The sequence below is a fragment of the Oryctolagus cuniculus genome, chromosome 12, assembly GCF_964237555.1.
Source record: "Oryctolagus cuniculus chromosome 12, mOryCun1.1, whole genome shotgun sequence".
In the NCBI taxonomy this organism is placed as follows: Eukaryota; Metazoa; Chordata; class Mammalia; order Lagomorpha; family Leporidae; genus Oryctolagus; species Oryctolagus cuniculus.
In genome coordinates, this window is record NC_091443.1 from 115,563,997 (window position 1) to 115,636,085 (window position 72,089).

Here is a 72,089-nt window from a genome sequence, read left to right on the forward strand (position 1 = left end):
CGCTTCCACATGGGCTCATCTCTAGCAGGCAGTGCCCCTCAGAGTGGACCGACCACATGAGCATCCTTTCCACAGAGAGATGCGCTTGTAATTGCCTACAAGGGCCCACTGGCTGGTTGGCCTCCAGAGGCTCTCTCAATGGGTACAAGGTTTTCTAGAGAAAGGTGGTTTGGCCCAGTGGTTAGGATGCCCATGTCCCACCAGGAATACCTGGTTTCAATTCCTGGCTCCAGCTCCCTAATACAGACTCTGGAAGGCAGCGGTGATGGCTCAAGTAACTGGATTCTTACCATCCACATGGGAGACCTTGACTGAAGCTTGGCTCTGGCCTAGCCCAGCTCAGGCCATGGTCGTTGTGGACATTTGGGGGGTGAACCAATGGATGGGAGCTCTTTCAAATTAAAAACAAAACAAAACAAAACAAAAACAAACCAAAAAGTTGTATAATTCCCTTCCTTTCTTGTGTTACATTCTTTAAGCACTACCTCTGCCAACTGGCTATGATTCAAGGTTTAGTGTTTACTCTTGCACAGCCCAAAGTCCCTGCAAGCCTAAGTTCCTTGTACCTATGACATCACCTGCTGGCTCAGGAAACACAAAGTGTTAAAATCCAGGCTTACCTTCAGTTAAGAATTAATACTGCATATTGAATGCTGAGAGATATGCCTATCAGACTTTTTTTAAGACAGCCAAGAATTTATCTAATCAAACGAACACTGATTATGAAGCAGCCAGTTGGAAAGTTCTATTTAGTCCAAAAGTGTTGCCACTGTCCCACACAACACAGGGCAGTCCTGAGACATCCTGGAGTCAGTGGGAGAACACAGTCCTGGATGGCAAAGCACCAATTTTTGTAACTGGTGGAAGGTGTCTGGAGGCAGGTCCGGTGATGATGAGATAGTACCATTTTTGGGCTTCCAGTAGGGGGTGGCAGTCAGCGGTAAGGCTGAAGCTGTCCGTCTGCAGAGAGGCAGCCTTGCCTCCAAGAGCCCAGTTCTGATGGACAGGCTCTCTTCCAGGTACAAGGCTTAGTGCTTTACAGGTCATGCTACACGGATTAGAGTGCTCTGTTGGGTAGAAAATGTTTTACATACACTTGATAAGCAAAGTGCTGCAAGAAAAGCAAGTTTAGAGGCAAGGAGTTTCAATCCATCTACCTGAGGGGATCTCGGAGGATCCCATGACAAACACACGAAAGGACACGATGTGTAAACACTGACAACTTCCCTCCACACAAAACAGGAACAGAAGCTCAAATGTCAGGGGTCACGCCCCCAGACTTCAACCCTCTGGTGTTCTGAGTTCTATAAAAATAGGACACAGGTGATCCAGTTGTGAGATGAATCCAGAAAGTATTTCCTTCTAAGCCATCATGGAATTCCAGTGAAGTCCTATGTCCCAACCATAGGATCCATTGAGGAGCTGGAGGACTAGAGTGACTGGTCCTCTAGGCTGTGTGAAGAACGGGGGTAGGGCTCGGCACAGCCTCCATGACCCAGGCTGTGGAGGGTAGTGAACAGAAGGCACTTTTAGCCAGCTGCCTAAGTAGAGGGCAAAGACTTTTCTCCTTTGAAAGTAGACCTGAGCCCAGGACTGGTAAGTTCAAGGCACTTAACCTGGTGCAGCTTTGCGGGTTTGCAGCACTCTGCTCACTGGCTTTCACAACCAGGCCCCTCGACCTTATCTGCCTCACTCACTGTCCCAGCGTTCCTTGGCGCTGCAGGCTGCAACTCAGCATTCCACGTTCTAATGGCGTAGCTGAAGGAGCCGCCTTGCCCCATTTGGAGGGAGATGATTTTCAGGAGTGCGGGGCACAAACCAACAGTTCTCTTGGGTGTCTTTTAGGAGAAGAACTGCTGCAATAGAACTGCCAGCCTGATCCTGAGACCCTGATGTGGAGAAACCAGGGGGCCAAGGGGCTTTGGTTTCAGGAAGTTCCAGGGCTCACTGGCTCACTTAAGCTGTAAACTTCAAGTCACTGAGGTCACGCCGATTTGCTCACAGATAGACGTGCCTTGGAAACTTTGGCGCACACGATGTCTTGTGGACTTCAGACCTTAGCCTAACCCTGTGGTAGAAAAAAATGTTCCCTCGGGAAGAGCAGCGCTACCCTGGGACTCTTTCAGGACCTCAGTTATACGTACACCAGAGGGCTTCAAGAAGTTCACAGACAATTCAGACTGTCTTTCGATTCCACTTTCCATGAACTTTTTGAAGCTGCCTTATGCATATCCTTGAGATAGCGAGGGAGGAAGCATGGGACAGGACATTGGACAGGGAGAGGGAACAGATAAGGAGAGTTGTGTAGTCCCCCCCCCCACCTTTTTTTTGCAACTAGGGCTCCAAACAGGCAATTATTGTTAATGTTGAGTTTCCCTTTGTACTTATGGTCTAGACTTTTAAGTCACGGTTGGAGAGTTAGTTTCAAGCTTGCTTTGATAATTCTCCATTGGTTGTCCTGAGCAGAGGAGTCTATTCGCAGCTATTTGCAGCTGGAATTCTGCAGCTCCAGGCAGGTTTTGCTGCAAGAAATCCTTGCAGTTTAGCACCAGGATCTTCTTCCTAGGTCTGCTGTCTGACAGTGGTGTGGCGCATGCAAGCAGCTCACAAAAGCATGGGAGGGGAGGGAGACGTGCTTGTGAGTGGGCCTCAGAAATAAAGGTCTCCCACTTTCTTCTGGCCTCAGAATTACTTGGAGAACTTGTTGGAAAGGCAGAGCCTCACAGTCCCCCCCTCCAAGGTCCTGAGCAGCTGCAGGTGCACAGTCCTGTTGAGGGGGTGGGGAGAGAACTGAGAGATTCGACCTGAGGCAGAGAGATGAAGAAAAAGAAAAACAAAGAATAAAGCTAAAAAAAAAAAAAAAAAGAAAAAAAAGTCCAGGGAAACACGGGTGGAAGTGAAGTGAGCACAACACAAAGGAAAGGAACTATGACATAACAGCGCTCACGGAGCTGGGTGGGACACGAAGCAGCCAGGCATGTGACCTCTGAGAATGCAGCATGATGGCGAAAGGCTTCATGGACCCTGGTTCGCCCTCAAGCCTATGCTCCCAGAACACCAAGTCAGCCACACCGAATTCTCAGAGAATTCCAGAATATGAGGCTGGTCAACAGGCCAACCAGTAAACGGTTGTGGGGGACATGGGCCAGGTGGAGTCTTGGAATGACCCTGGGGATGCAGCAGCTCTGGCAGTGTCAAGATCAAACAGTGGTGCAGGTGCCCTCAGGCTACGGCTGAGCTCCCTGGGCAGAATTCTTCCACGGGCAGTGAATCCAGCCTGCAAAGAATGCTTTCAAGTTGGTCAGTGACGGTTCTGGTGCTTTGCAATCTCCTCTTGGATACGCAACTTGAGAGCCTCTCGCATGGGCGGATCCAGAGGCGTGTGGGCAGACACCTCCTCGCTCACCCTTCCTGGGTCATCGTCCTGATACACGATAACTGATGTGACCTCGCCACTGTCCGCCTCGTATTCTAAGCAGAAGAGCTGATGGCCAGAAGGCTCTAGTTCAGAGCCACCACTACTGCTGCTTTCACTGGACTCCTCCAAGTCTGGGTTGCCTGGGCGGGTAGAGCCATCTTCTCCTTGGCCGCCTGCTTCACCTTCTTGTCGTAGTCGTCCCTGCGGGGAGCCGAGCGGGAGTCAGGGACAGCCGGCCGGGCCAGGCCAAGGGTGGTGGTGGCGCGGGGTGGGGAGGTACCGGGCGATCTGGTTCCGTCGGATGTGTGCACGAAGCCGTGGCTCATGTCCAGCCGCCCGCCAGGCTTGCAGCAGAGCCTGGGCCCGGGATCCCGGGCCGCCTCCATCTGGAGCCCTGGGCGCAGAGTCGCCGCCACCTCAACGGCCCCAACGGCCGCCCTCCCGCCGGTGGAGGCCCGAGCCAGCCCGCGCTCAGCTTCCGTTCGGGTTTCCTTTGCTTTTTATAAACATCACAATTTGAATTAACATATCTCAGTCCATTGCTGTGGATAGAAGTTAAACCATGTGTTGTAAAAAATAGGGTGTGGAGGGAGAGTTTCTGGGTGATGTTCCATCTCTGTCTGGCTTCTTGGTGATTTGGACCTGGGTCAGTGATAAATTCATGCTTCTCTCTGGTCTGCTTTGCTTTCTAGGAGTCCAACTATTCTAGCTATTTGTTCCTCCAGGTTATTGCTTTGCAGGTTCCTTTGAATGCCTGTTATAATTCAGGCCTATTTTTGGTTAGGAACGGCAGCAGTGGAGATGAATGTGTGTTACTGTTGTTTCACTAAGCAGCCTGGAGTAGAGCCGATGGGTTTACTTGACAGTGTGAACTTCCCTTCATGTTCCTGGAAGCAGCCTCGACCCCTGCATGCAGGCAACAAGGTAGCAGGACAGTGGCACAGCAAACAATGCCATGGAAATTTACTGTTGCGGGGAGCTAGGCCATGCTGCATTGGCTTCTGCATTGGCAGTGCTTAGCCTCGCCAGCAGGGCCATCTGCTGGGGCTGCCTCCTTCATATGGTCAGCCCTTCTTTCTTAGTGACCATGGCTCCTGTGACAGCAAAGCTACAGGTTTCGATGGTGGAAACCGTGGAGGAGTCAACAGTGTGGAGCAGCTTGAGTAGATTTCTTTGGTGCTTGAATGATCCTGGCCCACCCGTACAGCTTCTGTGTCTAACATCACTGCCTTCTGCTGCATGGTGGCTCTGCTCTGTCGTGTGTCAGAGACCTTTGGATGGCATTTTCATTTATAGAGCATGAGCCTAGAAATGTCACTTCCCCAGTGGTTTTAAGTATTAGTTCTTTGGCCTCAGTTTCTGGAAACTCTTCTGTCTTAATGTCATGGCCCAGCACAGAGATGGTGTTTTTCTGGCACTTGCTGTGTTGAGACGGCTGTGTGGCCTTCCTGCTTTATTCCATAAGTGAATGAAATCCTGTTTCAAAGATCAGAAACATGATTTGTTCATTTCTGAGTCACGGACAGCAGGTTACCTCACTGGCAAGGCATGCATAAATGGTTATCCCGTGATACCTGGTAAAAGCCACTTGGTTCTTCCTTTAGTTCTGAAAAACTAGAGCTTGTAGAGTGTTTTTGTAGGCTACAAGCTGACCATTATTGAAGGTGCTGTGAGCATGTGGTAACCCTGTATTCCTAGTCTTGGTTAGCATGTGAATGGTTGTGTTTAATGTATGAAAAAATATATAGATATATATTTCTAAACCTCCAAGAAATAAATAAAGGAAACAAATTGCTTTCAAATGCTTGTGATTATTTAAATGTTTGGTAAGTAAAATAGTAGTATCATAGGCTTAATAATAGTAGCTCTGTCTCCTCATACATACATGTTATAAAAAGTTACTAGGAAATTACTGAAAACAATGGCTAGCTTTCTTTAATATTATTTCTCTCTAGAGTAGAGTCTAGATCCTTTCTAAGCCAGATAAAGTACTGAAACAGTAATTACTGAACATAAGTTTATGTATTCTATTTGACATCTTGCTTCTGTATGATAAGGAGAAGCAAAATATCTTGGAGTATCTTATTGAATACGAAAAAGATAAGCTGGCGCTGCGGCTCACTAGGCTAATCCTCTGCCTTGTGGCGCTGGCACACCGGATTCTGTCCCGGTTGCCCTTCTTCCAGGCCAGCTCTCTGCTGTGGCCAGGGAGTGCAGTGGAGGATGGCCCAAGTGCTTGGGCCTTGCACCCCATGGGAGACCAGGATAAGTACCTGGCTCCTGCCATCAGATCAGCCAGGTGCGCCGGCCACAGTGTGCTGGCCGCAGCGGCCACGGCGGCCATTGGAGGGTGAACCAACGGCAAAAGGAAGACCTTTCTCTCTGTCTCCCTCTCTTACTGTCCACTCTTCCTGTCAAAAAAAAAAAAAGATATCACATGAGGGGCCTTATTCCTCTAGAAATTACAGATTCACAAATGTATTAGTCTGCTATCAAATGCTGCTCCATGACTGCACTATAGAGTGAATGTTCATGGCTTCCTCAAATATATCTGTTGGTATATTTAGCCTGTTGTGATAGTCTTCAATACTGGGGTTCTTGGTAAGTGATATGGTCACTCTTACAACAGAACCCTATGTTTTTTTTTTGTTTGTTTTTTGATGATTTTTTTTTTTTGACAGGCAGAGTTAGACAGTGAGAGAGAGAGACAGAGAGACAGAGAGACAGAGAAAAAGGTCTTCCTTCCATTGGTTCACTCCCCAAATGGCCACTTCACCTATCTGAAGCCAGGAGCCAGGTGCTTCGTCCTGGTCTCCCATGCGGGTGCAGGGCCCAAGCACTTGGGCCATCTTCCACTGCCTTCCCGGGCCACAGCAGAGAGCTGGCCTGGAAGAGGAGCAACTGGGACAGAATCCAATGCCCCCTCTGGTACTAGAACCCCGGGGTGCCAGCACTGCAGGCGGAGGATTAGCCAAACGAGCCACAGTGCCAGCCTAGAACCCTATGTCTTAAACATTACTTGGCTGTTTCTTCTCTGAACAGCCCTCAGCAATTTTGACAAATTATTTCAACCATAATTGTTTCCATATTTGTCAGCATGTCTTAGGAAAATAATTTATTTGAAATCACAATTAAGAATTACAGAATCAAATTGTTGCAGGAGTTTGAGTCAGTTTTTTATTTCAGGTTGGATAATGAGTGTGAGAAAAAGGAGAAGTAAAGTTTCACTGAGGAGGGGATCCAAGGGAGTGTTCCAGTAAGGTTGTGGACAACACAGCTTATTTAGCAATTGCCTGTTGATTGATCAGTCGCCTATGTTGGGGCCTGCTTTGTTGTTTTGTTTCATGTTTGCATATGTTTTCTTCAGGGGTCTGGTTTCTGGTGAATTGAGAAATGGCTTCCTTACATACATTTCAGGAAGTGGTCATTGTCTCTGACCAGGTTATCTCTCTATTGAGGTCTGATCTGGCTTCCAATACCTAGAACATTCTATACATCAAGAAAGTGGTCCTGGTCTCTGATGAGCTGAGAATGCCATCTTTCTGAGTAGAAAGAGTTGAAAGACGTTACCTCACTGATCACTATAGAAATGCCATAGTTGGAAACTGTTGCTGACAGGTTGAAAATGTGGTGGTCTGGCCGGTGCCGTGGCTCACTAGGCTAATCCTCCACCTTGCGGCACCGGCACACCGGGTTCTAGTCCCAGTTGGGGCGCCGAATTCTGTCCCAGTTGCCCCTCTTCCAGGCCAGCTCTCCGCTGTGGCCCGGGAGTGCAGTGGAGGATGGCCCAAGTCCTTGGGCCCTGCACCCCATGGGAGACCAAGATAAGCACCTGGCTCCTGCCTTCGGATCAGCACAGCGTGCCGGCCGCAGTGGCCATTGGAGGGTGAACCAACAGCAAAAGGAAGACCTTTCTCTCTGTCTCTCTCTCTCTCACTGTCCACTCTGTGAAAAAAAAAAAAAGAAAGAAAAGAAAAAAGAAAATGTGGTGGTCTGCTCCGACACCAGAACCTGGTATCTTGTAGTTATTTAAGAAAAAAGGACACTTCTATATCCCAGAACCCGTAATTTTCCTATCTTTCTGCTGGTATTTCACTTACTGCATTCTCACAAGATAGTTACTCAAGGAGCACCCCCTTGCTACCCTTACAATGCTATAGTTGATCTGCTGACTGATGTGAGATGAGAAGGCCATAGATATCCAACTGCAGCACCAGCAACAATAAGCACAAAGAAACACATAGGAACATCTGACTACAGAATTGCCCACTTTTGGCAACTGAGGTTTATCTTCAGTTATTGAAACTGGAGTTAGAGAAGTATTTAACTTCATAATAGTAAATGAGAAATGGGCATATCTTTCCTATTCATAAGATTCTTTTTTCAGTTGCTGACTGAGTGTGGTGGCTGCAGCTGACCAATTCTACAATAGCTTCTCTGTGCTGAGAACTACAGGTTGCACTGGGAGGCCAAGATGTAGCCCCTCTCCTACCAACACCTCTTTTTCTGTTCTATCCTCCATGGTAGGAAGGTTTGATTGCTTCTACAACACAAAACTCAGAGATCACAACCAGTTAAATTTGTGTTTTAACTCTGGTATACTACACATAAAACATGAATGCCATGGCATTGTTCTTAACCATCGTTTTTGTACTATGTCTATGATGATTAATAATTATTCTGTAAAGAATTTCGATGGTGTTCATGTTTGCAGGGAATTTTTCCCTATATTCATTATCTGGTTTTTGGAGTTCCTTCTCCATAGACTTCTCTTATAATTCTCTTTCTAGAAATCGAAACAGTAATAAAGGCCCTCCCAACAAAGAAAAGCCCAGGACCAGATGGATTCACTGCTGAATTCTACCAGACATTTAAAGAAGAAATAATCCCATTTCTTCTCAAAATATTCAGAACAATCGAAAAAGAGGGAATCCTCCCAAATTCTTTCTATGAAGCCAGCATCACCTTAATCCCTAAGCCAGAGAAAGATGCAGCACTGAAAGAAAATTACAGACCAATATCCCTGATGAGCATAGATGCAAAAATCCTCAATAAAATTCTGGCCAATAGAATACAACAACACATCAGGAAAATCATCCACCCAGACCAAGTGGGATTCATCCCTGGTATGCAGGGATGGTTCAACATTCGCAAATCAATCAATGTGATTCACCACATTAACAGACTGCAGAAGAAAAACCATATGGTTATCTCAATTGATGCAGAGAAAGCATTTGATAAAATTCAACACCCTTTCATGATGAAAACTCTAAGCAAATTGGGTATAGAAGGAACATTCCTCAATATAATCAAAGCAATTTATAAAAAACCCACAGCCAGCATCCTATTGAATGGGGATAAGTTGGAAGCATTTCCACTGAAATCTGGCACCAGGCAGGGATGCCCACTCTCACCACTGCTATTTAACATAGTTCTGGAAGTTTTAGCCAGAGCCATCAGACAAGAAAAAGAAATCAAAGGAATACAAATCAAGAAGGAAGAAGTCAAACAATCCCTTTTTGCAGACGATATGATTCTGTACTTAGAGGATCCAAAGAACTCTACTAAGAGACTATTGGAACTCATAGAGGAGTTTGGCAAAGTGGCAGGATATAAAATCAATGCACAAAAATCAACAGCCTTTGTATACACAAGCAATGCCATGACTGAGAAAGAACTGCTAAGATCAATCCCATTCACAATAGCTACAAAAACAATCAAATACCTTGGAATAAACTTAACCAAGGACGTTAAAGATCTCTACGATGAAAATTACAAAACCTTAAAGAAAGAAATAGAAGAGGATACCAAAAAATGGAAAAATCTTCCATGCTCATGGATTGGAAGAATCAACATCATCAAAATGTCCATTCTCCCAAAAGCAATTTATAGATTCAATGCAATACCAATCAAGATACCAAAGACATTCTTCTCAGATCTGGAAAAAATGATGCTGAAATTCATATGGAGGCACAAGAGACCTCGAATAGCTAAAGCAATCTTGTACAACAAAACAAAGATGGAGGCATCACAATACCAGACTTCAGGACATACTACAAGGCAGTTGTAATCAAAACAGCATGGTACTGGTACAGAAACAGATGGATAGACCAATGGAACAGAATTGAAACACCAGAAATCAATCCAAACATCTACAGCCAACTTATATTTGATCAAGGATCTAAAACTAATTCCTGGAGCAAGGACAGTCTATTCAATAAATGGTGCTGGGATAATTGGATTTCCACGTGCAGAAGCATGAAGCAAGACCCCTCCTTAGCCTCACACAAAAATCCACTCAATGTGGATTAAAGACCTAAATCTACGTCCTGACACCATTAAGTTATTAGAGAACATTGGAGAAACCCTTCAAGATATTGGCACAGGCAAAGAATTTCTGGAAAAGACCCGGGAGGCACAGGCAGTCAAAGCCAAAATCAACTATTGGGATTGCATCAAATTGAGAAGTTTCTGTACTGCAAAAGAAACAGTCAGGAGAGTGAACAGACAACCGACAGAATGGGAAAAAATATTTGCAAACTATGCAACAGATAAAGGGTTAATAACCAGAATCTACAAAGAGATCAAGAAACTCCACAAAAAACAAAACAAACAACCCACTTAAGAGATGGGCCAAGGACTTCAATAGACATTTTTCAAAAGAGGAAATCCAAATGGCCAACAGGCACATGAAAAAATGTTCAAGGTCACTAGCAATCAGGGAAATGCAAATCAAAACCACAATGAGGTTTCACCTCACCCCGGTTAGAATGGCTCACATACAGAAATCTACCAACAACAGATGCTGGCGAGGATGTGGGGAAAAAGGGACACTAACCCACTGTTGGTGGGAATGCAAACTGGTCAAGCCACTATGGAAATCAGTCTGGAGATTCCTCAGAAACCTGAATATAACCCTACCGTTCGACCCAGCCATCCCACTCCTTGGAATTTACCCAAAGGAGTTTAAATTGATAAACAAAAAAGCGGTCTGCACCCTAATGTTTATTGCAGCACAATTCACAATAGCCAAGACCTGGAATCAACCTAAATGCCCATCAACGGTAGACTAGATAAAGAAATTATGGGATATGTATTCTTTAGAATACTATACTGCAGTAAGAAACAACGAAATCCAGTCATTTGCAACAAAATGGAGGAATCTGGAACACATCATGCTGAGTGAAGTAAGCCAGTCCCAAAGGGACAAATACCATATGTTCTCCCTGATCGGTGACAACTGACTGAACACCAAAAAGGAAACCTCCTGAAGTGAAATGGACACTATGAGAAATGGTGACTTGATCAGGATAGCCCTGACTGCTAATGGACAACTTAATACATTATCCCTCATAGTATTTTTTTTTGTCTGTTCTACTTAATATGACTGGTTTAATTCTGTAATTATCACACAGTTATTCTTAAGTGTTGAAAATTAACTGAAATGTGATCCCTGTTAAACATAAGAGTGGGAATAAGAGAGGGAAGAGATGTGTAACTTGGGGCATGCTCGGGCTGACTTGCCCCAAATGGTAGAGTTAGAAACATACCAGGGGATTCCAATTCAATCCCATCAAGGTGGCATGTGCCAATGCCATCTCACTATTCCAAGTGATCAATTTCAGTTCACAATTGATCATCATGAATGGACTAAGAGTCAAAGGGAGCAGATAAACAAGTCTAGTACCTGCTAACACTAACCGATAGAATAAATAAAGGGGAGAGTGATCCAACATGGGAAGTGAGATACTCAGCAGACTCATAGAATGGCGGATGTCCTAAATAGCACTCTGGCCTCAGAATCAGCCCTAAAGGCACTCAGATCTGGCTGAAAAGCCCATGAGAGTATTTCAGGCATGGAAAGCCAAGACACTCTGGCAAAAAGATCTCTGTGAGTGAGATCCCAGTGGAAAGAACAGGTCTTCAAAGAGGGAGGTGCCTTTCTCTGAAGGGAGGAGAGAACCTCCACTTTGACTATGACCATGTATAAACAAGATAAGAGTCGAAGAACTCAAGGGGCTTCCATAGCCTTGGAAACTCATGACTGGTGCATAGGGAGATTACTGATGCCATAAACAGGAGTGTCAATTTGTAAAGTCAACAACAGGAGTCACTGTGCACTTACTCCTCATGTAGGATCTCTGTCCTTAATTTGCTGTACACTGAGGTTTAATGCTATAACGAGTACTCAAACAGTATATTTCACTTTGTGTTTCTATGGGGGTGCAAACAATTGAAATCTCTACTTAATGTACACTAAACTGATCTTCTGTAAAAAAAAAAAAAAAAAGAAAAGAAATTATCAATTCCCAACTTGACTCTCACTGGGATTAAACATGACAATAGGTCTGATCTGATTTCATCATCATTTAAAAAAAATCATCTATTATTTTTCACTTTATGTTTCTCTGTGGGAGCAAACTGTTGAAATCCTTACTTAAGGTATACTAAGCTGATCTTCTGTATATTAAGATAATCGAAAATGAATCTTGATGTGAATGGAAGGGGAGAGGGAGTGGGAAAGGGGAGGGTTGTGGGTGGGAGGGACGGTATGGGGGGGGGAAGCCATTGTAACCCATGAGTCGTACTTTGGAAATTTATATTCATTAAATAAAAGATAAAAAAAAATTCTGTTTCTGTGAATTCGTTGGTAACAGTCTATGTTTCATTTGTGAGTTAAGATTCTGAGTCTCTCCTTTGTAATCAAAGTGTTTGTAATATGTGTTCATTTGTCAAAGAATCAAGTTTGATTCTGGTGATTTTTAAAAAGATGTACTTATTTAAAGGCAAAGATGGAGGGGGGGTAGGGAGGGAAAGAGAGAGATATCTTTGACTTTCTGATTTAATCACCAAATCAGCACAGTAGCCTGGGAATAATCAGGCCAAAGCCAAGAGTACAGAACTCAATCAGGGTCTTCAAAATGGTGGCAAAACCCCAGGTATTTGAACGAATATCTTCTGCTTCCTATTTGCACAGCAGTGAGCTGGATGGGGAGCAAAGCAATGTGATTGTTTACTTCCCACATACTCAATACGGTCAGGTCCAGGTTTGCCGAAAGCCAGAAGCTTGAAACTCTATAGCTATATCCCACATTGGTGGCCAGGACCCAGATTCCTGTGCCATCACATACTTCTCTCTGTGATCTACATTAGCAGAACAGGTACCAGTAGCCATAACTGTGACTAGAAACCAAGTATATGCATATGGCACTTAGGCATCCTAACTGGTTGGTATCTTAACCAATAGGCCAAATGCCTATTCCATATTGTATGTTCTTTTTAAAAACATTTTATTTATTTTATTTGAGAGGCAGAGTTACAGACAGTGAGAAGGAGAATCAGGAAAGAAAGGTCTTCCTTCCATTGGTTCACTCCCCAAATGGCTGCAATGGCCAGAGCTGCGCCAATCTGAAGCCAGGAGCCAGGAGCTTCCTCCAGGTCTCCCACATGGGTGCAGGGGCCCAAGGACTTGGGCCATCTTCCAGTGCTTTCCCAGGCCTGAGAAAGGAGCTAGATTGGCAGTGGAGCAGCCAGGACCAGAACCGGCAACCAGATGGGATGCCAGTGCTGCAGGTGGAAAGATTAACCCACTACACCACAGCACTGGCCCCTCCGTGTTATATGTTCTTAACACAGTAATTTGTATCAATATGTAATGTCCTTTTTGTCTCCTGCAATGATTTTTGTCTCTCATATAATTGTCTGATGGTAGTATAACCACACCAGTTGGATTTTTTACCTATGATACAATTCTACATTTCCTTTTCTGTCCATCACTTTGAACCTCCTTTCTATTGAATCTACAGTGATTTTATGTAGACGGTATACGGTTGGATTTAGTTTTAAAGCATTCTGATATCTGCTTTTTCATTAGAGTGTTGACACTATTTATATTGGAATAATTATGACATTACTTCTGAAATTTTACATTTGCTTTTTGTTCTCTCTTAGACTATTTTTATCTCATTTCAACCCACACAGCATTTTCTTCATTTCCTTGGATTTTGTAGTGAACACTTTTGATTCCCTTCTCATTTTCCTATTTGTACATGTTTAGGATACTTTTGTTCTTATTACCAATACTTACCTTGGCAAGATTAATATGGGAGACAAAGAAGAACATTATTGAGGAAAATTACTGGGTCAAGAAGACAATATGGGGTTTGAATTGGGCCTGAAAGTTAATGCACCAGTAAGGATGCATGCCCCAAATATGTAAAAAGTCTCAAATGTATATTATGTATAACATTCTAAAATACATAGCCACTTAGCCTGAGTTGATGCCACCTGCAATAGCACACAAAGACAATGTTCCTATACGCCTCAGTCCAACCCTTTTTTTTTTCTTGGTCAAAAATAACATTATTATAACTTCTGTGCATGAACATGCTTATTTCTAATTATGTTTATGTATTTCTCTTTTAATTGTAATAAGAAATAAAAGGAAAGTATGGACAACTATAAAACCATCCTCGATTCACCATCCTCTCAAATAGAGCAGGAGCTGAGGAGGGTCGTGGTGTAGTTGGTTTTCATGGTGGCATTAAACTTTGTTCCCTCTCTACATTCAGGAAACACCTTCAGAGCAACAGGTATTTCCCAGAGTTACCTTGATCTTTTGTTTTTGTGCGCAGTCATCTGGATTCTCCAACTTTCCTTCTAACAATAAACACATGGCCACTATGCATGAATGTGCACTGGTCCTGGGGTTCTTCATACATCACACTTTTTTAAAATGCTTTGGGGGGTAGCTAGAGTGCCAATTTCAGGGGTTCCCAATGGCCAGCCCGAATCCCTTCCTCATGCAGAACAATGTGTCATTACAAGCTTCTTCTGAAACTTTTTCTCTGGAACAATGAACAGTCAAGGTGAATCCAGATCATGTACCTGCTTCATGCAACATTTGAGGGAACTACAGGTCAGGGTGGTGAAAGCCATGGCCACAAGTGACACAGCTGGCAGGCAGGCATGGTGTTCTCTAGATGGTCAGATCCTCACAACATTTTGTTTCTCATCTTATAAAATGTGAACCATTGTCTTCTTTCTTCCTTCACCAAAAGTTCATCACACCAGAGTCAGTTGGCATATACACTGGGAGGAAAAATGATCCCAAGAAAGGGTGTGTGTCACATTTGCACATGAGCTGCTGGATAGCCTGAACCACAAGGGCTCAGGCTTTAGGAAACTGCTCTCTTACTCTAGAGTTTTACACTTTCTGCTTGACCCTATGGGACTGTTTGTCTTTGGCTATTCACCTTTCCAGCCTCATCATTTTCCTGCTCCCTAGTAAAATCCATCCCTTGGCTCCCTTGTGAACCTGTTCTCCCCTTCCTAACCCTTCTTCCTCCTCCTGCCTGTCTTTGCTTATCTAGGGTTATGGCTATGAATGCCAAAATCCTGCCTTAATCTTGGAGTTTTATTTTCTGTGTGCTCATAGTATGAACATTAATTTTATATAACTGGCCTGAACCACCAACCGCCCATACATTTGGCTCAGCCTCATTCTCGATGTGTCTATATGGGAATTTCTGAGTAGATTTAACATCTGAACAGCTAGAGTTTGTAAAGGAAATTGCTCTTCCTGGTGAACCTTGAATAGAGCAACAGGACTGAACAGTCTGATCAAGAGGGCACCCCCTCCCTTCATAGAACATGTGAGAGAACTTAGGGGCAGGGAAGTGAAAGACCTCACCCCAGTTGACACAGCTGACAGCCATTGAATTTTCCTGGTGATGGTTCCTCTCAACATTCTGGGTATGAATGTCACAAAATTTGAGCATAGGAACCATTATCTGCTTGCCTTCTTCAACAAAGATTCATTGTAACAGGGCTGGTTGGCATATAACTTAGGGATGACAAATGATTCCAAGAAGCACTGTTTTACATTTGCACATGAGCCATATGATGCCCTGAACCATGAATGCTACTGAAAGAGATACTAGGGATCTCTGGATATGTAGAAATGGGAAATGTCCCAGATGCTCCTGAGGAAGTAGGAGCATTGGATTCCCCCTTCTGGGTGTTTCCTTGGTGGAGAAGCCATTGCAGGTACATGTTTGACATTTTGTTTTTGTTTTGTTTCAGATGAATAATTCCAATTTGTATTTATCTGGAACCCAAGAGAGAAATGAGCAGAGCCAGTGTGTGCTATTGGAAGCAGGCATGAGGTGAGTTTTCCATCATCATCCACACAGCCCCTCACTCCATCCTCAGATCACCCCCAAGGTGCAGGCATCATTATCTTCACTCTGTGGGTGAGAAGCCTGAGGCTCACAGAGGTAAAGGAACTTGTTTTAGCAAAGAAGGACTCAAAACCAGGGACAAAAAATAGCCAACTTGGACTTGATATAGAAAATTTGTAATGCTGCAAATCTGCACCATCCTTTTAGGTTTCTCAACCAGAGAATACCTTGATGAAAACACATGGAAGAGCTGGCTGGTAGCATTTATAAAGGATTTACAGAGGTAGGAAGAAACTGGAGCAGAGAGCAATGGCATAGAAGGCTGTGACTGCAATCCAGACACTGGAGATGGAGCAAACAGAGTTTGGAACTAGCAAGCCTTGGTCCAGGACAGGCCTACTGGTTAACACAGTGGTTGAGATGCCCATATTTCATATTGGAACATCTGGGTTCAAGTCCAGGCACAGCTTCAGATTCTAGCTTCCTGCTAATGTGCACCCTTGGAGGCAGCAGGTCATGGGTCAAGTAGTTAGGTTCCTGCTACCCACAGTCAAGACCTGGATGGAGTTCTTGGCTCTCAGTTTCAGCCTGGCCAAGACCTGGTAATTTCTGGCATTTGAGGAATTGGATTAGCAGACAGGAGCTTGTTTTCTCTGCCTCTCAAAAAATACATTTAAAAAAAACCCAAAACACCCACAAGACCTTGTTCTAGCCTTGTCCCTGCCATGCTTCCATTACTGCTGGGGAACCCTGAGCAAGTCACAGCCATTTCTCTGAAGCTTTGTAATTTGTCCCTAAGATGCTGATGAACTGATAATAGAAAACCCTGAGGTTCTTTCAAACTCTAAAATTGTGCCTGAGATTTATAAATTTTAATGCACTCTGAATACCATCTTGAATCCAGAAAAGAATATAGATGTAGTAATTCTTAACATAATCTTGTCAAAGTACAAAGGAATAGGCTTGATTTTAAGAATGCTTTTTTTTTTTTGGACAGGCAGAGTGGACAGTGAGAGAGACAGAGAGAAAGGTCTTCCTTTGCTGTTGGTTCACCCTTCAATGGCCGCTGCGCTGATCCAAAGCCAGGAGCCAGGTGCTTCTCCTGGTCTCCCATGTGGGTGCAGGGCCCAAGGACTTGGGCCATCCTCCTCTGCACTCCCGGACCACAGTATAGAGCTGGCCTGGAAGAGGAGCAACCGGGACAGAATCCAGCACTCTGACCAGGATTAGAACCAGGTGTGCCAGCGCTGCAGGCGGAGGATTAGCCTATTGAGCCATGGCGCCGGCCAAGAATGCTTTTTAAAGCAGATTACATCACAACAAGCCCATCATTTCAGCATCTTTCTGTTTTCCTTGTTTATGAATATGATTTGGACACTGGTGCTATAGCAGTGGTTGACATTAAAGTCAAATAAGAATATTATGTTTGAAACAGAGGAGAGAATTTAAGCTTATCTTTCTAAGAAATTTATGAAAATATACTTGGCAGACAGAAATTGCATTGTCATCAAATTAGTTTTCTAAGCTCAAATTTAATTAAAATGAGACACTTCTACAACTGGTTCAATCAACAGAGTGTAAAGAGATTTTGGAGGGGCCGGCACAGTGACGCAGTGGGCTAATGTCCTGGCCTGAAGCACCGACATCCCTTAAGGGCACCAATTCAAGATCTGGCTGCTCCACTTCCAATCCAGCTCTCTGCTATGGCCTGAAAGCAGTAGAAGATGGCCCAAGTCCTTGGGCCCTTGCACCCATGTGGGAGACCAGGAAGAAGCTCCTGGCTCCTGGCTTTGGATCAGTGCAGTTCTAGCCATTGTGACCAATTGGGGAGTGAACCAGTGGTTGGAAGACCTCTCTCTATCTCTCCCCCCCACCCCATGTAACTCTGAATTTCAAATAAATAAATAAATCTTTTAAAAAAGAGAAATTTTGAATAGAGCACACAGGAAATAAATATAGTACCACTCGAGCAAATAATCAACACAACAGTTGCGTGTCTGCTGTTGCTGGTGATGCTTCTCAAATATCTTTAACGACTTCTGGATGAATTGACTTCTGCTGGTGTGAAGCAGGCTCGTCATGCCTGGCTCACACTTGCAAATTTAGTTCTGTAAGAACAAGAGTTCCCTCTTGGGGAAAAGACCTTAATTCATTTATCGAGGCTCCACTTCTATAACTGACACACTTCCTATTAGGCGCCATGTCCAAAAACTGTCCCATTGAATAATTAAAGTTCCAAACCATGAACTTTTTTTCTTTTTCCCAGAATGTAAGTCCACCATTTCAGCTGTTTTCAAGACAGTGTAAGTTGTGTAAGTTGGCAACTCTTTTTTTTTTTTTTTTTGACAGGCAGAGTGGACAGTGAGAGAGAGAGACAGAGAGAAAGCTCTTCCTTTTGCTGTTGGTTCACCCTCCAATGGCCACTGCAGCTGGCACAGCACGCTGATCCGAAGCCAGGAGCCAGGTGCTTCCTCCTGGTCTCCCATGCGGGTGCAGGGCCCAAGGACCTGGGCCATCCTCCACTGCCTTCCTGGGCCACAGCAGAGAGCTGGACTGGAAGAGGAGCAACTGGGACAGAATCCGGTGCCCCAACTGGGACTAGATCCTGGTGTGCCGGTGCTGCAGGCGGAGGATTAGGCTATTAAGCGCAGCGCCGGCCCAAACCATGAACTTTTAATGGACACTTTGAAACCACAGTGCTATTTAAACCCTATCAGGTTTTTGGTTTTTGTTTGTTTGTTTGTTTTTGTTTTTGTTTTTGTTTTTTTTTTTTTTTGGTAGAATAGTTTCCTGGGTGACTTTTGTGATACCTCTCAACCAAGGGATAGGAGACGTGTACACAATTAATACTTTCCCACACATTGATTGTACGCTGCAGGTAATATAAAGGGCTGATTCAGATGCTAAGCATTCAGTCACAAACACCAAGTGGATTCATGGGGTGATTAACTAGGGACTGTTGACGGAGGCCCATGAGAATGTCACTTAAGTAAGTTAGTTGACCCTCGCAGCCTGGTAGATGATGACGAACAGTTATCAATGCATCTGGTTACATGAAATGTGTGAGGTCTGGAAAACCTTGGGGATATCAAAGTCACATAAACAACACAACCTTGATCTGACTTGCATGATCCAGGCAGGGGCTAGTCATAGTTGTGAAAAGCACTAACATATCTCCCGGGATTTCTAGCTTCCCATCCTTATTAATCCTATGAGAAAGCATATTCTCACACTGGCGATTTTACCATACAGCTGTGTATGTTGGGGACCTCTTGACCAAAGAAATAAGATGCTTCTCTGAGAGTTCTTTACAACAAAGCCAAATTAATAGGAGAGATACATGAGGGAGCAACATTGTTTTCAGTTTGGTTTGTATTGACTGCATAGTCAGATACTCATGATTCACTTAAGGTGCACTCCTGTCCATGTTTGGCTTTGTCTCCACTGTGTAGCTTATGCTAACAGTTTTGGCAAGAAGGCTCTGCATTGCTTTGCTTGGAAGGTCAGGCAGACATGCAAGAAGGGCTCGCGATCCCTTTTCACTGTATTTCTTCTGAGCAGAAGCCAGGTGAATTGGGTTGAAGTGATAGATCTTTTCCCTTAGCAGAAATTCCCACCTGGGTCTGCTCTTCTGGGAAGCGCTCAAAGCCAATTTCATGACACCAAGCACCTCCCTGTAGCTGAGGGCATTGGGCTCTAGTCACAGCTATGGCTACAGATGGCTTTTCATGCTGATGTAGCTCACAGACAGCAGCATGTGATGGCTGAAGAACCTGGGTCCCTGCCACAAAAGTGGGAGATGTCCACCTGGTTCCAAACTATGGCCTGGCCAGGACCTGACTCTCTTGAATATTTGAGATGTGAACACTCCGTTTGCTCTGCTCTCAATTCAGCTCACTGCTGTGCAACCAGGATGCAGCAGATGATGGTTCAAATACTTGGTATTTGCTACAATTTGTAGGACACAGAAGAAGTTTTGAGCTCCTGGCTTTAGCCTGATTCTGAAATAAAACTTGATTTATGTTTTAAAGTAAGACTGCTAGGTTACAAGCACCTGAAAGCTTTTAGGCAAACAAGATAAGCAGGATTATAGTGGCAAGAACAGGTGAAGAGAATGCAGGACAGCTTGTAACCCCAGTGTTTCAGCCTGTGAGGAAGCAGGGGAGGGATCTCCATGCTAGGAAATCAATAGTCGGCTCTAACCGCCCCAGGTATGCTGACCTACCAAGCTGGAAATCTTGCAAGATTGTTAACCAAGTTTCGATGTTGGTGCATGCACTTCCTGAACCCATCACTTGACTGGATGAGTGAGGTTATTCATCACACAAATGAGTCTATGAAGCATCAGTCAACAAATGCAGGGCCATCCACGGTGAGTATGTGTCCCTAGAGAGACACACACACACACACATGTGTTGGCCTTCATTACTTGGCTGTGGTTTACTATACTAAACTGAATTCCAAAGACGCCCAGAAATGAGGACAGGCAGGAGCCCCCATTTCACTGCTGTGGGTCCTGAGGAGCTGCCTTTGGATGAACCTTTTATGCAAGTGAGAGTTGTTTGGAGATGGCTGCCCATGTCTACTCTGATACCTTCTTCCTGTATTTTGGGAAATGGGCCCTGGTTGGCCCAGTGATATTTTTGGTCGTCATGGGGTGAGGGAGGAGGGATTGAGGTAAGCTTGGGGGCTCAGGCTTCAGATACAGCTCTCACCCTAGAGTTTTACTCCTTCTGCTCACCCCTCAGGAACTCTTTTCTCTTTTGTCATTTGCCTTTTCAGTCTCATCATTTTCCTGACCCCTAGTATACCCCTTCTCTTGGCTCCATTTTTACCTCTTCTCCCTTTCCAGCCCCCTTCTTCATGCCTGACTACGCATATCAAGGATTATGGCTATGGATGCAGAAACCCTGCCTTAATCTTGATTTTATTTTTTATTTTCTGTGTGGTCATAGTATGATAGTTAATTTTACATAATGACTGGATTGGGCCACCGAGTGCCCATACCTTTGGCCTAACCTCATTCTTTCTGTGTCTACGTGGGTATTTCTGGCTTGGTTTAACATCTGAACAGCTACAGCGTACAAAGGAAATGGCCCTTCCTGGGGAGGCTTGAATAGAGCAAAAGGACAGAGCAGTCTGTAATCAAGAGGTCACACTCCTTCCTTCACTGTCTTAGATAATTGACGTCGGAATATTCTGGATAGTGTTCTAGATTTTGATGAATGACTCTCCTGGGTATCCAGATTGGGAAATGGGCACACACGAAGGTTTCTGCAGCAATGTTCAATCTTTCCTTCATAGGACCTCTGCCTCCACCTCTATTTGAATATGCTCTAGTCCTGGGTGTCTTCCACATACCACACTTGTTTCAATGCCTTTGGGAAGTGGCTCAGGTGCCAGTTTCAGGGGCTTTCAATGTCAGCCTCTGTCCCTCCCACATGCACACCCGCTGTGACATTGCAGATCTTTTCTGAAACTTTTGTCTGGAAAAATGATGAACAGTCTAGATGCATGCAGATTATGTACTTTCTTCATAGAACATTTGAGGGAACTAAGGGCAAGGGATAAAGTTTATTAATTTCAGAGCATCTTTCTAGTATAAACCTCAAAGAAAAGCACAAAAGTGTCCATTCCTTTCCTTGACACAGCCTAGCAGAGATATTTTTCCAGACCAATCTTTCTAGTCTAGCACCATGTACCAGAATATTTGTTTTTGAAGGATCCCATATCTTGGAAAATTTAAAAAACATTTTTATAATGATTGGCTGGCAGCAGGAATCCCATCCTGCTTCGCCAGTTTCACTACAGTCTCACAAAGTGTCTCAGTATGGATTTTAACTTGCATGTGAAGTGTAGATGCTGGCGAAATCTTTCCATTCTTTCCGTATTCTTCATATCCTTTATTTCCAAACATATTTATAAAGTCGTTCACAATGGTCAGTAGCATGTCTTGATTAGGATCAGTGCAGTTTGAGATCTTGTCCAAGTTAAGATATTGAGGAAGCAGTTTCTGCTGATTAACTGGAAGTGATCAAAATTCTCTTTCTTTTTTTTAAACTTTTATTTAATGAATATAAATTTCCAAAGTACGATTTATGGATTACAATGGCTTCCCCCCCATACCGTCCCTCCCACCCACAACCCTCCCCTTTCCCACTCCCTCTCCCCTTTCATTCACATCAAGATTCATTTCGATTATCTTAATATACAGAAGATCAGCTTAGTATACATTAAGTAAGGATTTCAACAGTTGGCTCCCGCACAGAAACATAAAGTGAAAAATAATAGATGATTTTTTTAAATGATGATGAAATCAGATCAGACCTATTGTCATGTTTAATCCCAGTGAGAGTCAAGTTGGGAGTTGATAATTTCTTTTTTTTTTTTACAGAGGATCAGTTTAGTATGCATTAAGTAAAGATTTCAACAGTTTGCACCCCCATAGAAACACAAAGTGAAATATATTATTTGAGTACTCGTTATAGCATTAAATCTCAATGCACAGCACATTAAGGACAGAGATCCTACATGAGGAGTAAGTGCACAGTGACTCCTGTTGTTGACTTTACCAATTGACACTCCTGTATATGGCATCAGTAATCTCCCTATGCTCCAGTCATGAGTTGCCAAGGCTATGGAAGCCCTCTGAGTTCTCCGATTCTTATCTTGTTTAGAAAAGGTCATAGTCAAAGTGGAGGTTCTCTCCTCCCTTCAGAGAAAGGTACCTCCTTCTTTGAAGACCTGTTCTTTCCACTGGGATCTCACTCACAGAGACCTTTTGCCAGAGTGTCTTGGCTTTCCATGCCTGAAATACTCTCATGGGCTTTTCAGCCAGATCTGAATGCCTTTAGGGCTGATTCTGAGGCCAGAGTGCTATTTAGGACATCTGCCATTCTATGAGTCTGCTGAGTATCTCACTTCCCATGTTGGATCACTCTCCCCTTTATTTATTCTATCGGTTAGTGTTAGCAGGTACTAGACTTGTTTATGTGCTCCCTTTGACTCTTAGTCCTTTCATTATGATCAATTGTGAACTGAAATTGATCACTTGGACTAGTGAGATGCATTGGTACATGCCACCTTGATGGGATTGAATTGGAATCCCCTGGTATGTTTCTAACTCTACCATTTGGGGCAAGTCAGCTTGAGCATGTCCCAAATTATACATCTCTTCCCTCTCTTATCCCCACTCTTCTGTTTAACAGGGATCACATTTCAGTTAAATTTCAACACTTAAGAATAACTGTGTATTAATTACAGAATTAAACCAGTCATATTAAGTAGAACAGGCAAAAAAACTACTAAGAGGGATAATGTATTAAGTTGTTCATTAACAGTCAGGGCAATGCTGATCAAGTCACCATTTCCCATAGTGTCCATTTCACTTCAACAGGTTTCCTTTTTGGTGTTCAGTCAGTTGTCACCGATCAGGGAGAACATATGGTATTTGTCCCTTTGGGACTGGCTTATTTCACTCAGCATGATGTGTTCCAGATTCCTCCATTTTGTTGCAAATGACTGGATTTCGTTGTTTCTTACTGCGGTATAGTATTCTAAAGAGTACATATCCCATAATTTCTTTATCCAGTCTATCGTTGATGGGCATTTAGGTTGGTTCCAGGTTTTAGCTATTGTGAATTGAGCTGCAATAAACATTAGGGTGCAGACCTCTTTTTTGTTTGCCAATTTAAATTCCTTTGGGTAAATTCCAAGGAGTGGGATGGCTGGGTCGAACGGTAGGGTTATCTTCAGGTTTCTGAGGAATCTCCAGACTGACTTCCATAGTGGCTTGACCAGTTTGCATTCCCACCAACAGTGGGTTAGTGTCCCTTTTTCCCCGCATCCTCGCCAGCATCTGTTGTTGGTAGATTTCTGCATGTGAGCCATTCTAACTGGGGTGAGGTGAAACCTCATTGTAGTTTTGATTTGCATTTCCCTGATTGCTAGTGACCTTGAACATTTTTTCATGTGCCTGTTGGACATTTGGATTCCTCTTTTGAAAAATGTCTATTGAGGTCCTTGGCCCATCTCTTAAGTGGGTTGTTGGTTTTGTTGTTGTGGACTTTCTTGATCTCTTTGTAGATTCTGGTTATTAAGACTTTATCTGTTGCATAGTTTGCAAATATTTTTTCCCATTCTGTCGGTTGTCTCTTCACTCTCCTGTTTCTTTTGCAGTACAGAAACTTCTCAATTTGATGCAATCCCAATAGTTGATTTTGGCTTTGACTGCCTGTGCCTCCCAGGTCTTTTCCAGAAATTCTTTGCCTGTGCCAATATCTTGAAGGGTTTCTCCAATGTTCTCTAGTACCTTGATGGTGTCAGGTTATAGATTTAGGTCTTTAATCCATGTTGAGTGGATTTTTGTGTAAGGTGTAAGGTAGGGGTCTTGCTTCATGATTCTGCACGTGGAAATCCAATTTTCCCAGCACCATTTATTGAATAGACTGTCCTTGCTCAAGGAATTAGTTTTAGATCCTTGATCAAATATAAGTTGGCTGTAGATGTTTGGGTTGATTTCTGGTGTTTCTATTCTGTTCCATTGGTCTATCCATCTGTTTCTGTACCAGTACCATGCTGTTTTGATTACAACTGCCCTGTAGTATGTCCTGAAATCTTGTATTGTGATGACTCCGGCTTTGTTTTTGTTGTACAAGATTGCTTTAGCTATTCGAGGTCTCTTGTGCCTCCCTATAAATTTCAGCACCATTTTTTCCAGATCTGAGAAGAATGTCTTTGGTATCTTGATTGGTATTGCATTGAATCTATAAATTGCTTTTGGGAGAATGGACATTTTGATGATGTTGATTCTTCCAATCCATGAGCATGGAAGATTTTTCCATTTCTTGGTATCCTCTTCTATTTCTTTCTTTAAGGTTTTGTAATTTTCATCGTAGAGATCTTTAACGTCCTTGGTTAAGTTTATTCCAAGGTATTTGATTGTTTTTGTAGCTATTGTGAATGGGATTGATCTTAGAAGTTCTTCCTCAGCCATGGCATTGCCTGTGTATACAAAGGCTGTTGATTTTTGTGCATTGATTTTATACCCTGCTACTTTGCCAAAATCTTCTATGAGTTCCAATAGTCTCTTAGTAGAGTTCTTTGGATCCCCTAAATAAAGAATCATGTCATCTGCAAAGAGGGATAGTTTGAGTTCTTCCTTCCCAATTTGTATCCCTTTAATTTCTTTTTCTTGCCTAATAGCTCTGGCTAGAACCTCCAGAACTATATTGAATAGCAGTGGTGAGAGTGGGCATCCCTGTCTGGTACCAGATCTCAGTGGAAATGCTTCCAACTTTTCCCCATTCAATAGGATGTTGGCTGTGGGTTTTTCATAGATTGCTTTGATTGTATTGAGGAATGTTCCTTCCAAACCCAGTTTGCTTAGAGTTTACATCATGAACGGGTGTTGTATTTTATCAAATGCTTTCTCGGCATCTATTGAGATAATCATATGGTTTTTCTTCTGCAGTCTGTTAATGTGGTGTATCACATTGATTGTCTTGCGCACATTAAACCATCCCTTCATACCAGGGATAAATCCCACTTGGTCTAGGTGGATGATCTTTCTGATGTGTTGTTGCATTCTATTGGCGAGAATTTTATTGAGGATTTTTGCATCTATGTTCATCATGGATATTGGTCTGTAATTCTCTTTCAGTGCTGCATCTTTTTCCGGCTTAGGAATTAAGGTGATGCTGGCTTCATAGACAGAATTTGGGAGGATTCCCTCTTCTTCGATTGTTCTGAATAGTTTGAGAAGAATTGGAGTCAGTTCTTCTTTAAATGTCTGGTAGCAAAATTCTCTTTCTATTCAATGTGCCAACTCTTACATTCTGGGGCCATAGTGGCTGAGAGCATTCGTGATCTTCTAGAAGTGCTAGTGCTCCAGTCTCTCCTTTTCCTCCTCCATGCTGCTCAAGGCAGCAGAGGACATCGCCATGGCCGAGCCCCAGTGCAGGGTGGAGAACAGTGTTCCACCGCACCACTTCCAGCACAGCTGCCACTGCTGTCTGACCAGCAGCCTTTGGCAGCTGAGTGGCGGGAAGCTGTGCTAAACTCCTCTGCTGCATCCCTGCCATCATCCTTGGCTTGGTGGCAGCTGCTCCGTCCTCATCTTGATGGTGCAACATGAACCTGCTGCAAACTCAGTGCACATTTCACTCCCTGCTCTCCTCAGTGCTGCCTCCGTGCTGGAATCCCTGAGGTGCTGAGGGATCCTTGGCATTCCCCACAGGGTTAAAGGGCTATGCAAGGCCTTAGTAAGAGTTGGCCCAAGGCACAGTGACAGGATTTGTTCATGTACTACCAAGAAATATTTCCAAGGTCCTGTACTCTGATGTGTCATGGGCACAATTCCTGGGGCCCATGGCAATGGAGATCTTCCCACGGCTGCAGGGGCTCTTGGATGCCACTCCAAGGCTCCCCAAGATATGGCTCGGACACCCAGCGTAAGCCTGGTGGGTCATCTCTGGGCATCAAGCTCAGCAAAGCAGAGCTGCTTCCATTCATACTCTCCCATTGCTCCCTGGACCAAAGCAGATGGGTCTAAGGAAGACGGGACAGGGCTGGGCCCAGGCACCTGAAGCCATCCTTCCTAGTCTTTGTGATCTGACTGGAGCTTAGCTGTCTGACCCTGCCCACTCCCTTCACTTTTGCTTTCTTGTCTGCCAGTTGCAAACTCTATTCCTGCCCTTACAGGAAAGAGAAGCTGTGCTCTAGCTTCTTCTGCAAGTAGATGCAGGACCTTGCAGTGGGCCTCAGTGAGATGCATGTGCCTAACCTCCTGTGAGCACACTTGTCTTTAGACAAACATCCTGTCATCCAGTGCTCCCAAACATGAGTATTTCCTTCTCCCTGCTTGCCTTCTTCTGGCTTTGATTCATTACCTTCCTGCCCTTGAGTTCTCATTTTTGTTCTCCTAAAACAATGCCCTGGTCCCCTTTACCTCATTCCACCTCTGACTATGTAGACATGTCTCAGCACTCCAGACTTAATGGATTAGAATTCACTTGCTCTATCAAGCATTTAACACAATCATAACTAGGGTGCTGTGTTGTGGAGCAGCAGTCTGAGCAGCTGCTTGCAAAATCAGCACCCATAAGGTCATGAATGTTAGTACCTGTAACCCCACTTCCTATCTAGCTCCCTTGGATAATGCCTGGCAAGAAAGCAGAAAATTGTCCCATTCCTTGGGTGCATGCCTCCCATGTAGGAGACCCAGATGGAGCTCCATGTCCTGGCTGTGGCTCGGCCCAACCACTGCTGCGGTGGCCATTTGGACAATGAACCAGAGGATAAAAGATATCTGTCTGTCTCTCAAGCTCTCTCCCTGTCTTCTTTCCCTGTTACTTTGCTTTTCAAATGCTAACAAAAAATGTACATCTCTAAAGTTATTCACCACTAGTCTAAGCTCATGCAAAAGAGGAACCCTGTTTTATTAACCACAGCATCTGTAGTGCCAGGGACATCTCTGTCCTTTCAAAAACATGTACAAATGAGAGACTTTTTAAAATATTTATTTACTTGAAAGAGTTACACAGAGAGAAGAGAGGTAGAGAGAGAGAGCGAGCTCTTACATCTGCTGGTCCACTCTCTAGTTGGCTGCAATGGCTGGAGCTGGGCCAATCTGGAGCCAGGAGTCAGGAGCTTCTTGCAGGTCTCCCATGTGGGTGCAGGGGCCCAAGGACTTGGGCCATCTTCTACTGCTTTCAGGCCATAGCAGAGAGCTGGATCAGAAGAGGAGCAGCTAGGGCTCAAACCAGTGCCCCTATGGGATACTGGCACTGCAGGGTTTGCCTTTACTTACTATGCCACAGCACTGGCCCCAAGACACATTGTTTGTAAACTTGGGTCATTGTCTGTCCCAGACTGCAGAAAATGTAGCAATAAGGACTGTGTCATACACATACCTGATAGGATGCATTCAGCCTCCCAGCCTACATTTGTGGTCTGCCTTGTTATGCTGTCCTTAGTATGCACCATCTGATAATCCCGTCAGGTTCTCAAGTCCGTGTATTGAGTTTACAGAGTCTAGATTGTGCCTACTATTTCTGAGCCTCTTTCTGGAAGGGGGGGTATGAACTGGAGTATGCACAAGGAAATAAAATTATAGCTTGTTCTTATACCTTCGTACTCTGAGGCCTATATTTTGTTTTTTATTATCTTCCCTCTTCAGTCTCTGGAGAAGCTCAATGCAGGGGACAGAGAAGTGCTTCCTGACTCTGAATAGGAGGCAGATTTGAACTTGAGCATGGCCTAATCAAGTGAGCAATGTGAAACCTTCTCAAACTGAAAAGGAAAACAAGGCATCTGCTAAAGGCATCCTCACAAAATGCATATAAACTACACTTGTTACTTTTGCATGTTGATTCATGTATATGTGTTCATTTAAATGGTGTAGCAGGTAGCCCACATTCTCAGATTTCCCTCCAGTCTCTCCTCACCTGAGGAAGAGGCCAACGGTGGGGATCATGAGAGCAGTTGTGTCCAGCAAGCCATTATCACTGACCCAATATTGCACCCCACTTCTCATGTGCAGGGAAATTGGGAAACTTGTCTTTCTTATTCCCTGGAGGTCTGTCCAGCTTGAAGTCACCTCCTTGTAAAATCTCAGAATGAGCTGTGGAGGGCATGCCAAGGCAGCAACACAGATCTGTCTCCCAGAGAGTCTACTCATGGTGGATGGGCCTGAGAAGCTTCTGTTTGCATGGTTTGGGATAGTACCAAGGAGATCTGTGGATGGAGACATTTTAGCAGGGTCCTCATGCTGTCTCTGGTTGACTTGAGCAGAGGGAAGTAAAGGTTGGGGATAGAAGCAGAAGGTGTAGAATATTGCATGACATGTTTAAGCCATTCTGAATTGTGGAGAGCCATCCTCCAAGATTCCGGGCCCACAGGCACCTCATCTCTCTCTTGCTTCAGTCTCCTCATGGTTCTGGGATGGACAGGAGAAAAACAACTCACTTTGCTCTTAGCAGATTACCCTCTTCATGAACTTGCTATGTACTGCAAAAGGAGAGGGGGATGAAGAAAATGGATTAAAATATTTTGACACAAAAGGATCCATAGTATCACATCATGATACCAAGAACAACATCCCACATTGTCTGCTTCCACTGATTATTTTTTAAAGATTTATTAATTTAAAAGGGACCATGACAGAGACAAAGGAACACACACACATGGGGGGGTGGGGTATAAAGGGAGGGACAGGGAGGCAGGGAGGGGGAGAGAGAGTAAGGGAGGAAATGAGGGAAGTCTTCAACCCACAGGTTCAACCAGCGCTGGACAGGTAGAATCCAGAAATCAGGAATTCCATGGGGATCTCCCAGGTGGGAGCCAGGGACTCAAGTCCTTGAACCATGGTCTGCTGCCTCCCAGGGATGTTAACATGGAGTTGGCTTGGAAAGAGCATCTGGGACTTGGTCTGCCATTCTGATGTCAGGTGAGCAGCAGAAGCCTAACTTGCTATGCCACAACACCCACTCTGATTTTTCTTTGTAAAGCTTTATTTGAAAGAGATTGATTGATTGATTCAGAGACAAAGAGAAGATCTTCCATCTGTTGGTGCCTTCCCCAAATGACTGCAGTGATTGGGGCTAGGCCTATCTGATGACAGATTCTTTTTTTTAATTTTTATTTTTATTATTTTTTTGACGGGCAGAGTGGACAGTGAGAGACAGAGAGAAAGGCCTTCCTTTTTGCCATTGGTTCACCCTCCAATGGCCGCCGTGGCCAGCGCGCTGCGGCTGGCACATCGCGCTGATCTGAAGCCAGGAGCCAGGTGCTTCTCTTGGTCTCCCATGTGGGTGCAGGGCCCAAGCACTTGGGCCATCCTGGCAGGAGATTCTTGTGTGTCTCCTACAAGGGTTCAAGGACCTAAATACTTGAGCATTCTCTGGCTTGCCCAGGTCCATTGTGGAGCTGGATTGGAAGTGGAGCAGCTGGAACTTGAAATGCCAAGTGGCAACATTATGCTACAGCACCAATCCCATCAATGATTTCTTTTTTTCCCAAAGACTTTCATTTAGGGAATACAAACTTCATGCATTTCATAAGTACGGCTTTAGGAATATAGTGATTGTTCCCACCATACCCACCCTCCCACCCACTCTCTCATCCCACCTCCTGCTCCCTGACCCATTCCCAGTCCCATTTTCCACTAAGGTCCATTTTCAATTAACTTTATACACAGAAGACCAGCTCTTTACTAAGTTAAGAGTTTCACAGTTTGCACCAAACAAACTGTTCCTCAACAGTTGAGACAAGGACTGTTCAAAGTCCTTTCATCTTGAAGTTAATTTCACTTAATTTTTTTAGAAACTTGATTAAATTTAAAGAAGCACTGAAGAATGATACATCTTTTTGTGAGCACCTAGACATAATTATAATTCAACTCTTAGAGGTACTGCATGAGAAGTTAGTGCACAGTGACCCCTGTGTTAATTTAATAGTTGAAACTCTTATGTGTAATGTCAATGACCACCCAAGGCTCTTGACATGAGCTCCCTAGGCTATGGAAGCTTTTTGAATCCACAAACTCTATCAGTATTTAGACAAGGCCATAAGTAAAATGGAAGTCCTCTCTTGCCTTCAGAGAAAAGTACCTCCTTCTTTGATGACCACTTCTTTCCACTGAGGTCTCGCCCACCAAGGTCCTTCTTGTCAGACATTTTTTGCAGTGTCTGGCTTTCCATGCCTGAAATGTTCTCATGGACTTTTCAGACAGACCAGGAAGACTTAAAGGGCTGATTCTGAGGTCAGAGTGCTACTTAAAGGGATTGTCTATCATAATCTACTCAGATTCTGAGTCTGCTGTGTGAACTGCTAATCATGTTGGAACATCCATTCCTTTTTAATTCTATTACCAGACCCTTAATCCTATCCATATGATCAACTTAACACTGAAGATGATATATTTACCAACAGTTTAATGGTATTTGAGGTCCCATGGCAAGTATTTAAACTGTAAGTAAGTCCATAGGAAAGTATGCAGAACTATACAGGTTTAGAGTTAGAAACTCCACATGCTTCATAATTACAACTTTAGAAACATGGTGATTCTTCCCACTGTGCCCACCTCATGCCCATACTCCCACCCCTCTTCCTCCTCCTCTTATTCCTACTCTTTTTACTGAGATCTATTTTCAATTGACTATATACACATATGTTAAACTCTGTTAAGAGTTTGACAAATAGTATTTTTAAAAAAAAAACTCCGTTCCTCAACAATCAAGACAAGGACTGTTAGTCATTGCCTCTCTTCTACAGATTTCTTTTTAGGTGTTCTATTAGTTATCACAGATCAGGGAGAACATATGGAGTTATCCCTTTGGAACTGGCTTATTTCAGTAAGTATGATGTTTTCCACATTCATTCATTTTGTTGCAAATGATCAGATTTCATTTTTATAACCACTGTGTAGTATTCCATGGTGTACATATCCCATAATTTCTTTATCCAGTCTTCAGTTGATGGGCATTTGAGTTGCTTCCATGACTTAGCTAGTGTAAACTGAGCTGCAATAAATATGGGGGGGGGTGCAGATAACTCTTTCATGTGCTGTTTTCATTTCCCTTGGGTAAATCCCCAGGAATGGATGGCTGGGACATATGGTACATCTATATTCAGATTTCTGAGCTATCTCCATACTGTCCTCCACAGTGGTTTTATCAGTTTACATTCTCACCAACAGTAGGTTAGGGTACCTTTATCCTCACATCCTTCCCAGCATTTGTTGATTTCTGTATGGAAGCCATTCTTACTGGGGTGAGGTGAAACCTCATTGTGGTTTTTATTTGCATTTCTCTGGTGGCTAGTGATCCTGAGCCTTTTTTTCTGTGTCTGTTGGCCATTTGGATTTCCTCTTTTGAAAAATGTCTAGGTCCTTTGCCCATTTCTTCATTAGGTTGTTTGCTCTGTTGTGGAGCTTCTTGATCTTTCTGTATATTCTGGTTATTAAACCTTTATAGATTGTATAGTTTGCAAATAATTTCTCCCATGCAGTCATTTGCCTCTTCAAATAGCTGAATGTTTCTTTTGCACTGCACAACTTCTCAATTTAATATAATCCAATTTGTTAATTTAGCTATGATTGCTTGTGCCTCTGGGGTCTTTTCCAAGAATTGTTTGCCTGTTCCAAAGTGTTATAGGATTTCCCCAATGTTCTCTAATAATTTGATGGTATCAGGTCACAGATTTAAGTCCTTAATCTATGATGAGTGCATGGTTAAGATGTAAGGTAGGGGTCCTGCTTCATACTTCTGAATATGGAAATCCAATTTTCCTAACACCATTTGTTGGAGAGATTGTCCTTGCTCCAGGGATTGGTTTTAGATCCTGGGTCAAATATAAGTTGGTTGTAGATGCTTGAAATGAATTCTGGCAATTCTACTCTGTTCCATTGGTCTATCCATCTGTTTTTGTACCAGAACCAGGCTATTTTGTTTACAACTGCCTTGTAGTATGTCTTGATCTGGTATTGTGATGCCGTCAGCTTTCTTTGTATAATATTGCTTTAGCTATTTGAGGTCTCCAGTGTTTCCATATGAAGTTCAGCATCATTTTTTATCCTTGGTATTTGATAGGAATTGCATTGAAGCTGTAAATTGTCTTTGGAAGAATGGACATTTTGATGATTCTTCTAATCCATGAACATTGCAGATTTTTCCATTTTTGGTATCTTCTATTTCTTTAATAATTTGTGATTCTCATAGAGATCCTTGACATCCTTGGTTAAATTTATTTCAAGGTATGATTTTTTTGCAGCTATTATGAATGGAATTGATCTTAAAAGTTCTTTCTCAGCCATGGCTTTGTGTATTCAAAGGCTGTTGATTTTTCTGAATTGACTTTATATCCTGCTACTTTACCAAATTTTTCTATGAGGTCCAATAGTCTTTTAGTGGAGTCTTTTGGATTCTCTATATAGAATAATGTCTTGTGCAAATAGGAGTAATTTGACTTCCTTCTTCCCATTTTGTATCCCTTTGACTTATTTTTCTTGCATAATGGCTCTGGCTAAAACTTCCATGAATGTTTTAAATAGAAATGTTGAGTGGGCATCCTTGTCTGGTTCCATATCTCAGTGGGAATGGTTCCAACTTTTCTCATTCAATAGGATGCTGGCTGTGGGTTTGCATAAATTGCCTTGATTGTATTGAGGAATGTTGATTCTTTACCCAATTTTCTTAGAGTATTCATCATGAAAGGGTGTTGTATTTTATCCAATGGCTTCTCTGCAGCTATTGAGATAATCACATGGTTTTTGTTATTCAGGCTGATAATGTGATGTTTGACATTGTTTGCTTTGTGAATGTTGACCTATTCCTGCATACCAGGGATAAATCCCACTTGGTCCAGCTGAGTGATCTTTCTGATGTGTTGTTGGATTCAATTGGCTAGAACTTTTTTGAGGATTTTTGTGTCTATGTTCATCAGGGAAATTGGTCTGTAGTTCTTTTTCTGTTGCATCTTTTTCAGGTTTATGAATTAAGGTGATGCTCGCTTCACAGAATGAATTTGGGAGGATTCTCTCCCTTTAAATTGTTTTTGAATAGCTTGAGAAGGATTGGACCTTCTTCAAATTCCTGTTAGAATTCAGCAGTAAAGCCATCCAGTCGTGGGCTATTCTTTGTCGGAAGGGTCTTTATTACTGATTCAGTTTCTGTCTTGGTAGTGATTTCTTGATGTTGTTTTACTGTGTGGCACTTTATGTGTCTCTACTTTTGTTTTTTTCTGCTAGTTTTTGTTGGATTTAGGTTCTTTTTTGCTTGTTCTTAACTATGTACATTGAATTGAGTTCAGATATTTGTTTTTATTGTAGTTGCTTATAGGTATAAATTTTCTTCTAGGCCCTGATTTCACAGGTGATTGTATTTTGTTCTCATTGCAATTAAAATTCTAAGTGTTTTGTAACCTCTTTTTGACATCTTTGTTAACCTACTGTGTGTATGTGTCTGTGTGCACTTCCATACCTGTGGCAAGCAAGATGTATTTAAGTCAGGATGCTCTTTCCACAGAGATCAGAAGGGGCCTTCAAGAGAGGAAAAAATTCTGGAAATGACAGACGGGGTCCTTTAAATACAATTGAGTTGAGGTACAGGATTTCAGGTAACAGATGGTAAGGGCCCAACTCAACAGAATCCTGGAAATGCAGTCCCCTATAGACTGCTCATGATAAAATACAAAAGTCCTCAGAAGTGTATGATAGTAAACTTATTTATATTCTCATGATAAAGCTAGAGACCCAGAAGCATGGAATTGGCACTTTTGTCTTGCTAAAGGCAGCTTCTCAGCAGAATAATGCATCTTGTCCATGCTTAAAGGGACATCCTCTTTCCCCATTTCAGTGGGGAACTGACCTAACTGCCTGTTCTTTCAAATACCTCCTCACATTACCACCCCTCCCCCAGAAGAATGGACCCTAACAGCAGTGTTAGGGATATGGGGACTGCTACCATACTGATGGCTTCATGCTAAAATGGGACATCCTTAAGGGACAGAAGGGCATCCTTCTGAGTGTTGATCTAAGGTCCCCACTAGAAAGCAGATTGCCTCAGGGGTGTCATCTGGAGCACTTCCTACTGTTTGATTCTGGTTGTTTAGTCCTGGGTAAAACAAAGCATGTAAGGGAATTACTATCTCTCCCCTACTTCATGTTGACATTCTGAATTGCTCCCAATTGAGAATGTCAACATTTGTGAATTCCAGGAATCTACCTAGAAGCATTAAGGTCAAAGACTAAGTGTTAGAGGGCCGGCGCCGCGGCTCACTAGGCTAATCCTCCGCCTAGCGGCGCCGGCACACCGGGTTCTAGTCCCGGTCTGGGCGCCAGATTCTGTCCTGGTTTCCCCTCTTCCAGGCCAGCCCTCTGCTGTGGCCAGGGAGTGCAGTGGAGGATGGCCCAAGTGCTTGGGCCCTGCACCCCATGGGAGTCCAGGATAAGTACCTGGCTCCTGCCATCCGATCAGTGCGGTGCGCCGGCCGCAGTGCGCTGGCTGCGGCGGCCATTGGAGGGTGAACCAACGGCAAAAGAAGACCTTTCTCTCTGTCTCTCTCTCTCTCACTATCCACTCTGCCTGTTAAAAAAAAAAAAAAGACTAAGTGTTAGAGCTGAAGACATACTCTGATGTGGGATGGGGGTGTGCTCATTGGCATCTTATGGAGATGGGCAGATTTGTTTCCCAAATCTTTTTTTTTTTTTATCTCAATTTGGATGTCTTTGAGGTTTATTCTGCCATGGATTTCTTGTGCATCTTGGAGGTATAGGCTCAAGCTTTTCCTCAGATAGTGTTTATGTCATGTCATTATTGTTTCTGCTTTTTTTTTTTTTTTTTTGACAGGCAGAGTTAGAGACAGAGAGAAAGGTCTTCCTTCCATTGGTTCACCCCTCAAATGGCTGCTATGGCCAGTGCACTGCACTGATTCGAAGCCAGGAGCCAGGTGCTTCCTCCTGGTCTCCCATGCAGGTTCAGGGCCCAAGCACTTGGGCCATCCTCCACTGCCATCCCAGGCCACAGCAGAGAGCTGGACTGGAAGAGGAGCAACCAGGACAGAATCTAGTGCCCCAACTGGGACTAGAACCGGGGTGCTGGCACCGCAGGTGGAGGATTAGCCTAGTGAGCTGTGGCACCGGCCTGTTTCTGCTTCTTAAAGTCTCCTTTTCTTATGCAGCTTATCTTGTACAAGTCATGGTATATTTGATACAGTTTCACTGTTTTTAAACTCTGTTCTTCATTATTTTTCCTTTGTTCCTTGCACTGGGACATCTCAATTATCTGGCATTCAGGCTCACTATTCTTCATCACACTCAAATCAACTTTTAAGCATTTATTGTGATTTTTTTTCATTTCAGCTATGTTTGCAGCTCTATAAATTGTTTGCTTCCTGTTTAAAATTTGCTTCTTTGAAGACATTCTCATTTTGTTCATGTGTGGTTTTCCCAATTTGCTCATTTGCTCTAGATGTTTATGATTTGATTTTTTTGCACAAAATAAAATTGACTTGTTTTTGTCCTTGTAGAATATTTCTATGTTTTCATTTTCTTCTTGCAAGAGAGACTTGCTTTCATGTTTCTTTGTATGGCACACAATTTCTTATCCAAGACATACAGCTCTTGTCATCTCTGCCCCAACCCCACCTCAGGTTCATTGTTCCCGTTTTTTGTGTGGCCTATGTGTTCATTTTCTTCTATCATCTCTTTTGGAATGTCTGTCTTATGTTTTCTGTGTCTACTGAAGTGTTCAGTTTCTGTTCCTAAAATTCTTTAAGTCAAAGGAAACTGAGGAAAAGAAAATCCTTTTTCAGTCCTGCAGATTGACTCCATGTTGCTCCACTCCACTCCACTCCAAGTGCTTTTCAGCAACTTGTCCTCTGTGCCACACTCAACACCTCCTGTGTGCATCCTGCACATCAGCCAGAGCTGAAATCTTGGGACACTTCTCTCATCTCCTGTGCACACAGCCCACCTCGCGGATGTGATGATGTCCATGATTACAAGGCATACACAAGAAGTTTAAATGTCCTGTTATCCCAAGTAGCTCCTGACCCGTCCCCTCACTTACCCCTCTTCAGAGTATCTGTGGCTCATCCCATCTGATCTCTGGTCCCTCGGCCTTCTGGGGCCAATGCTTGTGCCTTTATGGACTTTCTGCAAATGTTGCCTGAGAAGCTATCACATCCTTGGAAAGGCTTCAAGCTGGGCACACCAGAGGCAAGCAGCCTCCGTGCCACACCTCAGAGACCTTCTCACAGTCCAGTGGAGAAGCGTGGTCTTTGAGACTGATGTCAGCATTGCCCCTTCTGGTCTCGGAAGCTTGCATCAGGAGTTTGTATTGCTGCCATTAGCACTGCTGCTCACCTGAGAATGGAACATGGGGCAGGGATTTAAACTGCAGCAGCGCTTTCTTAAAGCTGCAGCTTTCTGTGTGAACCCTTCCCCTGACTGCTGTAAGGTGGTAAATCCATCCCAGGTTCCGGAAACTTGATTCCTGTGGATTTTCTAGGTTTTGTTGCTGCTGGGGCACAATGGAGCACTAGATCTCCCTGCTTGGGAATTTTTAGTGATGTTACCATGAATGTACTTTTGATTACGAAACTGGGTCTAACACGTGTGGCTGAGGTCATTCAGATAAGTGCAATGTGATGTCTGTTTTCACCCAAAGACTCCTTAACCCCTAGAAATGCATCATTAGTAAAAGATGGGCGTTCCGCAATGAGAATGCCTGGCCAGGTGACCCAGAGGCTCTGTGGCTATTGGGCAAAACATTTTTGTTTAGAAAACAAACTATTTTGAGAAGATCACCCTGTCAGATGAATTCAGGCCTTCCATTCCAAAAATTCTATCACTCTATTTCCAAAGTCTTCTCGGAATTTCCAAAGCATGTTAAACTGAATTGCATTTCTCCTCAGACACAAATTCATGTTGAAGCTCAACTTCCCAGGATTTCAAATGCAAAGATATTAGGCATTAGTAGAGCCGTTGAATTAAAATGAGATCATTCAGGTGGGCCATAATCCAGCTGGAGTGTCCATTGAAGAAGGGAATATTAGGACATACACAGAATCAGCAGGGAGCTTTGTGCACTGACGGCAAGCCAGGTGAGGACAGTGTGAGGAGGCAGCCATCTGCAAACCAGGAGAGAGGCCAGAAGACATGATAGTAGCCCTTAGTGTGCTCTCTGTAACCCTTCCTCCAGAACTGTAAGGAATAACCTCTTCTTTTACTTCATTATCTGTGGAATTCTGTGAGTTCCCTAGAAAATTCATAAGGGCATTTCCTCTATCAACATGTTTCCCATTTGGTCTAAAACATTCACAATGTGCCCCTCATCTCACTGTGATGATTTTGGTTCTTAAACTTTGATTTTGATTGAAAGGCAGAATCGCACAGAGATTTTCCGGTAGCCAGCTCACTCCCCAGGTGGCTCCAATAGCCCAGGCTGGCTCGGACTGAGTGACTGAAGCCCAGAGACAGGGGCTTCATTCAGGCCTCCCACATGGATTTCATTCAGAAATCAAGATTCTAGCTGGGGTGAGGTGAAACTTCATTGTGGTTTTGATTTTCATTTCCCTCATGGCTAGTGATCCTGAGCATTTTTTTTTTTTTGACAGGCAGAGTGGACAGTGAGAGAGAGACAGAGTAAGGTCTTCCTTTTCCGTTGGTTCACCCTCCAATGGCCACCGCGGCCACGCGCTGTGGCCGGCTCACGGCGCTGATCCGATGGCAAGAGCCAGGTACTTATCCTGGTCTCCCATGGGGTGCAGGGCCCAAGGACTTGGGCCATCCTCCACTGCACTTCCCTGGCCACAGAAGAGAGCTGGCCTGGAAGAGGGGCAACCAGGACAGAATCCAGCGACCCGACCAGGACTAGAACCCAGTGTGCCGGCGCCGCAAGGCGGAGGATTAGCCTAGTGAGCCATGGCGCCGGCGATCCTGAGCATTTTTCCATGAGTCTGTCGGCCATTTGGATTTTGTCTTTTGAAAAAATATTTCAGTCCTTTGCCAATTTCTTAACTGGGTTGTTTTGTTGTGGAGTTTCTAGATCTCTTTATATGTCCTGGTTATTCCTCTAGTTTCGCAGGTGCACCATCCCCCACAAGACTCCAAGCCTGGTTCTCTCTAGCCTTTCCCTGCAGCTTTATTGCCAGTGGCTTGGTCTGCTGTAGTCTGGTCTCACCTCACTCTCCAATGCTGGTGCAGAAATCCCTGCTGTTGGGGTCCTGAGTTGTGGGCTTCTCCGCCCTCCACATAGGTCCACTGTGTCCCTCTAATTTGTGTAGAGATTTCTCTGCCATTTTCTCCCTAACTCTTCCCTGAGACTGCACTCCCTCCACTTTTTAAAAACTATCTCTGCTAGGGGTTGGCACTGTGGCTCACTTGGTTAATCCTCCACCTACAGCGCCAGCATCCCATATGGGCGCCGGGTTCTAGTCCCAGTTGCTCCTCTTCCAGTCCAGCTCTGCTCTGAATTCCCAAGTCATCCTTTGGTAAATATTGTCAGTTTTGGAGACAAACTACTGTTTAAGTGCCAGTGTGGAAGGGCATGTACTTAAAGGGAGTGAAAGAATAGGAGATTGGCTGGTGCCATAGCTCTCTAGGCATATCCTTTGCCTGTGGCACCAGTACTCCGGGTTCTAGTCTCGGTTGGGGCACCGGTTCTGTCCCAGTTGCTCCTCTTCCAGTCTAGCACTCTGCTGTGGCCCAGGGAAGGCAGTGGAGGATGGCCCAAGTGCTTGAGCCCTGCACCTGCTTGAGAGACCAGGAGGAAGCATCCGGCTCCTGGCTTCCTGGCACAGCGCGCTGGCCATAGCAGCCATTTAGGGGGTGAACCAATGGTAAAGGAAGACCTTTCTCTCTGTCTCTCTCTCTCTCACTGTCTAACTCTGCCTGTCAAAAAAAAAAAATAGGAGGCACTCAGGAGAACGACTGTTACCCACAGGATGAGAAGGGTGAAGTGTAACGAGTCACGGTCAAGCTCAGACCTTGTCTGGTACTGAGAGGATCTCGGACACATCTCTGTTGGAGAGCTGAAGGATGCCATGTGCAACCTGGATGTGTGTCTGGAAAAAGATGAATTGTTCCAGTTGGGCATAACATAGGATGTCCTGAGTACTACACTCTGTGTGTCTGAGAAAGATGTGTATTCTGTGCTGCTGAGTGAAATGTGCTCAGCTCTCTGTTAGGTCCATTTTGTCTAAACAGTAGTCCAAGTCCACTATCTTATTGCTTTATTGTCTTGAACATGGGTCCTGTGTTCAATGTGACATATGAGAACCCACTATTACCAGTATATTACTGTCTTTCACCTCTGTCCTCTTGATATTTGCCTCATACTCAGGAATATGTACTTAGAATTTTCATATCCTGTTGATGAATTACATATTTATCATGGCTCAGTAACATTCTAAATAACTTTCTACTATTTTTTATTTAAAGTACAATCATGATTTTCTATTTTGTTAAAGATAAAACCACCTGTGTCTGAACTTAGGACATATGAAGGTAGCTTTTTTTCCATCCCTTCACAATGAGTCTATATAAGATTTTCTAACTTTGTCTTTTGTCAGGCAACATGAAAATTGATCATTCATGTAATCTGATCAGCCCCTTCATGTATTTTCTTTCAAGAGACTCAGTAGTATTCTTTTTTAGTTTTTATTAACAAAATATCAGATTTCATGTGTTTGTAGGTGCAGTTCTGATAACCGTAGTTCATCCCCCATCTCTCCTCCCACAACCCTCCTCTTTCATCTTTTTTTCCTTTAATTTTTATAAAAACAATTTCAGTATGTAATCACGGGCTTAGTGCACCACGAACCATAATAGTCAACAAGTAAAAAGCAGAAAGACCACAGGTCCACAGCAGTACAAACATGGGCTAAAAACAACAGTGCAATCACAAGAGGACCATGTCATTTCAATAGACTTTTGTACTCTAACTTATTACATATAAAAGAAAACCTATGATGTTTGTGTTTCAAGAACTGGATTATTTCAATACACATAATGGTTTCCAGTTGCATTAACTTTTTTAGAAAAGACAAGATGTCACCCCTTTTTTCTATCTGTAGTGTTCTGTCGTGTATATATGCCACATTCGCTCTATGCAGTCATCATCTGATGGACATCTGAACTGATTCCATAGCTTAGCTATTGTGAATTGAGCTGTAATGAACGTGGTGGTAGAAATATGTCTCACGTACCAATTTCATCTCATTTGGTCACTTACCAGGAGTGGAATGGCTGGGTCATACATTTGATATATTTTCATATTTCCAAGGAATTTTCATACTGTGTTCAATAATAATTGTATGGGTTTACATTCCCACCAATAGTGTATTAGGGTACCTGTTCCCCCCACATCTTTGCCAGCATTTTTTTTTAATTTTTGGATTGTACACATTTTAACTGGGGTGATGTGAAACCTCATTGTGATTATTTGTATTTTCCTGTTGGCTGGTGATCCTGAGGAATTGTTCATGTGTCTATTGATCATTTGTATTTCATGCATTGAAAACTGACTGTTCATGTCGTGTCAGATTTCTTCACTGTATTGTTTTTATTGTTTTGGAGTTTCTTGAACTCTTTACATATCTTGGTTCTTAATCACTTATCAGTTGCATAATTTGCAAACATTTTCTGCCAATCTGTTGGTTGCCTTTTTGTTTCCACTGTAGAGATGTTTCACATTCTTGGTTAATTTTATAAGATATTTAAAATATTTCTGGAGCTACTGCTAATTGAATTGATCTTAGAACGTCTTTCTCAGCCATGACATTGCATTTGTTATTAAGGCTATTGATTGTCATGTGTTGACTTTATATGCTGGAACTATACCAAGTTGGAGTCCATTGATCCTGTATACAGAATCATGATGTCTGCAAACAGGGATGATTTGATTTCCTCCAATTCTAATCTCTATCTATTTGAATTGATTTTCTTGCCTATGGCTGTGGCTAACAGCTCCAGAAGTATACAGAATAGCAGATGTAAGAGTGGGCATCTTTGTCTGCTTCCAAATCTTAGTGGAGATACTTGCAACATTTCCCACTCAATATGATGATGGTTGTGTGTTTGTCATATATTGCTTTGATTGAGTTGAGGTATGTTCCTTCTATAACCAAATTGCTTAAGATTTTTGTCATGAAAAGATGTTATACTTCATCAAGTGCTTTATCACACCTGCTGATATAATTATATGGTATTTATTCTTCAGTCTGTCCATGTGACACATCACATTTATTCATTTGCATGTGTTGAAACAAACCTACATACCAGGGAAAAAATCACACATGGTTTATGTGAATAAGCTTTCTGATGTGTTGTTCAATTGGATTAGCTAGAATTTTTTTTGAGGACTTTTGCATCTGTGTTAATCAGGATATTGGTCTGTAGTTCTCTCTCCTGTATCTTTTTCTGGTTTTGTAATTAAGGTGATACTGTCCTCAAAGAAGGAGTTTGGGAGTAGCCCTTCCCTTTCAATTGTTTGGAATAGTTTGAGAAGCATTTGTAGTGGAAGTTGGGAATAGGGTGAGTGGTTGAATGCTCAGGTGTACCAGCCAATATTTAATTTTTAAACATCTATTTTAAATACTTCCACAAAGTGAATATTGGAACAGTACACACTTTGAATATTTAATATTTAAATAATCAAATATATAAATATATAAATATTAAATATTTAAATATTATAGGAAATATAATGTATATTATATGTATATTGTAACTCTCAAGAGAATCACAGTAATGTCAAATAATAGACAATATAATCAAGTTTACTCTATTAAACAATGAAGTAAAGTAATTTACATAAAGTAAATTGATTAAACAGTTACAATGGAGTCAGAGCAAAACCCTTCCAGTCCAAGCCCCATCTTTGCAAAAGATAAATACAATTTCTGCTGCTTCTGGAATAATGAAGGATAGAATTGAAAGGGAGAGAATGATCCTACGGGGCAAGCAGGATGCACAGCAGACTCATGGAATGGCAAATGCTCTAAACAGCACTCCAGCCTCAGAATCCACCCTTGGGGCATTTGGATCTGGCTAAAAGGCCCATGAGAGTCTCGCAAGCATGGAAAGCCAAGACACTGGCAAAAATGACCTGAATGAAAGATCTCGGTGAGAGAGATCCCAGCAGAAAGAACGGGCCATCAAAGAAGGAGGCGCCTTTCTCTGAAGGGAGGAAGGAACCTCCACTGTGATACGGCCTTGACTACATAAGATCAGAGTTGGTGAACTCAAGAGGCTTCCATAGCACTGACAGTTCGTGATTATTGACATCATAAATAAGAGTGTCAATTGTTAAATCAATAACGGGGGCTGGCGCCGCAGCTCACTAGGCTAATCCTCCGCCTAGCGGCGCTGGCACACTGGGTTCTAGTCCCGGTCGGGGCGCCGGATTCTGTCCTGGTTGCCCCTCTTCCAGGCCAGCCCTCTGCTGTGGCCAGGGAGTGCAGTGGAGGATGGCCCAGGTGCTTGGGCCCTGCACCCCATGGGAGACCAGGAAAAGCACCTGGCTCCTGGCTCCTGCCTTCAGATCAGCGCGGTGCGCCGGCCGCAGCGCGCCAGCAGCGGCGGCCATTGTAGGGTGAACCAACAGCAAAGGAAGACCTTTCTCTCTGTCTCTCTCTCTCACTGTCCACTCTGCCTGTCAAAAAAAAAAAATCAATAACGGGAGTCACTGTGCACCTGCTCCCCATGTAGGATCTCTGTCCTTAATATGTTGTACTATGAGAATTAACGGTAAAACTACTAGTCGAACAATACTCTATTTTGTGTGGCTGTGTGGGTGCAGTCTGTTGAAATCTTTACTTAGTATATACTAAGTTGATCATCTTCATATAAAGATAATTGAAAATGAATCTCAAAGAATGGGATGGGAGAGGGAGTGGGAGATGGGATGGTTGCAAGTGGGAGGGAGGTTATGGGGGAAAAAGCCACAACAATGCAAAAGTTGTACTTTTTCTTTTTTTATTTAATAAATATAAATTTACAAACAATTTCTGTTGCTTCTGGATCATGTCCAGATTGCAGATTTGGTAGCAGAATTTAGGGACAGAAATTATGCCCCTCCTTTGGGTATACCTTTTCTGTAGTTCTTCTTGTAGCAGCTGGCATCTGGTAGACACTCAAAGTATCAATGTATTTTAAAAAGCATTTAGAATTAAATTTTAAAGTATTTTTCATTTTGATAAGATTTTTGATATTCATAAAATGGAATGTATCAATGGCCTCAGAAGGGCCAATCTTAGCTGTAGACTGCAGCATTACCTTTGTTAACTTCTTCTACTGGATAACATTGTCTGCTCAGAACTTATTTGAAAATCTCTACTTTGTTGCCAGAAGACTTGGCTGCAAAGAGATAATAAGAGTGAATAAGCTAGACATAGAACGATAAATACTACATTTGCTCCCTTATAGATAGGAGCTTAAATTTTAAAAGACAAAAAGTATGATTCCAAAATAAATAAGAAAATGTCAATGTATATTAGTATTTCTGTAAATATTATGGAGCTGGTGCTATAGCACAGCAGTTAAAGTCACCTCCTACAGTGCTGGCATCTCACACAGGCACTGGTTCAAGTCCTGGATGTTCCCCTTCGGATCCAGATCTCTGCTGTGGAAAGCAGTAGAAGATGGCCCAAGTACTTGGGACCCTGCACCCACATGGAAAATCCAGAAGAAGCTCCTGGCTTTGGATTGGCCCAGCTCTAGCCATTGCTTTCATTTGAGGGGTGAACCAGCGGTGGGAAGACCTCTCTCTCTTCCTCTGCCTCTCTGTAACTGTGCCTTTCAAATACTGAAGACCAGGATAACTTTGGGAAATGGAGTTGTTGTACTGAAAGCATTCCTCAGAGTAGAGAGGAAACAGTAAAGTTAACACCACTGTGAAAACAAGGTTCACCATTATCCTCCTCTCCCCCACCTAGGTGAGAGGATGGTCACAAGAGGACGGTTTTGAAGGTGTCCATCCTTTCTTGGAAGCTTCTGGCTGAGGAAAGGGGATCAGTGAGACACAACTAAAGAAACCTTGATTTTCAACACTCCGTAAGAGCCTGGCAATTCTACAACCTGAGAGCAAAAGTTCTTACACTGCACTTAAGTGGGAAACAAGAACCCTCAAACCATGATAGGCTTTTTCTTTCTAAAACAGGCGCCATTTAAAGATATCTAAGGATACTGCCATTTAGTGTCTTGCTTGGATTCTGGGACATACGACTAAGAACCTATGCTCCTCTCCCCACTCCCCTTCACAAACCTAATTCCAGACACTTTACCACAAAGCTAGCCTGCCAAATGTGGTGAGGTTGAGGCCTTGAGGGCAGATCATGAAGACACAGGACTAAGAGGGTAAATACTGCACCAGATGCTTCATTCAGGAAGTGCCTCCCAGCATGGTGCCATGAAGATATGAGAGGGAGAGGCCCCAACCAGATCAGAATAGGACCAGGCCCTCCTGAGGAACAAGGGGAAAGCAGAGAGGGGCTCTCTTTAGCAACAAGGGGTAGAGAACCTGGAGTAAAGTGTTCAGTAAACACCAGTGGTTGAAGATCTTTACATCAATAGCATTGATTGATTAGTATTTAACAGATGCCAGATGCAGAATAACTAATGTGGAGACAGCTAAAACATGCTAAATTGGATTATATTCATCCATTGGCTACGTGAACACTGACTTCAGTGCCAGTGGTCTTTGAGATAATCCCAAGCATAATGTGAAAAATTAAACACCATGAGGTCCATTTTACAACAATGCCCAAAGGCTATTGTTGATTCTCCTATATACCAGCAAGGATTACAGGAAGACTTTTAAACAGTACATCCCTAAGAAAAAAAGTCATTTCTACATATTAAAGAATCACTATGGTGAGGCCGGCACTGTGTCACAGTGGGTTTAAAGCCTTGGCCTGGGGCCAGCGCCATGGCTCACTTGGTTAATCCTCCGCCTGCAGCATTGGCATCCCATATGGGCACCGGTTCTAGTCCCAGTTGCTCCTCTTCCAATCCAGCTCTCTGCTGTGGCCCAGGAAGGCAGTGGAGGATGGCCCAAGTGCTTGGGCCCCTGCACCCACCTGGGAGACCAGGAGGAAGCACCTGGCTCCTGGCTTCAGATCGGCATAGTTCCAGCTATAGCAGCCATTTGGGGGGTGAACCAATGGGAGGAAGACCTTTCTCTTTAACTCAAAAAAAAAAAAAAAAAAAAAAAACCTGGCCTGAAGTTTCAGCATCCCATATGGTTCAAGTCCCAGCTGCTCCTCTTCTGATCCAGCTCTCTGCTATGGCCCGGGAAGGCAATAGAAGATGGCCCAGGTCCTTGGCCCTTTTGCCCACATGGGAGACCCAAAGGAAGCTCCTGGTTTCTGGCTTCAGATCGGCACAGCTCTGGCCATTGTGGCCATCTGGGGGGTCGGGGGGTGAGACAGCAGATGAAGACCTCTCTGTCTCTACCTATTTCAAATAAATAAAATAAATCATAAAAAAAGGAATCACTATGGTACATTGTATACACCTCCCTGTGTGCCACTCAGATAGCTGGCTGGGGAGTTTTGGATTCCACCCAGGAATACTCTTCTTCTAGGTGTAACAGATTATTCCTAGAAACCAAAGAAACAATCTTCCTTCCCCAGAGAAGCTACTGTATCATTTGCAACTAGATTTGGTTAGACAGGTCCCAGGGGAGCATGAAAAATTTAGCTCCTCGATTCCAAGAGTATCTCACTGAAGCTGTGACCATGGATCTAATCTGGGATGAGAACAGACTAGTACATCACCACCACTAGCAGTTCAGCCATCAGACAGAGAGCTTGGACAAACTATTTCAGCACTGTGCAGGGCATTTTGCAAGGAGGGAATCTAATGCCTGGCCAGACCCACAGGCTCAGGCAAGGCTGAAACGTGTTGAGATCTTCGGGTCATCACAGCTCAGGGGTCTACCCAGGTGTGGCTGATGGACATCCAACGTGGAGGAATCAGCTCATTTAAGGAAAAACCAAGGTGTCTTACTGCTCCTACTGATCCCCAAAACAGGTGAGTTAATTTTATTCTGACCACAATTGGCCTCATTGCGGATTACACAGGCACAAATTTCAACTGTGCTCCTGTTCTGCGAGACAAAGCATCTCCCTGTGCTCTACTTTGATTTGTTCTTTGTCTTCTTAGGTGAGTTTGCTTTATCTACCCACCAAGCTTGTGCGTTCAGGGTACACTTCCGTTTCTTTCATCTTTACAAAACCACACTGCCTGACACCTTAGCATAATTCAGATCCTCAAGATTTCTGTGGAAATTAACCAGAAATGCCAATGTAAGTAGACACAACAGAATGCAGAAATCTCCATGTATGCATCTGTTGATCTATGTAACCATCCATTCATCCCTCTATGTATCTGGCATTTGCCTGTATTGGCAAAGAAAGATGCATTATACAGCTACTGACACTCCTGAGTCATTTGGGGAGGATCCCAGGGACCAAGATGCCCACGTCCCCATCTGGAGACCCAGGAGAGCCATTCATTCAATTCTAGGACACTATCAGAGTATTGGTCAATTATCTAAGGCATTAAGGTAGGAGGGTCCGCTCCTGCTCACGGACTGAGTAGCCCTTCTGCTCTACTCAAACCTCACCAGGAAGGGCAATTTCCTTGACAAAGTCTATAGATGTTAAACCTAGCCAGAAGTACCCACACAGAAACATCAAATTTATGCCTGGCCAAATGTGTGGGCACTTGGTGGCCCCCTCCAGTCATTACATAAAATCACCTTTCATACTAGGATCAAACATGAAATAAAACACCAGGAGTAAGGCAGGACTTTAGCATTCACAGCCATAACAGTTGATACCCATAGGCAGACAGGAGGAGGAAGGGCTGGAGGGGAGAAGGGGTGAAAAAGGCAGGCTAGGGGAGGGGCTTACTGGAGGACAAGAAGATGGAGAGTTTGGAAACACCAGGAATCAGAAGACAAGACAGGGGCTGGCGCTGTACTGCAGCGGCTTAATGCCCTGGCCTGAAGGGCCAGCATCCCTATGGGCACTGGTTCAAGACCCAGCTGCTCCACTTCTGATCCAGCTATGGCCTGGGAAAGCAGAGGAAGATGGCCCAGGTCCTGGAGGAAGCTCCTGGCTTCAGGATCAGCAGAGCTCCAGCCGTTGCAGCCAATTGCAGATGGAAGACCTGTGTGTGTGTGTAAAACTCTTTCAAATAAATAAATCTTCAAAAAAAGAAAAAACACAACAATGTCATAAGGATGAACAGCACTGTGGCATAGCAGGTAAAGCCGCCGCCTGCAGTGCCGGCATCCCATATGGGTGCCAGTTCAAGACCTGACTGCTCCACTTCCGATCCAGCTCTCTGCTAAGGCCTGGGAAAGCAGTAGAAGCTGACCCAAGTCCTTGGGCCCCTATACCTGCGTGGGAGACTCAGAAGAAGCTCCCGACTCCTGGCTTCAGATCAGCACAGTTCTGGCCATTGTGGCCAACTGGGGAGTGAACCAGCGGATGGAAGACTGACATCTGTCTCTGCCTCTGCCTGCCTCTCTCTCTCTGCCTCTCTCTGCCTTTCCTTCTCTGTGTAACTCAAATACATAATAAATCTTTAATTAAAAAAAAAGCATCAGCAGAAAGAGTAAAACTTCAGACTGAGCACAGCCCCCTGAAGCGGAGCCCCGAGCTCTAGCTCAGTCCCTCACCCTCACCCTCACCCCATCGTGACCAGCACTGCAACCAGGGCCAAGCTTCCTGAACTCAGGAAGCAGCTAGCAGAGATGTACAGCCATTTCCTAACAACCCTCGCATGTGCACAAAATGTGCTTTCACAGGCATCGCCTCAGTTCCCACAGCAAGGAAACTGCGGTCCCTGCCTTCTTTCATCCCTGGGGGTCTTTGAAGCCCAGGACAGCCCAGGAAACCACAGCCAAGTAATGAAGGCAAGGCCATGCATGTTTGCCTCTTGCAGAACACACACACTCACCACAGGTGGCTCTCCATTGGCTGACAGATGATTCCTAAAGCTTGGTCTGTGTGAGAAACAGCCTCACCCATCCGCTCAAGTGATGGACTCGACTCAGTGAGTGCAACAAGAGCGAGACCCAACTTCCGATCTTGCAACACCTTGTGCCAGCACACCAGGAGAAGGTTCCAGCAAGCTATTTATTTCCTAGCAAGCAGATCCCTCCCCCAGTTCCTCATTGGCTGAGTAACAACAGCGTGACAATCTTCCTGGCATTTGCTTCAGTTGTTTGGCCACAACCTTCCTGGGTCCCTAAAAACTCAGGTGCATGGAATCTACCATTCTTACTTTGAAAATGAACCAAGTGTTTACTTCTCACAGGGAGGAATAGTGAAGAGGAGTTCTTGGGCAAGGCACCTTTGTGCAGAGCAGTGTGTATGAGGGGTGAACAAGGGCTTGTCTAGGAGAAGATATACTATATTGGCTAACACAAATCTGCACTCACGTAGAAAACTCACACTCTCATCTGTGGGAAATCATCTCCCACTCCTGAATATGGCCCGGAAAGGGTCTATTGTAAACTGCCTGCATGTCTGTATCCTCCGGCAAATTACAAATTCCCAAACACACCCCTGACATTCTTAGCCTAGTACTTCTCCCAGTGGTGGCACAGATTCCCAGAAGTAACTTGGGGGTTTTGCCTCCACATGCTTGAAACAATGGGATTCAGACTCATCTCTGTGCCTTGGTTGTCAGCTTCTAAGCAGCTGTGTTTCCAGCTCCCATTCCATGACAAGCAAAGTCCTGTATCATCCACGCCCACCCACACTCCAACACAGGAGCCCACAAAGAACTGTGGGCTGTGTTTTGGGCCCTTGTGAGACTTGCTGTCTCCCACAGTGCACATCAGGAGGAAGCTGGAATCAGGACTGGACCAGATGTAAACCCAGGAAATCCTATGTGGGATGTGGACACCAGGAGGTGACTTATTGCTGCCCCAGGAATCCACCTTTTACTCCTATAACACTTAAGAGGGAATTACATAAAATTAATTATACACAGGCAAGTTTGTGCACACAAGGCATGACTATGTTATCAATAACAAGAAAAGCAGTATTGGACCAGGGCACCCAGGAGCAGAATTTGTGTATGCTATTGTAGGTGGCATTGACTCAACTAAGGGGCTATATATTTAGGATGCTGTATGTGATCTCAGTATCAACATATTTTTGATAATCTTTTAGAGATTTACTTTATTTATTTGAAAGGCAGAGTTACAGGGAGAGAGGGAGAGAGAGGCAGATCTTCTGTCCACTGGTTCACTACCCAAATGGCCTCACGGCTGAAGCTGGCCCCAGCCAAAGTCAAGAGCCAGGAGCCAGGAGCTTCTTCCAGATCTCACACTGGTGCAGGGGCCCAAACACTTGTGCCATCCTCCACTAATTTCCCAGGTGCATTAGCAGGGAGCTGGACTGGAAGTGGAGCAGCCAGGACTTGAACTGGTGCCATATGGGATGCTGGCATCACAGGCAGCAGCATTACCTGCTACATCACAAACACCAGCCCCTAGATAATTTTTGTGTACATGGGGGACAAGTTCAAGGGCATTTAACTAGCTGTGAGCCAAAGCCATACCAAGGGTGCTCGAGGCTGGCCAGGATACCACACGGCCCCTCAGGGCTCAGGCTGTGAGCACCTCCAGGCAGCAGTGGAGGTCAGGGCACATCAGAATGAACTTTGAAAAACTGATTTGAGGGGCCAGTACCACGGTGTAGCAAGTTAAGCCTCTGTCTGCAGCACCGGCATCCCATATGGGCGCCAGTTCAATTCCCAGCTGCTGCACTTTTGATCCAGCTCCCTGTTGATGCACCTGGGAAAGCAGCAGAGGATGGCCTAAGAAATGGAAATGCAACAAACACAACAATGCCCCTCAAGGACCGCAAAAAGCAAGAAAATCCCAGAGTTAGAAGACAGAAATAATATCAGAACTGAAACATGAAATAAATTTTTAAAAAGATGAGTGGATTAGGTTTTTTGAAAAGGTGAACAAAATTTGTATTTTTAAATTTTATTTTGAGATCTGAAACACAATCTTATTTATCTGTTGTTATTAAACCTTAGTTTTGACTGAACTCAGATTTAGCAGTAGACGCTCTCAGAGAAGACAGCCCACATCTCCCGACAATCTGTTCCTGGCGTTTTTCTTTGGCCTCCTCCATTCTCTTGGCCAAGAGTTTAGCATATTCTCCAGCCTCCTCCTAGTTCTTCTTAGTACACTGTTTCTTCAGAGCAATTCACCGGCGTCTGTGTTGCAGGACACGTGGAGTAATGAGACACTGAATCTTGGGTGCTTTGGTCCTAGGTTTCTTAGCTTCTTTGTTTAAGGGCTTTTCTTACAACATACGGGCATACATCATCATCTTTAGAGAAACTGAAAAGTTTACAAATTCTGCTGGCTCTTTTAGGACCCAGGTGATGAGGCACCGTTGTATTAGTCAATCCAGGAATATCTTTCTCTCTCTCTCTTATTTATTTATTTTATTTTTTTTACAATGACCAAGTTGAGAACACTCAAATTGGCATCAACAATGAAGCCCCGAACTGATTTGAGCTTTCTTTCTCCAGTTCTCCTTGGTCAGTAACAGGAATGCCCCTTACTGAGCAGAAGGTGGACCGCCCATGGGTCAAGACACCTTGCTTCATGGGAAAACCTTGTTTGTCATTCCCACCACTGATCCAGACCACATAACCCTTCCATTCTTCACCCAGGGCGTCGGCAGCAACTTCTGTGGCCATACACTTCTCATAGAAAGTACAAAGTTTACGTTCACTGTGCACTTTGATGAGTTTCTGGCAGCCAGTGGCTGGGAAGGAGATATTCAGCTTCATTTTGAAGCAGATGACCGCTTCGGAGGCTAAATTTTATTTAAGGTATACGAGTTTCATGTATTTCCTATATACAGATCTAGGAACATAGTGATATTCCCCATCCTTCCCTCCCTCACACCCATGCTCCAACCCTTCTTCCTCCTCCCTCTCCTATTTCCATTAATTTTTACAAAAATCTATTTTCAGTTTACTTTATATTCCTAAGGGTAACTCTACACTAAGAGTTCAGATAGTATGAAGGAAAAAATACTGTTGTGGGGGCTGGTGCTGTGGCACAGCAGGTTAAAGCCCCAGTCTGCATTGCAGGCATCCCGTAAGGGTGCAGGTTCAAGTCCTAGCCGCTCCACTTCCAACCCGGCTCTCTGCTATGGCCTGGGAAGGCAGTGGAAGATGGCCCAAATCCTTGGGCCCCTGCACCCACGTGAGAGACCTGGAAGAGGCTCCTGCTTTGGATCAGTGCTGCTTCAGCCATTATGGCCAACTGGGGAGTAAACCAGCAGATAGAAGACCTCTCTCTGCCTCTCTCTGTAACTCTTTCAAATAAATAAGATAAATCTTTAAAAAAAATACACTTGAACAAATTTTTAGGTAGACAATAAAAACAGAGAAGACTCAAGTCAATAGCAGACATGAAAATGTGACAATGCATATGATAACACAGAAACATCACTGCCCATTATAGATTGTGAAAACCACATGCCAACAAATTTGAGAACCATTAAGAGAAAGATAAGGGCCAGCGCCATGGCTCACTAGGCTAATCCTCCACCTGTGGCGCCAGCACACTGGGTTCTAGTCCCGGTTGGGGCACCGGATTCTGTCCCGTTGCTCCTCTTCCAGTCCAGCTCTCTGCTGTGGCCCGGGAAGGCAGTGGAGGATGGCCCAAGTGCTTGGGCCTTGCACCCGCATGGGAGACCAGGAGGAAGCACCTGGCTCCTGGCTTCGGATCGGCACAGCATGCCGGCCACAATGAGCTGGCCGTAGCGGCCACTTGGGGGGTGAACCAATGGAAAAAGGAAGACCTTTCTCTGTCTCTAACTCTGCCCGTAAAAAAAAAAAAAGAAAGAAAGAAAGAAAAGAAAAAAAGAAAGATAAAACTCTGTAGGTGTGAATTACCACACCTGCTGCATGAAGAGAGACCAACAATAAGCTGAGAATTGGAAGCAGTAAGAAAAAAGCTCCCAGCAAGGAAAAGCCCAGGACCAGATGGCTTTGTGGCTTCATTTTAGCAAACTCTCAGTAAGAACCAAACTGGTTAATCTCAAAGTAGCCCCTAAAAATTCAAAGGGAGGGAAACCTTCCCAATTCATTCTAGGAGGACAGCATTACCTCTACTTCAAAACCAGGCAAGGACACAACCAAAAAATAAAATTACAAGTCAGTGTCCCCAGTGGACACAGCTGCAAAATCCTCAACCAACTATAGCAAAAATAAACTTAACAACAAGAAATCATTCATACTAATCAAGTGGGGTTTATCACAGGGATTCAGGTACATTCAACCTGTACACACCAAGAAACCTATCACAAATCACTTCAATAGAAGGAAGGAGAAAGCTCATATGATCACCTCGACAGAGAGAAATCACTTGATACAATTCAACAAACTCTCCTCATTTAGAAACCTTGCACATAGGGCCGGCGCTGTGGCGCAGCGGGTTAACACCGTGGCCTGAAGCGCCGGCATCCCATATGGGCACTGGTTCGAAACCTGGCTGCTCCTCTTCCAATCCAGCTTTCCTATGGCCTGAGAAAGTAGTAGAAGATGGTCCAAGTCCTTGGGCTCCTGCACCCACATGGGAGACCTGGAAGAAGCTCCTGGCTTTGGACTGGCACAGCTCTGGGCATTGCGGCCAATTGAGGAGTGAACCGTCGGATGGAAGACCAACCCCTCTCTCTCTCTCTTTCTGCTTCTCCTCTCTCTTACTCTCACTTTCAGATAAATAAATAAATCTTTAAAAAAAAAAAGAAACCTTGAACAAACTCATCATAGAAGGGGTATGTCCCAACACGGTACAGGCTATGTTGGACAAACTCACAGCTAAGGGGATTTCCTCAAAGATCTGGAATCTGAAAAGAATGTCTACAACCACCACTCTTAATACAGTACAAGTTATCATGAAAGCAATTAGGCAAGAGAAACAAGTAAAATGCATACAAATAGGAAAGGTGGAAGTCCAACTGTCCCTGTTTGCAGATGACAGGATTCTACTTGGGAGAAACCTGCAGACTCCCGCAAGAGAATATTAGAACTGGAAAACAAATCCAGTAGCTGCAGGGTACAAATTCAATGTGCAAAGCTAATTAGCATTTGTATAAACAAACGATGAACTGTGAGAAAGAAGTTACAAGACCAATTCCATTAATAATTACAAAAAATTTTAAATGGAATAAATTAAACCATAAATAGTAAAGACTCCACCAGTGATAATGACACAGCACTAATGAAAGAAATGAAGGAGCTAAAACAGAAGAACGGCCTCCCATATTCATGGTTGGAAAACGTATTTATTTACCTTTTTAAAATGATTTATTTGAAAGTTAGAGTGGGATGGGGGGAAGGTAGGTCCTGTATCTGCTATTCACTGGTACAGAAACAGATGGATAGACCAATGGAACAGAATTGAAACACCAGAAACCAACCCAAACTTCTACAACAAACTTACATTTGATCGAGGATCTAAAACTAATTCCTGGAGCAAGGACAGTCTATTCAATAAATGGTGCTGGGAAAACTGGATTTCCACGTGCAGAAGCATGAAGCAAGACCCCTACCTTACACCTTATACAAAAATCCACTCAACATGGATTAAAGACCTAAATCTACGACCTGACACCATCAAGTTATTAGAGAACATTGGAGAAACCCTTCAAGATATTGGCGCAGGCAAAGAATTTCAGGAAAAGACCCAGGAGGCACAGGCAATCAAAGCCAAAATCAACTATTGGGATTGCATCAAATTGAGAAGTTTCTGTACTGCAAAAGAAACAGTCAGGAGAGTGAAGAGACAACCGACAGAATGGGAAAAAAATATTTGCAAACTATGCAACAGATAAAGGGTTAATAACCAGAATCTACAAAGAGATCAAGAAACTCCACAACAACAAAACAAACAACCCACTTAAGGGATGGGCCAAGGACCTCAATAGACATTTTTCAAAAGAGGAAATCCAAATGGCCAACAGGCACATGAAAAAATGTTCAAGATCACTAACAATCAGGGAAATGCAAATCAAAACCACAATGAGGTTTCACCTCACCCCGGTTAGAATAGCTCACATACAGAAATCTACCAACAACAGATGCTGGCGAGGATGTGGGGAAAAAGGGACACTAACCCACTGTTGGTGGGAATGCAAACTGGTCAAGCCACTATGGAAGTCAGTCTGGAGATTCCTCAGAAACCTGAATATAACCCTACCGTTCGACCCAGCCATCCCACTCCTGGGAATTTACCCAAAGGAAATTAAATTGGCAAACAAAAAAGCGGTCTGCACCCTAATGTTTATTGCAGCTCAATTCACAATAGCCAAGATCTGGAACCAACCTAAATGCCCATCAACGGTAGACTGGATAAAGAAATTATGGGATATGTACTCTTTAGAATACTATACCGCAGTAAGAAACAATGAAATCCAGTCATTTGCAACAAAATGGAGGAATCTGGAACACATCATGCTGAGTGAAATAAGCCAGTCCCAAAGGGACAAATATCATATGTTCTCCCTGATCGGTGACAACTGACTGAACACCAAAAAGGAAACCTGTTGAAGTGAAATGGACACTATGAGAAATGGTGACTTGATCAGCATAGCCCTGACTGTTAATGAACAACTTAATACATTATCCCTCTCAGTATTTTTTGTCTGTTCTACTTAATATGACTGGTTTAATTCTGTAATTAATACACAGTTATTCTTATGTGTTGAAATTTAACTGAAATGTGGTCCCTGTTAAACAGAAGAGTGGGAATAAGAGAGGGAAGAGACGTATAATTTGGGACATGCTCAAGCTGACTTGCCCCAAATGGTAGAGTTAGAAACATACCAGGGGACTCCAATTCAATCCCATCAAGGTGGCATGTACCAATGCCATCTCACTGTTCCAAGTGATCAATTTCATGTCACAATTGATCATAATGAAAGGACTAAGAGTTAAAGGGATCACATAAACAAGTCTAGTACCTGCTAATACTAACCAATAGAATAAATAAAGGGGAGAGTGATCCAACATGAGAAGCGAGATACACAGCAGACACATAGAATGGCAGATGTCCTAAACAGCACTCTGGCCTCAGAATCAGCCCTAAAGGCAGTCCGATCTGGCTGAAAAGCCCATGAGAATATTTCAGGCATGGAAAGCCAAGACACTCTGGAAAAAAAAAAAAAAAAAAAAAAAAAAAAAACTAAATGAAAGATCTCTGTGAGTGAGATCCCAGTGGAAAGAACAGGTCTTCAAAGAAGGAGGTACCTTTCTCTGAAGGGAGGAGAGAACCTCCACTTTGACTATGACCTTGTCTAAACAAGATAAGAGTCGGAGAACTCAAAAGGCTTCCATAGCTTTGGAAACTCATGACTGGAGCATAGGGAGACTACTGATGCCATAAACAGGAGTGTCAATTTGTAAAGTCAACAACAGGAGTCACTGTGCACTTACTCCTCATATAGGATCTCTGTCCTTAATGTGCTGTACATTGAGATTTAATGCTAAAGCGAGTACTCAAACACAATATATTTCACTTTGTGTTTCTATGGGGGTGCAAACTGTTGAAATCTTTACTTAATGTATACTAAACTGATCTTCTGTAAAATAAAAAAAAAAGAAAAGAAATTAGCAATTCCTAACGACTCTCACTGGGATTAAACATGACAATAGGTCTGATCTGATTTCATCATCATTTAAAAAATCATCTATTATTTTTCACTTTATATTTCTGTGTGGGAGCAAACTGTTGAAATCTTTACTTAATGTATGCTAAACTGATCTGTATATAAAGAGAATCAAAAATGAATCTTGATGTGAATGGAAGGGGAGAGGGAGTGGGAAAGGGGAGGGTTGTGGGTGGGAGGGACGTTATGCGGGGGAAGCCATGGTAATCCATAAGCTGTACTTTGGAAATTTATACTCATTAAATAAAAAATAATAATACAAAAATCCCTTCCCCACCCAAAAAAAAACATAGAAGACACAAATAGGAAACAATTTTAAAGGACACAGACAGACTAGAAAATGCATACCCATACGAGAAATGAAACAAGGAAGGACTAATCTATGTAATATCTTCAAGTGTTATTTAAAAAAATATACAGTAGTACATAATTCCTATCAGTTTGTTTGACAAAGATTTTCAACGAAGTTTGAGAAAACATTGTATTTTCATCAAAATTGATACAGGCATTTCTTTTTGGTGATTTTAGCTCCCACATGTGAAGGAGAACCTGTGGTATTAGTCTTTCTGTGTCTGTCCAGCATGTTTTTGTTTTTGTTTTTGCTTTTTTGCTCAAGTTTACTTTGCTATTTTGGGTATTTTTAATACATATTTTTGGATTGTTTTTCTACTTCTATAAAGAATGTCATTGGTATATTGACAGGGATTGCACTGAATACATACTTAAGATGCTATAGATTCTTAATTACAATAAGTCTTACAATCCATGAGCAAGAAATATCTTCACATTTTTATGTCCTTGATGATTTCTTTCATCAATATTTTATAAATTTTATTGTAGAGATCTTTCATTTCTTTGGTTAAATTTATTCCTAAATATTGGATTGTGTTTGTGATATTGTGAATGGGATTTCAAACCTGATGTCTCTTTCAGTGAGATCATTGTTGGTACATAAAAATCCTACTGTTTTGGTTTGCTCCCTTTGTAACTGTGATTTCACTGAACTGATTTATAAATTCTAACAGCTTTTTGCTGTAGTGCTTGGTTTTCATCCAGGTACAACATCATGAAATTTGCAAATGTTAATTTTAAAAGTTTATTTATTTATTTGAAAGGCAATTACAGAGAGGGCAAGGCATAGAAAGAGAAATATTCCATCTATTTGTTCACTCCCCAAATGGCTGCAACAACCAGGCCTGGGTCAGTCTGAAGCCAGGAGCTAGAGATTTATCCAAGTCTCCCACATGGGTGCAGGGGCCCAAGCACTTGGTCCGTCCTCTGCTGCTTTCCCAGGTGCATCAGTAGAGAGGTGGATCATGAGTGGAGTATCCAAGAATCCAACTGGTGACCATATGGGATGCTCATGCTGCAGGCGGTGGCTTTACCCACGATGCCACAGAGCTGGTCCCAAATATGGTGATTTTGAATTACTACTTTCCAATTTTAATTACCTTATTTATTTTCCCTCCAAAATGTTCTTGCTAGTACTTCCAACAATATACTGAATAAGACTGGTGAAAAATGGACATTTTTCTCTTATTCCATATTTGAAAAGAAGTGATTTCTGCTTTATATTTTTCAGTATAAAAGTAGCTGTTGGTCTGTCTCATAAAGGCTTTATAATTTTGAGATGTGTTCTTTTTATTCTAATTTGTAGAGGATTTTTTTTACTATAGAGATATTCGATTTTATCAACTACTTTCTGTGTCTGTTAAAATGCTCACATGATTTTTCCCTCATTCTGTTGATGTGATTTATGAGGTTTTTGATTTCCAAATGTTGAATCACCCTTGCATCTTTAGATGAAATCAAACTTACTGTTATGTATAATCACTGGTGTAGCTTTGGATTTGGTTTACTAATGTTTTGTTGAAAACTTCTGCATTTATGTTCATTAAGCATACTGGTCTGTAGTTTTATTTTTTGTGTTGTGTCTTTGGTATTGGTATTGGTAATGCCAGCTTTCTGAAAAGTATTTTATAGTTTTCTTTTTTAAAAATATTTATTTACTTGAAAGGCAGTTACACAGAGGCGGGGGAGGGGTAAGAGAAATAGCAAAAGCAAGAGTGAGCAAGAAAGAGTCTTTCATCCATTGGTTTACTTCCCAAATGACTGCAATGGCCAGGGCTGAGCCAATCCTAAGACAGGAGCCAGGAGCTTCTTCTGGGTTTTCCTCATGGGTGCAGGGGTCCAAGGACTTGGGTCATCTTTTACTGCTTTCCAAAGCCATTAGCAGAGAGCTGGATCTGAAGTGGAGCTGCCAGGCTTCAAATTTTCAAAGTGGCACCCACGTGGGATGCTGGCATTCAGGCCAGGGCTTTACCTGCTTCTGCCACAGTGCTGGCCCCTTACAGTTTTGTATACTCTAAAATATTTTGCAATAATTTGAAGAGTATTTGAGTTATTCCTTTTTAAATGTTTTATAGAATTTAGGGTTTTCTTTGTTGGGAAACTTTTATTAATTACTACTTCAGTAGTATTTCTTCCTATGGCCTATTTATATTTTCTATATCTTCCTTGTTTAATCTTAATATGTTACACATATTCAGGAATTTACTTGAGGCTTTTAATTTGTTAACACACAGTTCATAGCAGCTTTTTATGACCCATCATATTCTGTAGTATCAACTGTAACATCTACTTTTCTTCTCAAATTTTATTTATTGAGGTTTTTTTCTTCTTTCTTTTGTTACTCTGGGTAAAGGCTTTTCTATTTTGTTTATCTTCTTAAAGAACCAGCTATTTGTTTTATATCTCTAATATTCTTTTAGTTTCAATTTCATTTATGACTGTTCTTATATTTATTTTTTCTTGTGCCCTGCTAATTTTTGCCTATGGCTTGTTTTTCTTTTTCTGTGTTTTTTTTAAAGATTTATATATTTTTTTGAAAGTCAGAGTTTTGTTTTTTTTTTTTTTTGAAAGTCAGAGAGAAGAGGCAGAGAGAGAGGTCTTCCATTCACTGGTTCACTCCCCAATTGGCCATAACGACCAGTGCTGTGCCAATCTGATGCCAGGAGCTTCTTCCAGGTCTCCCACACAGGTGCAGGTTCCCAAGGACTTGGGCCATATTCTACTGCTTTCCCAGGCCATAGCAAAGAGCTGGATAGAGGCCGGCACCATGGCTCACTTGGCTCATCCTCCACCTGTGGCGCTGGCACCTCAGGTTCTAGTCCTGGTTGGGGCACCTGGTACTAGTCCCAGTTCCTCCTCTTCTAGTCCATCTCTCTGCTGTGGCCCAGGAGGGTAATGGAGAATGACCCAAGTGCTTGGGTCCCTGCACCCACATGGGAGACTGGGAGGAAGCATCTGGCTCCTGGCTTCAGATTGGCACAGCGCCAGTTGTGGCAGCCAATAGGGAGTGAACCAACAGAAGGAAGACCCTTCTGTCTCTCTCTTTCACTGTCTATAACTGTCTCTATCTCTCTCTCTCTCTCTCACTGTCTAACTCTGCCTGTGCAAAAAAAAAAAAAAAGAAGAAGAGCTGGATAGAAAGTGGAGCAGCCGGGTCTCCAACCGGTGCCCATATGGGATGCCAGCACTTCAGGCCAGGGTGTTAAACCACTGCACCACAGTGCTGGCCACTTTTTCTGGGTTTTTCAGATGCAGCATTAGACCATTTATTTAAGATCTTTCAAATTTAAATGTAAGCACTTGTCATTATAAAATTCCCTCTTAATACTGCTTTTGCTGTGTTCTATGCTTTGATATGTTGTGTTTTCATATTCATTTGTTTTAAGAAATTTTCTGACCTCTTTTTAATTTTTTAAAATGATGCATTGGTCATCATGTTGTTTAATTTTCATGTACCTGTGAACTTTCCAGTGCCCTTTTTTATTATTATTGATGTCTAGTTAGATTGATTTCAGTCTGAGAAGGTAGGCGCATGGTATGATTTCAATCTTTTGAAGTTCTTGAGACTTGATTTCTTCATTAGTAATCAGTGTCAGCATTGTCTACATGTGCCACAGGTTTCTGTTCTTCAGCCTTTTGTGGATGTTACAGTATGACTTTGAAGTGGCATGAGCTTCCATAGGTTCTTAGTCCCTAGAGTTGTCAGCCATACTGGGGTTTGTGATGTCCGTATCCACATTTCTGGTCATGCTACCCTTTTCTACCAGGCAAATATGAATATTTCTGGTGTTTGTGGCAGCAAAATTTATGGCCTTTTTACTATACTATGTGGATAAGACATTCCCCAGGTCCTGATATGTTAGCCTGACTAATACCCAGAAATTTAGCATCATGAGTTCAAGTCCCAAGCTGGGAAATGTTAAGGAGACATTCCCTGAGTCCTACAGGGTGAATACAGTTTATGCTGAGGGTTGTGTATCAGCAGGTCTGGGTCTGGAGCACTGGAATGCTTATAGGCTCCATTCCCTAGGGTCTAGGTGTATTTACATGACTCTCTGAAATACAGTACACAGAGTGACAGCCCTGGAGATACAGGATACAGCGGGGTCCTTATCCAGGTCTCTCAGGTTGACTGCCAATTATTCCAGGAATTGAATTCCAGCCTGAAGCATACAAAGATAGGATTGTATAACTCCCACAGATGAGTGTTATTCCAGGGTTTATAACACCACCAGCAGCAATCTTAGAGCTTCAGATATTGGAGAGAACTTTCCTTTGTGCCTACAAGGCATGCAAAAATGATGCACTGTCCTGCCTTCCAGCACCATGTGCCAAGAGTTTCAGAAGAGGCCTCTTTAGTTCTGGTACTCTGGAATTCTGTATGAGATGCTACTGGTTCTCACGGCCATATGAGGCCGTGAGAATTTCTCTATATTGTACAGAGTAAGCAAGTAGAGCTCCAGAGCTCCTGCAGTTGCAGAATTCACAAGGGCTGTCTCTACCATGGAAAATGCCCATGCTGTTTCTGGGGAATTCTGGTAGCAAAGGGGCTGCTTGCTTCATCCAAGGCAGGTGGAGTACAGTAGCTTCTTAAAAGTAGCTTGGGTCTGGCACTTTAGGGACAGACGAAGGCAATGTGGGTTTTGTCTTGGAAGCAAGGAAGTTGCTCAAAACCCAATCATCCCCCACAAATCTGCTTTCACTTGTAGGAAGCCTCCAAAAGGAGACACTGTATTGAATATTTTCCCATTTTGTATTAAAATGAGTATCTTGGCTGGGAAAGAAGGTTTTAAAACATAGTCTTATGTTTATATAATAAGGTAAATAAATTTTTACTAACCACTTTTTACACAATCTTAAAGTTATCATTAAATTCTAGAATTAATTCCAAAGACTGAAATGACTACCTCCACTGTGATAGCTACAGCCTTATAGCTAATGTGTGCTCTTCCCCTCCCCCCTTTTGTTCAACAAACAGACCCACCAATCATCATTTCACTAGCTGAAAGGCACTAAATAATTTTCTTCATAGTACCACAGGGACCTAATATCTCCAAGTCAAACAGATAATTGGTTCTTGATTTTGACACCAAGAAATGAATCAGTAAGTTATCAGAGGATGACTTCATAATTGCAGAAGGGTTTTAACTTGCTAGCCTTTTTGAGAAATGAAATTATATTTTCCAATAGACATATCTATCACAGTATCTGACAGAGATGATCAATACATCATCATAAATAAAACCAGCAAGCATACCATAGTGATTATTTGCACTTTTAATGCATTTGTTAACCTTTATTGAATAGATTTATTGTCATACAATGAAGATAACTGGGTAAAAGCTCTGTCAATCATATGGAAAAACATAAAGGTCACTTTTTATAAGTAAAACTTTCAAGTTTGCACTTAAAAAGCAAACTAAACAAAAAGCACACTGGCAAGGTGGTTTTCACAGAATGACACACTATATTCAAAACTGAGAAAATGAAACAATATTGATGCCCCATTCTTAAAAATTAGTCAGATTTTTCCCAAAAAAATAAGGTAGACACTCCTAGTGCTGAGTTCTGCTGAAACTTTAAAATATATAGTAAAATAAAAATACCAAAAGTAGACAGCTCCACATAAAATGAGAACACATTTCCCTAACAAAATTCAGAAAGAGTCCTGATTTCCCCACCACTGAAATCCTGTAAGTTTCATTGGGCTAATGATGCTTCACTGCCCTACTCTGTTATTAGTGGTCAACAAATGTAGATTCTGAATCTACTTTTTTTCTATCCAATTAAAGAACTACATTGGTGATGAGGCAGAAAATGAACAAATTAAATGCAAATACTTTAATTTTCAGAAATTCTGATTTTTTTTCATTACTTTACCTCTCTGCAAATTGAAAGAAATATTTTTGAAATGTTTCTAATAAATTAGTATAGAAAAATTATGTTTGGTACATTAACAGAAGCTATCCATTTTCTCAAAGTACATGAATTTCAATTATTTTATTATTTGGTTTGTGGTCATTTGTATTATCACAATTGCCATAAAAATGATAACTTCAAAATTAAGCCTACAACTAGAGATAAAAAACTATATTTCTATGAATTGTCTATGAGGCAGATGTTATCCAAACATCTCTTATAGATTTCCATTATTCATTATTCCTGAAAAATCACTTCAGAGACAAAACAATTATTTGTTCAAATTTGTGACAACATCTTAATACTTCTGATAACTATAATCAATAGCAGGTAGTAAGACTTGTTTTCTGATGTGTTATATTAATGTATTTAAGTAATTAATAATGTATTTTAAGATAATTCTATTAATGTGTAAGTTTAGTGAAGAAATCTTAATAACACCAGAGATTGCTTAAAAGTGAAAAAATATTATAATTTGAATGAAACTGGCTGATATTGAAGGTTCCCTTCCAAAAGAGAAATTCTATAAATCAATAAACTTAAAATTTGCTTTTATTACTAGGCATTTATCTTCATAGAAATATAACATTTAATTTATATCTAATAGTATAGTTCATTTATATATTATAAGTACTACAGGATTTTTCTTAGCTTATTCTTAAAAAAAAAAAAAAACTACAAGATAACACTTTGGCTCTCCTGAACTGAAAATAATGAAAATGTTGTTCACTATGAACTGCTTAAAAAAAGTACATAGGCTGGCGCCGTGACTCACTTGGCTGATCCTCTGCCTGCAGCGCCAGTACCCTGGGTTCTAGTCCCGGTTGGGGCCCTGAGTTCTATTCCCAGTTGCTCCTCTTCCAGTCCAGCTCTCTGCTGCTGCCCAGGAAGGCAGGAGGATGGCCCAAGTGCTTGGGCCCTGCACCCGCATGGGAGACCAGGAAGAAGCACCTGGCTCCTGGCTTTGGATCAGTGCAGCACGCCAGCCATAGCAGCCATTTGGGGGGTGAACCAATGGATGGAAGACCTTTCTCTCTGTGTCTCGCTGTCTAACTCTGCCTGTCAAAAACAAATATAAACATATGACCTTGGGAACATTTTTTGAGGCACAAAATCCCTGACATGACACCAGAAGTACATAAGGACATTCAACACACACGGGTCCTTTCTAGCATGTCACATGACAACTTGTAAGATTTTCTTGGTAATACTCAGGCAATATGCATGTTCGTGATTCAGAAAATCTGATGAGGTTGCAAGCAATGAAAATAATAGGTGATCCTAGTAGGAAGAAAAGCTTGAAGTCCTTTCCTTCTTTCCTTGAAAGCCCTAAGAAAGGGTGCCTTCTTCCACATGGGGGGCAGAAGGGCTAAATCTCAAAACTAGGTGGGAGGAGACCTGGAAATTTAGGGACCTCCTGCCAGCGTGCATGCTTTCTATTAAACATGGGTTATCCCCTCTGAAACTCATGGGCATGGTTAACCCAGAGGTGAGAAATTCAGCAGTGAGAACAGGTGAGGCCCTACAGGAAGTGATCAGGATAAATCCACTCATGTGTTCATGGATTAATGCCTTATCCCTAGGGGACCGCAACATAGACCACTTTGGATTGGCCCCCTCTGCACCCCTTCTGTCCGTCCACTGGTTTCTGTGCCACCAAGGCCTCTACCAACAAGAAGACCATCACCGGATGCTGCCCCTAGACCCTGCACCAAAACTGTGAGGTCAATAATACCACTTCCTTCTCATGCACCGAGCCTGTGCTGTTGCACGATTAGCAACAAGAAAACTGACCCAGACCCCTACGCCTAGAGGACTGCTTGAGATCTGCTGCCTCACTCAAGGAAATCAGGTCATACAGGAAGTTCAAGTTCTCCCTCACCACACAGAGATTGGAAAGCTGATGCCTCAGGGTTCAAAGAAGTTGCAGGCGGGGACTGCACACCACCCCGTGGTCCTGACAGCCAGCCCACTGCATACTGGAGTCCTAGTGTCCTCCTGAGGGCTCCTGTGGTGTGGGAAACAAAAACAGTAGCACTGGCTGAGCCACCTGGAGCCCCTCTCAGGAGATATACCTTGTTCGATGACCGTACTTTGTGTAGTTCTTCTTGTCAGTGTATACACTTTAGAAATTGATTACAGCAGAAAACACATATGAACATGTATTTTAAAAAAAAAACTTGTCCTTTAGGAAAATTTTAGACCTATAGAGCTAAAGAAAAAAAAGGTACAAATGTGAACTTTTGAATAAACACCTAGCTTTCATGAATGCATGGTGTTATAAACCACACTAAATATATCACTGAGAACCAGAAGTAAATTGGACTGTCTTATTTTGTGATTTGAAATCTAACATCCTTTACTTTTCCTGCACAGAAGGTAAATTATGTTGTGATATGAAACTCAGTCTAAGTTTAGATACACAGGGGCAAGTTGCTTGCTCTAATGAAAACAAATCTGTTAGATCACTTACCCCAGATATTCCACTACCTTTAAAATAATATATCTATCATAGTGCATCATGAAGAAAATATATTTATGCCTAAAAATTTAAGCACAACTATTACAAAGTGTTCAACAAAACTTAAAATTGTATGTTTTCAATATTGTGAAATGGAACATTTTTCTTTGCTTCCCAATAAAAGCATGTTGCAGTTTAATATCTTGAGAATAAGAAGTGAGAGTTTATAAAGTGAAATACATTTTAAGGAGAGAATTTATAATGTTTATTTTTGAACCATTTATAAAATGTTCATTTTGAAATGCATTTTTTACTTCATTTGCATTTTAAAATTGTAACATTATCTATATATAAGTATTTTCATTCATCCTTACTGGTTATTGCAAACTACCACCTACCAGAATTAATTGCTTCCAACCATTTACAATTTGTTTCTTGACTTCAAGTAACAATAATCGCACCTTGGATAAACCTCATTGGCTACGATACTGCCACTGTGCAAAGTTGTCTCTTCACTTCAAAGAAAAATAATTGATATACCTCTTGAGAAAACAAGTAAAAATAATTTGGCATCGTTTTACAAAATTGAAGTCCAAAGAACTCTAAAACCACTGCAGGAATATTCTATAAACATGTACTCATACATATTGTTCTTACAATAGATTCATACCCATGTCATATGAGAGGAATTCCTTGCTCAGATTCAAAATTTTCACATTCTTCTTAGTATTTAATATGGTGACTGTAGTTGGCACAAGAGATTCTCTTTTTTAATATTTATTTATTTGAAAGTCAGAGTTACAGAGAGGCAGAGTCAGAAGTGGTCAGAGAGAGGTCTTCTATATGCTGGTTCACTCCCCAAATGGCTGCAACAGTGGGAGCTGCACTGATCTGAAGCCAGGATCCAGGAGCTTCTTCCAGGTCTCCCATGTGGGTGCAGGGGCCCAAGGACTTGGGCCACCTTCTACTGCTTTCCCAGGCCATAGCAGAGAGATGGATTGGAAGGGGAGCAGCCAGGTCTCAAACCACCACACATGTGGGATGCCAGCACTGCAGGCAACAGCTTTACCTGCTGCGCCACAATGCTGGCCCCACACAAGTGATTCTCTACAATTAAAATAGGAAATTTGGGTATGATCACTTTTCAAGACTTCTTGCTTTTGGGGGGCGCAGAGTGTTTGAATTTAGACTGACAAGGATTCAGTCCACTCCACAAAGAAAAATGCCTAAATATTAGAGCATTGCTCCTGACCCCTCCTCAGTTGTTCCTCTATATGGGATTTCTTAATGACTTACATGATTGGAGATATGGGAAGGAGTAAATGAGCTACCATACCACATTTTGTTGTACTTAGGATGTTTTTAGGATGCCTACAAATGAACATGAGTTCTTGTCTGCCCTCATTTATACTGTAAATTTAGAATATAATCTGTGCACTGCAAGTGACTAAGAAAGGATGCAAGGTATTGGGGCAACAGAAGAGAGTCTTTTTTTGCACCAAGATTAACAACTCTGTGGGCTATAAAGCTCACATTTCCTTCCATGTCTAGCTTTAAATCATTCAGAATTCAGAGAAAGTAGGAATGTAAGTTATGAACACTCTTCACTGCCACAAATTTTATGATACTCATGAGTTTATATTCAGGAATGACTTAAAATTTAAACAAAAATACCATAGTGAATTTTGAGGGATTAATCAATATCTATATTTGTAATTAAAATTCACATATATAATTGTATCTACTTTCACATGATTTGACAGGAATTATCTGGGATGGGTATTTAACAATGCCTTTTATAATTTTAATATTGTATCAAAAAATAATCCTTGAAACACTTGGGAAGTTGATGCTATAAACATGTTTACCCAAAAATTAAATATCTTGGAAAAAATTTAACTAAAGATGTGAAAGATCTCCACAATGGAAATTATAAAACATTAAAGAAAAAAAAAACAGAAGAACACACAAGAAAATGGAAAAATCTTCCATGTTTGTGGATTGGAAGAATTAATATCATAAAAATGTTCAAACTAGCCAAAGCAATTTATAGATTCAATGAAATCCCAGTAAAAGTACCAAGGACATTATTCTCAGATTTGTATGGAAACACTAGAGACCCCAAATAGCTAAAGCAACCTTAAACAAGGAAAATAAAGTCAGAATCATCACAATACTAGATTTCAAGATGTACTACAGGGCCAGGGCAGTTATAAACAAAACAGCCTAGAAGTGGCACAAAAATAGACATGTACACCAAAGAAACAAAATATAAACCACAGAAGTTAATCCATGCATCCACAATCAACCAATGAACTAAAAATCAGTCTCTGAAGAAAGGACTATCTCTTTAACAAATGGTGCTGGAGAAATTGGACCTCTACATTCAGAAGTATGAAATAAGACCCGTGTTAGCACCCTATACAAAATCAACTCACAATTGATCAAGGATCTACATCTATTACCTGATATTATCAAATTACTAGAGGAAACCATTGGGGAAACTCTGCAAGACATTGGCATAGGCAAAGATGTCTTGGAAAAGACCCCAGAAGCACAGGCAATGAAAGAAGAAAGAGCCAAAAGCAAAGAAGCGTCTGTGTTGCAAAGAAAACACTCAGCAGCAAAGTGAACGTACAGAACGGAAGAATATAGTTGTACTCTATATAATTGATAAAGGGTTAATATCCAATATCTATAAAGACTTGAAGGGACTCAACTACAATAAAACTTATTGTGGCATAGCATGTTAAGCTTCTGACTGCAGTGCCAGCATCCCATATGGGCACTGGTTTGAATCCCAACTGCTCCACTTCTGATCCAGCTCCCTGACTGTGTGTCTGAGAAGGCAGCAGAGGATGGCCCAGGTGCTTGGACCCCTGCACCTAGAGGGAGTCCCTGGCTCCTGGCTTTGGACAGGCTCATCTCTGACTGCTGTGTTCATTCAGGCAGTGAACCAGCAGATGGAGGACTTCTCTCTGTCCATCTCTCTCTCTAACTCTGCCTTTCAAATAATTACATACATACATACATACATACATACATACATCTTTTTTAAAAAGAGATAGGGAGAGACAGAGAGAAAAAGAGAGCACTTTCATTTTCCAGGTCACTCCCCAAATGTCTGCAATGGCCAGGGCTAGGTTATACTCAATCCAGGAACCAAGAGATTTATCCAGGTCTCCCCCATGGATCACAAGGTCCCAGGTACTTTGTTATCTGCCACTGCTTTCCCAGGTACATTTCTAGGGAGCTGGATTAGAAGTGGAGCAGCCAGGACTTGAACCAGCATCACAGGTTGTAGCTTATCCCAGCATCACAGGTTGTGGCTTATCCCACTATGCTACATGCCAGCTCCTGTCCTGTCAAAGTTCTAAACTTCTATCAAAAACCACCATGACTGTGCACACACTCCCCCACTGTGTGGTTGTGGACCTCTTCTGGTAAGCATTTCAGATAATTTTCTGCAAGAGCATCGATCATTATCTTTAAATAAGTTTAAGTTACCAATGTGCTCTAAGGCCATGAACTTCAGACTAGCTCTCTATAAGGAGAGTTGTATAATATCAATTACAGGAACAGGCATTTGAGCACAAAATGTTCAGAGCAACTTGGTGGTTCCCCACTGCTTCTATTGGATCTCAGACTGAATCACTCAAATGTGGTGTTCAAAATTTTAATGTTAGCATTTTGAAAGTGCAGTATTGGGGCCAGCACTGTGGCACAGTGGGTTAAAGCCATGGCCTGCAGTATTGGCATCTCATATGGGTGATAGTTCAAGTCCTGGCTGCCCCACTTCCAATACAGCACCCTGCTAATGCACCAAGAAAGGCAATGGAGAATGGCCCAAATGTTTTGGCCACTGCACTGATGTGGGGGACCCAGAAGAAGCTCCTGGCTCTTTGTTTCAGCTTTACTCAGCCCCCAGTTATTGCAGCCATTTGGGAACTGAACCAGCAGATGGAAGATTTCTCTCTCTGTCTCTCATTCTCTCTAACTCTGCCTTTCAAATAAATAAATAAATAAATGTACAAAAGTGCAATATCTTAACTGTTGGTGATTGTAGATGGAGACAGGGAGAAACATACAAAATTAGTAATATGAACTATTGTAAGAAATTTCTTTATATCAAAGTGAACAGTTGGAATTCAAATGTTAAAAATATGCCATTTGCAATACCCCTAAAAATAAGTATTAATCTGGGGCCAGCATTGTGGTGTGGCCGGTAAAGCTGTCACCTGTGGTGCTGGCATCTCATACAGGTTCCAGTTTGAGTCCTGGCTGCTCTACTTTCTTTTTTTTTTTTTTTTTTTTTGACAGGCAAAGTGGACAGTGAGAGAGAGAGAGACAGAGAGAAAGGTCTTCCTTTTGCCATTGGTTCACCCTCCAATGGCCACCATGGCTGTTATGCTGCGGCCAGCACACCACGCTGATCCGAAGGCAGGAGCCAGGTGCTTCTCCTGGTCTCCCATGGGGTGCAGGGCCCAAGCACTTGGGCCATCCTCCACTGTACTCCCGGGCCACAGCAGAGAGCTGGCCTGGAAGAAGGGCAACTGGGACAGAATCCGGTGCCCCAACTGGGACTAGAACCCGGTGTGCTGGCACCGCAAGGCGGAGGATTAGCCTATTGAGCTGCGGCACTGGCCGGCTGCTCTACTTCTGATATAGCTCTCTAGTATGGCCTGGGAAAGCAGCAGAAGATGGCCCAAGTCCTTGGGCCACTGCACCTGCATGGGAAGACCTGGAAGAAGCTCCTGGCTCCTGGCTTCGGATCAGCACAGCTCCATCCAATGCAGCCAATTGAGGAGTGAATCAGCAGATGGAAGACTTCTCTCTGCCTCTCCTTCTCTCTCTATGAGGCTCTGAATTTGAAATAAATAAATCTTTTTTAAAAAGCATTAATCTACCAAAATGCATATAGATAGTTATGAAACTGGGCAGAAAGAAACAAAATCAAATATAAATAAATGGAGTTATTCTAAATGATCCTTAAATTCAATTTTAATATAGAAAGTCTTTTCTTCATATGTCTGTTGGCCATTTCAATTTCCTCTCTTGAAAAATGTGTTTGGGTCGGCACTGTGGCATACCAGATAAAGCCACTGCCTGCAGTGCCAGGTCCTATATAGGTGCTGATTTGAGTCCCAGCTGCTCCACTTCATATCCAGCTCCTGCCATGGCCTGGGAAAGCATAGAAGACCTGGAAAGAAGCTCCTGGCTCCTCATTTTGGATTGGCACAGCTCTAGCTGTTGCAGCCAATTGGAGACTAAACCAGAGGATGGAAGATCCCTCTCTTTCTCTGCCTTTCCTTCTCTGTGTGTGTAACTCTGACTTTCAAATAAATAAATGTGTGTTCAGAGGCTGGTATTGTTGCGTAATGAGTAAAGCTGTTGCCTGCAGTGCCAGCATCCCATATGGATGCTGGTTTAAGTCCTGGCTGCTCCACTTCCAATCCAGCTCTCTGCTATGGCCTGGGAAAGCAGTAGAAGGTGGCCCAAGTCCTTGGGCCCCTGCACCCATGTGGGAGACCCAGAAGAAGCTCCTGGATCCTGGCTTCAGATCAGCTCAGCTCTGGCCATTGTGGTCATTTTGGGGAAAGAACCAGTGGATGGAAGGCTTCTCTCTCTCTCTCTCTCTCTCTCTCTCTCTGCCTCTGCTTCTCTGTAACTCTTCTTTCAAATAAATAAATAAATAATCTTTTTAAAAGATGTTTGTTCAGCTCCTTTGGCTATTTCTTTTTTTTTTTTTTTTACAGGTAGAGTGGACAGTGAGAGAGAGAGACAGAGAGAAAAGTCTTCCTTTTGCCGTTGGTTCACCCTCCAATATGCCGCAGCCAGCGCACCACGCTGATCCGAAGGCAGGAGCCAGGTGCTTCTCCTGGCCTGCCATGCAGGTGTAGGGCCCAATCACTTGGGCCATCCTCCACTGCACTCCCGGGCCACAGCAGAGAGCTGGCCTGGAAGAGGAGCAACTGGGACAGAATCCGGCACCCTGCCCGGGACTAGAACCCAGTGTGCTGGCGCCGCAAGGTGGAGGATTAGCCTATTGAGCCATGGCACTGGCCTTTGAGTGGAGTTTTTTGTAAGGTGTAAAGTAGGGATTTTGTTTCATACTTCTGCAGAGGTCCAGTTTTCCCAGCATCAAACTGTTGAAGAGACTGTTTTGGCTCCAGGGTTGATTTTTGCTCCTTTGTAAAATTTCAATTGGTTGTAGATACATAGATTGATTTCTGGAGTTTCTTTTTCTATTCCAGTGGTCTACAAGTCTGTTTGTTTGTTTGCCACTACCAGGCTGTTTTGAGTATAACTGCCTGGTAGTATGCTTTCAGATCTGGTATTGTGAAGCCTCCAACTTTATTTTTGTTGTTTAAGATTGCTTTAGCTATTCAGGATCTTTGTGTTTCCATATGAATTTTAGCATCATGCTTTTTAGATCTGAGAAGAATGTTATATTTATTGGGATGGCATTGAATCTATAATTGCTTTTGGTATGACAGACATTTTGATGATGCTGATTTTTCCAATCCATGAACATGGAAGACTTTTCCACATTTTATGTCTTCTTCTATTTTGTTTTTTAATTTTTTGTGATTTTCTTTGTAGAGATTTTGACATCCTTGGTTAAATTTATTCCAAATTATTTCAATTTTTTTTGTAACTTTGTGAATGGAATTAATCTTAGAAGTTCTTTCTCAGCTATGGCATTGTCTGTGTATATAAAGGCTATTGATTTTAGATCCTGCTATTTTACTAAACCCTTTTTATGAGTTCTAATAGTCTCTTCATGGAGTCTTTTGGGTTCCCTATATATAGAATCATGCCATCATCAAATGGTGATTGTTTGACTTCTTCCTTCCCAATTTTTATCATTTTTCTTTATTTTTCTTGCTTAATGACACTGGCTAGAACTTCCAGGACAATATTAAATAGCAACAGTGAGAGTAGGCATGCTTGTCTGGTTCTGGATCTTAACTGAAATACCTCCATTCTTCCCCATTCAATAGGTTCCTAGCTGTGTGTTTGTCATAATTTTGCCTTATGTTGAGGAATATTCCTTCTGTACCCAAATTGCTTAACATTTTCATTATAAAAGGATGTTGAATTTTATCAAATGCTTTATCTGCATCTATTGAGATAATCATATGGTTTTGTTCTTCAGTTTGTTAATATGATATATCCTATTTATTGATTTTCAGATATTGAACCATCCCTGCATACCAGGGATAAATCCCACTTGGTCTGGGTCAATGATCTTTCTGATGTATTCGATTGGCTGGTATTTTGCTAAGGATTTTAGCATCTATGCTCATCAGGGAAATTGGTCTATTATTCTTTTTTTCTGAATTAGGAATTAAGGTAATGCCAGCTTCATGGAAAGTGTTTGGAAGAATACTCTCCCTTTCAATTGTTTTGAATAGATTGAGAAGAGTTGGAATTAGTTCTTCTTTAAATGTCTGGCTTTTCTTTGTTGGAAGGGTCTTTACTACTGATTCAATCTCCATCCTGGTTATTGGTGTGTTTATGTGTT

The 72,089-nt window shown here is 42.6% G+C and overlaps 3 pseudogenes; all 3 read right to left on the minus strand.

Moving 5' to 3' along the window:
* Window positions 1–2,017: 2,017 nt before the first annotated feature.
* LOC127486487 (UPF0561 protein C2orf68 homolog) lies at window positions 2,018–3,893 on the minus strand (annotated as a pseudogene).
* Window positions 3,894–21,134: 17,241 nt separating this feature from the next.
* On the minus strand, window positions 21,135–28,235 carry LOC138844818 (carnosine N-methyltransferase pseudogene; annotated as a pseudogene).
* Window positions 28,236–64,943: 36,708 nt separating this feature from the next.
* Window positions 64,944–65,067, minus strand: LOC127490123 (U4 spliceosomal RNA; annotated as a pseudogene).
* Between the last annotated feature and the right edge of the window lie 7,022 nt (window positions 65,068–72,089).